General features: G+C 34.3%; 1 protein-coding gene across 1 annotated transcript; it reads right to left on the bottom strand.

Moving 5' to 3' along the window:
• Positions 1 to 7,682: 7,682 nt before the first annotated feature.
• On the bottom strand, positions 7,683 to 50,041 carry LOC111514029 (uncharacterized). The gene is made up of 3 exons (XM_074169763.1): positions 49,888 to 50,041; positions 47,476 to 47,733; positions 7,683 to 8,623 (listed from the first exon to the last, which is right to left on the bottom strand). Exons 1-3 carry the CDS (start codon positions 49,900 to 49,902, stop codon positions 7,799 to 7,801), a joined length of 1,098 nt encoding a protein of 365 aa, XP_074025864.1. The 5' UTR covers positions 49,903 to 50,041; the 3' UTR covers positions 7,683 to 7,798.
• Positions 50,042 to 72,089: the final 22,048 nt, after the last annotated feature.

Raw genomic sequence — 72,089 nt, forward strand, 5'->3', positions numbered from 1 at the left:
ACTTACACTTACACTTACACTTACAATTACAATTACACTTACACTTACACTTACACTTACTCTCACACTCACACTTACACCTACACTTACACTTGCACTTACACTTACACTTACACTTACACTTACACTTACACTTACACTAGTATAAGCATTTTACTAAAGGTATAATTCTTCTGCCATAAATAATATATCTGACTGCAAAGCTCTACAAACTTGGAAAATGACAATCATAAGATGAAATTTTCACTTTGTTTGCCTCGGATAGTGAAAACTACTTGTTGAGTGAGTTGAGCTACAAAAACAGTTCAAAAGTTCAAATATTGGACGAGTTCCGATCAATTCAGTCATCAAACAAATGTTATGTACTTCCACCTAACCTCAAACAGATGAATGAAATGAACAAAGAAAATAATGAAACAGAAAGAAACTCGAATCACTGCAAATGAAATGGTATTTGTTGAATAAAATGAAATTACAACTTACTAGTTGCTGCCCGCGGCTTCGCGCGCGTAGAATTTGGTTTGTCACATTAAGTTTCGTGACAAACCATTTCAAACTAATAGTTACAATATTTTTTTAAAACCAAAACATCAGGTTTCCAACTTAAAAACTGACGAAAGTGTCAGAGTGTTAGTCAATGAATAGATACTCACTTATACAATATTGAATAACATCAACAAAAATCAACTGTAATACATTCCCTACTTTTTCACGCCCAAACAGCTCAACGGATTCAAATAGGAATTGGTATATAGATAGATCATGATCTGGAATAACACATAGGGTAGGTTCCCACGAAAACGGGGGTAAAACAGCGGCGAACAGTTAGTATTGTCGGATCTTCAAGCACGTGCTTTCAATCTTGGAAAAGATTGGTCCATGATTCTCTCCCAAAGTCTCTCTTCTTATTTCTTAAAATCGTTCTGTGGCATCCTACATCAGAGTTGACCTCTTCCAACGATGGTAATTAATTTAAGACCTTATCAGTGCTCGGCTGGCGCGTTCCAATATGTGTTTGGCTCTCTCTCCTGGGATTGGCGATTTCAGCAAGGGACCTTTGGGAATGATGTTATTGTCTCTAGCTCTGCACAAGAAGCTGAGGTGACTTTCTTCTTTGGCTAGCTTCACCATAGTCTCTAAAAGTGATGATGGAAAATACTAATACGGAGAATCATATATCGGTGAAACTAAGAGGCCATTGAAAGTTCTCATTGCCAAGCATAAAAAATACACCCAATGAGGAGAAACCAGCAAATCCGGAATAGCAGAGCATGTTTGGTTCATCAACATAACATCAATTGGGCTCAAGCTGGAATCATCCACAAGGAGGAACACTGGTTTAGGAGAAAATTCAAAGAAGCCGCATATATGTTGTCCAACAACGCATTTAGCCAAGCTAGCGTAGAGATACGCAACATATCGAAACCTCTAATCAAAAGAAACACGATCAACTCCCGCCAAACGGTCAGCTTCCGCTAAAACCGATTTATCACCTGAAGACGATTGTGGATATCAATAATCGAAACGTCGTGAAGTAACTTGGTTTGGAATTTTTTAATTTTCATTTCTTGGTTATAAGTTTTCAAATTTTCATCTCCTGTAAATAGTTCAATTTTTATGTCTTGGTTATTGCTTGTATTTTATTTCATTATAATTTCAGTATTTTTCCTTGACATAATTTTCATTTCTCGACTAATCTTCTTAATTTTTTACAGATTTTTTCAGGGATTTCAAATGATTTTTTATCATATTAGACAATGGAAGTCAGAACTAATGAGATACATTATGAAACATTGTCAACCACTTTCAAACAAATTAGTATAGACCGTCATGAGTTCGTCAGAATTTTTTCAGTTCCAGAGGTTATATGACCTACAGGAAAAGCACCATTATTATCTAAAAGCCGAGAATTTTCACAAGCAATCGATGAACTAAGCCCGGATACCAAAATTCAATTAAATGAAATCAACAAACACCCTTTTTTCCTGACCGCTTAAGAATCTAGAAGATTTATTGTTCAATTTTGGTAGGTAGCTATTTTATTTCAAGTTTATGGCCGACATTCGCAGCATTAGCCTTATTACACCATAAAATCACTCTTAGAGGGATTTTTGTTCTTTTGTTCAGAATAATTAACAGATCATGACTTTTTCCTACACAAACCAAGCAGTAAACTGGACCACAATGAGAACGATATACAGGATAAACGAATGAAAACGTATCAACTCCATTGGGTGTTTTTCCTACCATTTAATTTATTTTTTACACGAGTTTAGAAGAGAATGGAGAAAACGATTCAAAAGAAGATAATCTCAGTTTGTTGGTTGATTCTGACGATTGATTTTGTTCCAACTTTCATCTTTTAGACTCCAGAAGGAAGAATTTATCTGTTTAGTTCAGTCAAAATATTAGCCTTCCTAGTCTGGCTAATGCTAATATTTCAATAATACATATATAGATATATAATGTAGTACACTACGCATAAAATCAATATCAGAAAACATATTCTCATATCCTAGTTACTGATAAACCATCTTTTTTTCAGAATGTGACAATATAAGTCGTTTTGTATGTCTTATATCGAAAAGATTATGGTGATATAAAAATGATATGACGTTAGGGAATTCAAACCATATTACCTGTTACTTCCAGCTGCTGTGTATGAATATATTCTCAATTATATTTCACAAATCATATCAGCTCTGGTGAAATAACGTTGGTATTATAGCTTTCTGATCTCAGACCAGTATGATCCAGTATTAAGACAGAAATAATAGTGCTCGGGAACTTAGCAGAAAACATACATTCTTTTTGTAAAACTTTTCATTTTTCGTTCAATTCTTCAAATAATCCATCTTGTGATTCGTTGAAAGAATAAATATTCATATGCAACACCAAGTGCTTGCTTTCAGAGGATACAAATGTTTTTAGGAATTATTGACTCATCAAAAATGGAGCTAGGATGATTGAGAAGACGACATTCAACAGAGGCAATCATGGGAAGGATATACCGTCGATTGTAATTTCAGTGTAAATCAGTTAAAATTTGACGGTTTTACGTAAGTAAAAGATTTGTTGTATGGAAACAGTGATACTGCGCCAGAAGTTCTTGTTCTACTTTCCATTTAGATTAGAAAGACATGGTATTGAAGATATTATTATTCAAATAACGAGACATAATGAGATAAATAGTCACTATAATTAAAATAGAAGTAGTATCAAGCAAATTTATTTTGAAAATCATTTACAGTTCACATTCAATGATACGTTATTGAATATCATATATTGAGAATTTACTGATTATATGAACCCTGGGAGTGATCAAGAGTTTGCTGACTATCGCTTCTGTTTAGTCGAATGAATCGAGAAGTTTGGTATTGAACATAATAAATGTTTTTATTGATTTACTGGATTTATTGAGATTGGAAATATTTTTCATGCTGACTGGCGAAAGATTGGAAATTTTTTACCATGATAAGAAATATATATCTGTGTGTGACTTTTATTAAATGCTGGTAGGTTTATGGATGAATTAGTGACGAATCTTGTTTGATTTTCTCTGTTTGTTGAATGAAGTACACCCAAGTTGAACATTAATAGATATAGCATTGCCTCTTTTTCAGTAACAGCGTTTCCTTTGCAGTTATTCGGCAGAGTGCAGTTTAGGTTTTTGGAATAGTATTTTCAAGATTGCATTTCGGGATATTTGAAAGATATTGAGAAAACTCCCGAGGCAGCAATACAATATCTTCAGATTCTGCTAGGGACTAATATTTGGTGATAAAATTTTATACTTCAAGATATTCCTCAATTCATAAAACTTTGTAGTTGAAAGTCTGAGCCGTTGTTCATCATAGTTTATGTGGTCATCACATCTTATATGATGATCCACAATAATAACTCTCAGATACTTAATTATTTTTGTTTTTTCAATAACAGCACATTCGCAGTTTATTTTATTGAGCACAGTCTCTTTCATGGATGTGGATTTTGTTATTTCACAGTTGATCAAGAAAGATTGTGATCAAGTCATATCTGGATATCTCTCAGACACTTTACTGATTTTTCAAATACATCCTTCCAACTACTACCTGTGAATATCGTGCTGTATCGTCCGCATATGATATGAGATGACTCCAAAAATTGCTAATGGAACAGATACTATTGATGTGAACAAGAAATAATATGGGACCTTTAACTGTCCCCTGTGGTACTCCCATTTAAACTTTCATTGCCTCACTCAGGTTTTTATCAACTTTGATCTTTTGTGACCTATGTGATATTCTCCCAAAATATTGTGTTGGGTCACGTATACCATATTTATGTAATTTTTTCAGTAGCATGCCGTGATCCACGGTGTCAAATGCCTTAGCTAGAACTCGAAATATAGCTAATCATTTTCCTGATCTATACAAGGCTCCAATTACTTTTTGAACAAAACCTAGCACCGCTTTTTCGGTATTAGAGTTACTAATGAAACCAAATTGTCTGTCTGTTATTATTTTTTCAGCATTCAGGTAATTCATAAGTCTCCTTTTTAGGTACTGTTCCAAGATTTCAGCAAAATTATCAATAACAGATATTGGTCTAAATCTCCCAATGTCATCACGCTTACCTATACCTTACCTATATGGGGTTGACGATTGACTCTTTGGATTGGTGAGAGATGACCTGAAGATTCTCCAATTTTATTAATGTTTTTTGCAATATCAATATCAGTTAAGTAGATGTTGAAATTTTCAGGATCACCTTTTTCATCAGAGATTAGTTTTCCTTTTTAATATATATATCAGTCAATATCTGTATGATTTATATCAATTTTCCCTTTCTGGAGTATATCTAATTAATGATTTCTTTTCAGTTTCAGGTGATTTGATTACCGTATCAAGGTGATCACATCAGTAATCAGATCAGGAACTACAAAGAGGAGAAATCGTTTTACTTCTCGGCCGATAGTTGTTTCAGTTCTGGAACTGAAATTCATAAAATGTTTCAATATTTTTTCCATGTTATCTCAATTTGTATATGCTTAGGTTATCTGAAACAAAATATAATTTTCGTTTTCATGAATAAAAATCATTGTGCCATTTGGAATAAGGAATATTAAGGCGGAAAGGAATAATAGAATCTGTTCATGGTCATGTGCTATTCAGGAATAACATGTTGGACCTTCGACAAAAGAAATAACCAAATTACCGACTGCTGATGGTTCGTAATAGGCAAAAAAATTAGGTCTGGGAGTTAAAATCGAGTACAAACAGATAATAAACTTCGTATGGATGAAATCATACCATTCCACCCAATTATTTCAGAGAATTCCTTATTTCATATCGTCGTAACATGAAACGAGCGGAAAACGCTTTATTGGATTATTTCATGTCCAGGTCTATTGACCTATTTGGCTCCACGAAATTCCGGGCAACGCTCATAAATTTTACAACGAAAATTTCATACGTGGTATGAATATGTGGATTATTAAAATGACTGAATGAAAATACAGGAGGCGTTAGATGATTATGAGCCATGTAATTTCAGCAAAACCATCACAACGTAACTTTTGGCAAACCTCACGGATTTATAAAAAAGATCTAAAGGCTGAAGTAAGTTTTGACATCATGATTTTGAGTGAGGAACAATTCACATACAACTCTTCATCTGGGGATCCATAAATACTTGTTTCCTGATGACCTCAGCATTGTTTTCTGAAATATCAGTTTTCCAGAAAGAAAACCGCATGCATACATTCTGGCACATTTACAAAACTTCAGAATAACCAATTTCTGAAATTGTGTAATGAATATAAAGTGATATATCGATCAAATTTTCACGGCTTATATTCGTATCGACACTTATCAAATAATTGACGATAAAAAAACTTTCAAAATCATCGGAATACTAGATTTCGATTTCGGAAAACCTTTTGAAAATATAGTAAGCTTCAAGGATCCTATATAATCTGTATCTGTAGAGTGTGTATGTGAGGGTGAGTGTACATCCTCCCGAGGAGTTGTCCTCCTAGGTCATCGTCCATCCTGTTTTTTCCAGGAAGATGGGCAGGTCACTAGGAGACATCTCCTTTATATCAGCAGGTGTAGGCCGAGACTCGCCGAACACAGACTCTCTGACTGGCCACTTGGCAGTGGCCAGTCAGAAATCCTACTGTTAAGCATAGGTTTTTCCTGGTCATCGCCAGATATTTCTTCGGCACCAGCTTCCCAGAGTTGCCCAGGGTGATCCTGGCAGGACTGCACCCTTTGATTCCATTCCATCTCTTTAGGGATTGGGCATGTATGTGACGTTTGGCTGATTCCGCAATTATCGAAGTCATCAGGCCCTAATTGTCACTGGGTACTAAAATTCTTTGTCCAGCCGTCTCCCTGACTAAAGAGTCGGCAATGCGATTACCTTTACTCATGTCGTGCCCTTCAACCCACCTCAGGATAATTTTATTCTCTACCAAGGCTTTGGCTAAATCTTGGTGGCACTCCAGCACTAACCCTGAGGTAACACGCTATCTGTTCAAGGCATATAGGGCTTGTCTACTATCAGTGCAGATTGTTTTGTTTTTGCCAGAACATCCTTTCCTTATTGTTTATTTTGTGGCGATTGATATACCAGTCAGTTCTGTTTGAATCACGCTGTTATTTTTCCCATTCCCCACTTAATCCTTAGGCTTAGTGATCTGGAGTAAACTTCACATCCTGAGCCTTCTTTGGTTTTTGAGCCATCTGTATATATGCGTATTGTATTTGTAGCATCTGACTTTGTGTTTTATTTGTATTCCGTAGGGTTTATCAAACACAAACCTGGTTTCAATTGCATCACTGGCTGCCTGCAGCAGAGGTTGCGCAGTAAGCGCTTCTCGCCATAGGCTTAGCCTCAATTGACCCATTCCTACTTCGAGGTTTACACCAACCGTGCGCAATCGTAACAGGGCTTTTAACGCAACCTCCCTAACGTACAGCACCAGAGGTGTCAGACCAATCCTATATAATTAGAAGAATGTAATCCAAAACAAAATCTCTTTCTTGGTTTTTTGAATTTCATAGATTGTAGAGCAGTTTCCATCAGAATTTTAATAACCTTTCAGTGTCACAGGTAATTATTTGACAAGAATCACCAGTCACCTTAATTACTCCTGTTCTATTGTTTTTAATAAATTTGTCCAAATTATTATTTGTCTGGTGAGGCCAAGTTTGTCCTTTTCAAAATACAGGCGATGTTATTGGTGGATTCACTAAAGAATGTCTATGTCACATAACGTTTAGTACTGTTTCATATCTACCTTTTATTCACTGTTAAAAGTGATTTGTCGGATAAAATTCAATTCACTCTGAACATTACTTTCTGACAGAGGAACATTTAATATTCTGTGAATGCTACTTCTTGTTGATGAGGATGTGTCAAGGTATCGCATATGACAATGTCCGTATAAGGTGGTTCTTGGAGAATTACGTTTTTTTTAATTTCAGTAATGCCTGAATAGTCATGCCTAAAAAATTAATTGAATAATCTTTCTCCATTTCAGTAGTGAATTTTAATAATGAGTGAATGGAATTAACAAATTCGACAAACTACCTGTTCCACTAAAACAAACTAAAATCAATTATTCATACTCTCCTGTGAAAAAAATTAGGATGTTTCCTTTCATGAAAAATAGGTGTTCAAAGTAAAACAAGAAATGAAAAAATAAAAAATTGTATTTCAAAAATACTTGTATAAAAATGCTCGAAACATGAGCCTACAGATGTGTGAAAAAAATATTTACAAAAGATAGAGAGAGAAAATAAGAAACGTATTAGGCGTAAGTGATACCAGGTTTAGAGTACCTAGTTTGACTTGGTAGTGAATAGTATTGGGGTAATTCAGAAGCTGCTGCTGCTGCGGACTTTGTATAGTATAATTTTTGTGCAGGTTCGGGAGACTCATACACTGGTGTAACTTCAGGAACTTGTGCAGGTTGCTGAGCTTGATGAGCCTGAGAAGGTTGATAAGAGTAGTATTGCGAAGGAGAGGGGGCGAAAGCGATTTGTTGACTAGCTGCTTTCGATTGGTAAACCGCGGGGGTAGGTGCTTTGGTATATTCCTCCCTCTGAGGCACTACGTTCTGCTGATAGTTTATATCTTGTGGCTCGGCAGCAGCAACTGAACTGGCTGGAGCATATTTGGCAGCATCCCGAGCGATTTGCTGATACAGTTCTTCATAATTTGGAGCTCCAGAATATTCTTTGGGGGAAGATGTGTACTGAACTCTTTGTGGTGATGAATACTGTACTCTTGGGGCTGGAGAATACTGGACATTCGGTGCCGAAACATATTGCGTTTTTGGTAATGACACATATTGGGTTTTTGGTGACGAGACGTACTGTGTTTTTGGTGCTGAAGAGTACTGAGTTTTTGGTACTGAAGAATACTGTGACGGGGAGTATTGTACTTTAGGAGAGCTAGCGGTGTTGTACGGAATTGGTCTGTCTTGCGAAGAAGCTGCCTTTCCAGAAACTTGTTGAAGTAATCCGAGGTTACTGTATGCCACTACAGGACTTGAATAACTGAAGCTCGATACCTCAGCTGCTGATGAGTATTGAACCGGTTGGTGTTGTTGAGGTTGGGTATCGTAAGTAATCTGAAAAAAAAATTATGAATAAAGATTTCGTTCAGGATTGGTTGAAAGACACTTTTCTGAACTATGTTAAACTTATATCAATTAGAATAATGAGCCCAGAAATGAATGGTATAAACTAGAATAATTATTCATATATTCTTAAGTGGATATGCTTCATTGTTTCTTTTTACATTCAAGAATCGAAAACAGTTCAAAATTAGTAAGCGCCGGAATCATCATACTTATCATTTAATGACATTTCAGATGTAGGTATAGTTGAAATAGAAATTTCTCGTTGCAAAACGAACATCAACTCATTAGCAATCAACCGAAGTCGATATTTTGATACAGTTAAACAATGAAAAAGTCGACATTTGTGAAAGAGTGGAAATATCTCCTTATAAGAGAATGTGAGATGAAACCACTCCCAATTGGAATTAATTACATTCCAATTTGGTCGGTCGGTAGCCGGGCGGTTCGACGTGAGTGCTTTGTTCACTCGGACAATCGGCCGATGTGTGAATCGATGGTTCAAGCCGCAGGCTGAATACTCGATGTTCACTTGCTATCGTCCAACACTCTTTAGAAATCACACGTTAAAATGTAAGACCTCGTTAGTCCTCAGCTCGCACAAGTTTCGACTTCTGAGGGTTGTCGTTCGTAGGGGTGCGACGGCTGGTTAACGAAAAAAACGTATTTCAAACGTACAAACATATTTCAATTATCGATAATTGATTCATTCTCAGAAAAATCTCTTCACGGTTAAACGCTTCATATTCGTCAAATAATGTGAAAATGGTGCAGTATGAAGTATTTTAGGAAGTTTTTGTACAGGATTACCATTGATTTCATTGAATATAGTTATTATACGACCTATGAGACTTTCAGAAACAATTGAACAATAATTAGTATCTCTATTATAGTCTTTTTGAGTAATTTCGAAAAATTTAGTTAGTTAAGAGCACCATCCATATAGTTCTCGCAATGAAAAGATGAAATACATATAAATTGAAGATTGGAATTGAATAATTCAAACCTCACTACATACAAATGAATATATTACATCTATCACTATTGATAGGGGAATTTAGGTAGATAATAATAACATTAGCAGAAATAGATATTGAATTTGGCATAAGCTATTTGGTGGTACAAACTAGAATGTCTAATAACTCTAGAGGTTGATAATACACATAAATAAACATGTTCAGAAAAGGATATAAGTATATAATTCTACAAGTATTGTAGGACGATCCTTGCGAGCTAATGGTCAATGAATTGGAAATCTTTCGATATATCCCCCTGTATTCTGTTATCTATTAAATGTCAGGAAAATATATTTTCACAATCGTATATTGAAATGAACGATTTAAAAATAAATGCCACCCCTTCTTGGTACCGTAAACTCTAGAGATTATGTTCATGTATTCTCATCGAATCGAATAAAAATATTCCTAGCCATCTCAATTTTCATGGAAACAAAATTTTGTGTCAGAAGAATGGATTCTGTTGACAAGATTCTCAGGTAATATTTCCGCAAAGTGAATATATCTAAATTTCATTCAATTTGCTGATCCTCAATTCTCACATAATTTAACTATTAGTGCAAAATAATTTTTCAGTGTTTTTTTTTCTCTTATTCCCCATTATTTCCCTCAGATGAAAACATTATATGAAATTAGCCTATCTGAGATCAAGATTAATATCGTATGACTATTTGTTCATAATATAGTTACGATCAAACTGACATCAATTTAGTAGATTACATTCTCTCCGGTACATTCTAAATCAATTGACCGTGAAGAGTCACGAATTAACTAGTCACTGAGAAGGTTTGCAATTATTCTTTCAGATAAGTAATCGGTTTGTGGATAGAATAATTCTTTCATCTTTTCCTTCTACCAAATTTCAACAGTTTTTTTGACGAGAATGAGTTGAATGAGTGAATGTTTTAAAGATCTTTTCCAATTTTTTTTCAGATTGATTACAATCTTGCTCTTCATTCAGGTTCACTGATATTTAGCGATTCCATGTGTTCACAATGAAAAACGGTCATTTTTCATACATTTGCTTGCCTTAGTCATGAACAAAAATGGTTTCTGATAATTTCAAAATAGTCGATAATATGTATGAAGTCAAAAATATATCAAGAACATGTACCTCTAACCATATACAGGGTGTTAATTGAGTACGTACCATACATTTAACAGACGATTCTTTAGGTAATTTTAAGACAAAATGTTCATATGAAAATGGGTCCGCAAATCCTTCGTTCTCAAGATACAGGGTGTTAAAATAAAAATAAAAAAAAGTTATTCGTAAATATTTCAAATATCGTTTACCTAATTTCATTGTAATGTGACCATGGTATCTATAACATTAAGTAACTGATTTAGCCCGAACGTGATTCAATTTATTAATTTCAGTGGCGTCTTGAGCGGCATTTAAACGAATATTTTTCATTAAAAAATGTACGCCACTGACTTTTGTGCAATAATTATTATTTCTTTGGATTGAGCAATTAGAAATACAACTTTTTTGTCTCTTGAATTTTTTTCGTATCTTGCTTAGTTTTTAAGAAAAAAAAGTCGACCTAATTGCATATCCCTGGATCTCACAAGGAATAATATGGGGAATTGAATGTTTCTTTTGGAAATAATTATTTTTATAATTTTTCATTACTAATTATGTAACAATAACAACAAATATTAAATAACAATATTATCTAGACTAACGAATTGCGCTAAATTGAGTGTTGGAAATGGCCTCCTTCGGCTTCAATACAACCGTCTAGTCGCCGCATCATTGAATTTCGCACTCTTCTAAAAATATCTGGCGTATTTCTTATTATGTCACATGAATTAATGATTTTATCTCGTAAATCCTCTTCACCTTGAATAGCAGTTTTGTATACCAACGCTGTAAGGTTTCTCCAGAGAAAATCATCTAAGGGATTCATTTCAGGCGAGCGAGGTGGCCATGGGTGTGGGCCTGCTCTCCTAATCCAGCGATTATGGTAATTTTCATCCAAAAATTTCCGTACCACTACACTAATGTGTGGTGGAGCACCATCGTGCATGTACCACGTACGGAATCTTTCCATGACTGGAATTTCTTTTGAAAGTCCAGGTGAAACAAATTTTAAAAACCTTCGGTATTCTTCTCCGTTGAGTCTAGGTGGAAGGAACTGAGACCCAATGAGATGGTCACCTACAATTCCAATCCAAATACATATTAAAAAAGAACTGTTTTTGAAAATTATTTTCTATCAAGGCGTGTGGATTGTTTTCGGCCTAAATGTGATTGTTGTGGAAGTTAATACTTGAATAGCGAGAAAAACAAGCTTCATCTGTAAACAATATCCGACTTAGAAAACCTGGATTTCTTTTTATTTTATCGCGTAACCAATTAGAAAAAGCTAGTCTTAAAGGCAAATCTCTGGGCAATAGAGCTTGCACACGTTGCATGTGATAGGGATATAGCTGCTGGGCTCTTTAAATCTGCCACACTGTGACATGGGTAATATTCAGTTCTTCAGCTATTTTCCGAGTACTGGTATGAGGATTTACTTCAATCTCATTCGAAACAGCTTCTTCAATTTGAACTGTTCGTACCCTTGCAGGCCTCCCAGTGACAACCGTCGATTTTTCAAAGCTGCCTGTTTCAGAAAGTCGTGCATGGAGACGTACAAAAGTTCTTCTATTAGGCACTACACGCTGAGGAAATTTTTCATGGTGAATGCGTCTTACACCATTCGAGTTTTCGTGAGCCATTCCATAACAGAAATGCATATCTGCCATTTCACTGTTAGTAAATTGTACCATGTTTTACAAAAATGGTTCGAAAAATAACCATTAAACACACTTTTATAACAATTATAAATTAAAAGCTTATAAAGTTGACAACAGTTGTCAAGTTGTTTATTAAATGCTGCAATCGTTTTCCAAGGCAACCCTTGATTATTATTTATGGTATTTTCAGAAGAGTGCGAAATTCAATGGTGCGGCGGCTAGACGGTTGTATTGAAGCCGAAGGAGTTCATTTCCAACACTTAATTTAGTGCAATTCTAATTGCTCAACCCAAAGATATAATGAAAATTGCACAAAAGTCAGTGGCGTACATTTCTGAGTCAAAAATATTCGTTGAAATCCCGCTCGAGACGCCACTGCACTTGATGAATTGAATCACGTTCGGGCTAAATTAGCTCCTTAATGTTATAAATATCATTGCCAAATTACAACAAAATTAGTTGAAGGATATTTGAGATATTTACGAATAACTTTTTTTTATTTTAACAGCCTGTAACTTGAGAATGAAGGATTTGCGGACCCATGTTTATATAAACATTTTGTCTTGGAATTACCTAAAGAATCGTTTGTTGAAATAATGGTACATAATTAATTAACACCCTGTATGTGGAATTCATTTCAAATCATTTATTGAGGTGTAGCATAAAAAAAATTGCAATATTCGTTTTTAAAAAATATGGAAATCAATAAAATTTCGTGGGGCAACAAGCATACATGTGAAATCCTTTAATTCAGGAGACTGAATCGAAGAATGTTACATATATATGGAAAAATGAATATTTCAAAATAGTAATCTTGATACATTCATCCCTACCAACGTATCCATACAGGAGGTTCTAGTGAACGCATGCCGGAAAAGAACTATTCTCCTGGCTAATACCATTAACTCTTTAGACTCGAATATTCTTAGAAATGGATGAAGTGAGATTTGTTATGGAATCGGCCAAAACTGGATATGAATTCTTCAGGTATTCAATCAACACATCAAAATGAGATTTTCATCAAATAGTTCACAAATCCACAACACGTATTCCAATATACGATAGTTCCTCCATGAGTGTTCATACTAACTGAATCAGTGTATGAATTGACAATATGAATGATATGACAATCAATACTAAATGAAAGTCATTTTTTGTGAAGAAAAATCAGTCATTATTGACCTTGTTTAGTTATTTCCACCGTCCACAATCTGAGAAATATGATAATTGCAAAGAAAAACGTCACACACGGATATTTATGGCAAAATTTTCAGTACATCATGATGAGTTACTGCGTGAATTCGAAGTTATTTCATGAATAAAAATGTTCTATTAATCAGTAGTTCGTCATATTCAAGTCAAGCCGTTTTTTTATTGTGGGAGGTTGAAATGCCCAAAGAGGTCGACTGAATTACACAGTTGAACATTAGAAAAGAAATTTTACAAACACATTCGAATATCTGAGTTTGAGTATCAACCGATTAGTCATTCAAACATTAGAAAATATATTCAAAAATGGAGATTTATTCGATTTATTCAGTTCTATTCTTCAATCAATCGATTTCCAAGCATTCGAAAAGATTGAGATTTCACATTTGAGAAATAACTAATGGTATCTTCATCTCTTGGTAAAAAGTTCTCCTCGTTAATGTGAAGTTTTTGGCATGAACTACAAGTCAACTCATATACTAACGATTCATCTGACATTAAAATTTCACCTTTATTTTGTTCAATGAATTTGCTTGAATTCTTATCGTTTTTTGAAGTTAGGTAGACCTGGTTTATGTCTTGCTGTCCTAGAATGGGTAGATAATATCTAAGTTATTGACAGTTATTGACAGGTAAGAAACATAGAATGAAAAGTAATATCAAAGAAAAAAAATGACCAAAATTATTTTGATTTTTTTTAAACGTTAAAAAATTGAGAGAGACGTATAAATCGAATGACAAACTAAATTTGTATGAAGATTATTATTTCAACTGATGCGAGGAAGTCTTTGCCTTTAGTTTTTCAGAATTCTCTCTATGTTAAAATTCAAAGAAGTATATTTTTGGTCGAGATCACATCCAGACATGAGTAGGTTCAATTTCATTAGTTCGAGCTTTCATTGTCTAAGTGAAGAATGAAGTAATACAAATCATGATATTATGAATCAACAACAAAAATTAATCTGAAGATCTTGATCTGCCAATGTCCTCTCTTTCATGAAATAAAACGAAGGAGGACTCCAGAGGCTTCAATAAACTCAAAACATCGTCGGAATACTTAGTGACACGACTATAGTCAGACTCAAACCAGTCCGTTTCATCTATGACCAATACGTAATAATGACCATATTCAACACCAAAACCACAGTGAACAATGACTGCATGAAGATTATAATAGTGATCTGCTGGATTGATGTGTTCATCTATTTCAAACCTCCGTCTAATCTAATATATAAAAATGTATATTTGTTGGTTGGTTGGTTGGATGGTTGGTTGGTTGGTGAGTGATAAACTTCTACATCGCCAACCGATCGTGATGAAACTTGACATGTATAGGTATTTTTTCATAGAGAAGGTATTAAGGCTAAAAAATTTTCTGTAACTTGTCACTAGATGGCGCTGTAGAACAATTTTTTGAAAGCACTGTTTTATAACGTTGCGCACGCCTATGTTCGTTGATTCTGATTTTGTCAAAACATTGGAACAGCAGCGACACAGCAACATAGTACTAATTAGTACTACACCTACCAAATTCTACGCGGGAGAAGCTGCGGACAGCAACTAGTATTATATAAAACGATTTGAAATCCCTGGAATTCAATATATTAAAATGGATGTTTGTTGGTTGGTTGGTTGTTTGGTTGGTTGGTTGGTTGGATGGTAGGTTGGTTGGTTGGTAAGTGATAAACGTCTACATCGCTCAACCGATCGTGATGAAACTTGACATGTATAAGTATTTTTTCATAGAGAAGGTTTTAAGGCTATCAATTTTTCTGTAACTTGCCACTAGATGGCGCTGAAGAACAATTTCTTGAAAGCACTGTTCTATAACGCTGCGCAAGCCTATGTTCGTTGATTCTGATTTTGTCAAAACATTGGAACAGCAGCGATACAGCAACATAGTACTAATTAGTACTACAACTGCCAAATTCTACGCGGGCGAAGCTGCGGGCAACAACTAGTATTATATAAAACGATTTGAAATCACTGAAAAAACCAATACAAATGAAAACATTGAAAAGAATAACTGAAAATAACAATTATATTAAGCAAGAAAACCTGAAATTGAATTGCTGTGAAATAAAATACAAGTAAAAAATAGAACATTTCAACAAAAATTTTAAAAAAATCAACAAATAATAAAAGGAAAATAAAAAAACCAACATAACATCGAGTGGTCCCCAGCTGAGATCATACACTGGGAGGAAATTCAAAGAAGACGCATACAGCCAAACTAACATAGAAATACGCAACATATGGAAACCCACAATCTAGCGAAAATTGGCCAACTCTCGCCAAACGGTCATCTCACGCCAAACTGGTGAAACGGCAAGAGGAAAGAGGAGATAAGTGAAAGTACCAACCCGAATGACCCATAAATAGTCATATCTCGAAGGAATCAGTCCAGTCGCCACCCGAAGACGATTGTGGATACCAGCAATCGAAACGTCGTGAAGTACCTTGGCTTGGAGTCTTTTAATTTATTATTTTTTTATTTTTTTATCTTTATTGAATTGTTCTATTTTTTAGTTGTATTTCATTCCAGGGTTTTTGCTTAATATAATTGCTATTTTCAGCAATTGGTTTTAATTTTTCGTTTGTATTGGTTCTTTCAGAGAGTTCAAATCATTTTATATAATATTAGACAATGGAAGTCCGAACTAATGAAATTCATCTTGGAACATTTTCAACACCTTCAAACAAACATGAGAAGGTTCGTCTTATCCGTGACTTGAAGTGATGTTATGAATGAAATGAGTGCTTCATTTTGTGATATTAACTAAAACGGTGCTGTTATTATAAAATAAGTGTCTTGTTCCGAAACTTCGAAAACTGCTATTGAGGATGAGTGTATTTCATGTGAGTAAAATATTCACATGTTCATGTGAAACCAGTTGTTTCGATAGTGTTTTTTTTATAGTTTTTATCTGAAAGTAACTTCCATGAATGATCTAAACATCTTTATAAGGAGTCAATTTCGAACATGAATGCTTTCTTACTTTCTTCGGAAGTTTCCCACGATATTTTGTATGGAGAAGTGAAAGCCAAAAAGTCAACAAACTGTTTAAAAACCGTCATTCAATCATACATAACAAATAACCGCCGTAGGTAGTAACCGTTGTTTTTCAGTTTCATTTTTCACATTTCCGTACGTACGAACAAAATATATTATTCTTTATCACCTAATTTCATTCCAATTCACTATTGAAAGCATTCAACTTAAATGCCAGGGAAACGTAAACGCTGCAAAAACTGGCACTTCAAACAAATGCGTCTAAAACGACAAACAATTTATATACGAGTAGTTCTTGTTAGTCTGAACAATGCATAGAATTGGGATAATGTTGCTTAGTTGGTTTCGAAACAAAAAGGTTTTCATGAGTTCCTCGGTTTCCGCAACAAATTGCTCTCAGATTTGTTTCGCAAGCAATTGAGATAAAACACAAGGAACATTTTTCATTGGATTACAAAAGAAAAAAGGACTGGTTGTGCCCTCTTCTGTTCTGGATCTTATGTCGAAGATGGTGTAGGAAAAGGAAAATTCAAAAAGACTATATAAGTGAAAATAATAGTTGCGTAGTTATAATAGATTTTCAGTGCAGATTTTCAGTTTCAACCAAATATAGATTCACAAACAGTTTGTTTAAGTTCTATAGTATCTTCAGTGAAATAAGTTGACCAGAAAATATTACATTTAAAAGGATCCCAAGAACTCAAAAACAATGTTTTTTATTGAGTTGTTTCAAACGTTTTGCCCGTTTCAATTTCATGTAGTTTTGTAGCTAACTATCACAATAAATATTTATTCTTAATATCCAACGGTGTCGTGGTTTCTTTTGATTTACTGCTATTGATTACTACCTATATGATATCGTTAAGCGATTTTCGACAATTTTTCTCTACGAAACCAAATTGAACCAAAGCGCTGACGAAACAACCGAAAAAATCAACCAGGAATGGTTTGCAGAATTTTGTTCCGGAGATTGAAGCCTCGATGATGGGCACCAAAGTGGTCGACCAACAGTAATCTACAACAAGGATTTGATGACCCTGGTGGAGATTGACCCATCACAAACGATGCCTGGGATGAGATCTGGTCGTCAGCTCTCATGCGGTTTTAGATTGTTATGAACGTTTTGGAAAGATCAGAAAATTCGAAAAGTGGGTGCCTTAGCATTTGAAAGCGATCGATATCTGTTCTTCTTTGCTTTTGCGCAACCAGAATGATCCTTCTTTTAGTTCGTGTGATAAAAAGTGGATCATCTATGACAATAGGACACCCTCAGGAAAGTGGTTGGACACCGATGAGCCACCCAAGCACTTTTCAAAGGTAAAAACACATCGAAAAAAGGTCATGATTACTGTATGGTGGTCAGCGGTTGATGTGATTCCCTATAGATTTCTGCAAGCGGGCCAAACCATCATAGCAGCAGCAGCCGGCACTTATCAAGAGAAGAGGTCTGATACCGCTCCAGAACAACGCACGTCTGCACGTTTCACAAATGATCATCCTAATATCAAACGAACTGAGCATCGGAGTTCTATCTCATCCACCTTACTGCCCAGAGCTCTCACCAATCGACTATCACCTTTTCAAGCACTTCGAGAACTTCCCCCCACTGGTGGAACATTCGCAAAAACAGCTTTCGTCGATTTCATTAAATCCCGAGCATGCAATTTCCATATTGACTTCATTAATCGACTTGTGTCGCGTTGGCAAAAGTGTAGTGATTGAAATAGCGCTAATTTCGATTGAATCGAATTAGTATTCAATGAGATAATATTCATTGTAGAGTAGACTCATGAAAACAGACAAAACTTCTGAAACAACCTAATAGTTTTTCCCTTTCTTTTAAACTTTTGTTGGATGTGTATATGATTTTATAACTACGTATATTTGTATGTATGTTTGTTCGGGTCAGATCTTGCATTTAAATTTTAAAGCAGTTATCCTCAACCGAGTGAGCTAAAATTTCGTTCAAATGTTTAAATTACAAAGCACAGTTAGCCGAGTGATCCAATATGTGGACTGACCAAGATAACCATCTAGTTCTGTATGCACCCCTAATATTATGGATACATAATAAAAGGGTTTGCAGAGAAGAATACAAAAAAATCATGATCTCACATATGGGGTTAGCAGAAAATAAAAGGAGAGATCCACATTTTGGCATTATTCTCAAACTTCGGATTCGCCGTCTCGATGTTTTACGTGCTGCATATTCTGATTGTGGAAATTATGGGATTTTGATTAATTCATAACGGAGTTTTATTCCAATCTTTCTATGTTCTTTAGACTTTTTGATTGTGGTGATTTTTCAAATATTAATTCAAACGATTCGTTTAGAGTTACCTGTCAATCTATAGCTCTACACACTGAGTCATGAAAGTTTCTCTCATAAATTCATCTGTGTGAATAAAAAGAACACGATATGTGAGTTGGTCTTGGCATAAGATATTTTAAAAAAAATTATGTTTTTATGAAATAGGGTCAGTGCAAGCCTTCATATCATATGAATTATATAATGTATCAAATCGATAGGTTTGATTTGATTCAAGATCTATTTTCTTCTTTCGAGAGCACGTAAATGTTGCTATGATATCAAATTTTTCAAGTGTAGGGCTTCTCTATTGCAAATTGTCTGTCATTCATTTGCATGCTACTAGCATTTCATGGAAGGGAAAAGTTTTCTTTTCCGTTTTAATATTCCATAGTGGTACGGGGTAAGTCTTGACAAAGGAGAGTTGAATCTGAAAGTTCGGAACAGGTGTCGATTGATGAGAATCCATTATTTGGAATATTTGCAACTCAGCTGCCCTTCTGATTATATTGAAAGTCGGCTACAACTTTTTTATTTCGAATGAGACAACCCGATATTTGAATAATTTTTTGGATTACAAAGTCAATATATCTAGACTTATTTATACCTCTCTCATGTAATATTTTTGTAAAATTCATATTTTTTTTTGTGGACGAAGAGGTGATTCTGGTAATGAAAAAAGCTCAGGATATTTGACAAATCTGTTCATGTCCCTGCAGTGGTGATGTTTCTTTGTAAGAAGATTATTATTCATTATGTAGAATACTTCACACAATTCGTTCAATATTGAAACGAGCAATGGTGTCAGCGGATGTTCCTACAATTCTGGAACCCTTAGGTACCAGTCGAGATAATGGTAAACGAACAGATGGTATGTCTCTCATACCATGGAAATACGGAAAACCTGTGGTATGTGACTTCACTTGCGAAAGTTCGAAGTCTGCTGGAACTGCAGCATTATCTGGCGAAAACTTTGATACCAAAATCGTGGTAACAACTATCTGTTCCATCCAGTCTCTGTTATTCGTTCATGAACTCGGAAGGAGAATAGACCAAGCAACGAAAGATTACCGTTCTGTCTCTTTTTTGACAGAAAGAATTAGTACTGCTATTCAACATGTGATGCTGCTTGGGTCCTAAGAAGTATTCCTTCTTCACATAATTTCGATATGATGATGCATTGCCCTCATTTCAGTACGGAAATAAAATATCTTCGAAACAAACCGAGACATGTGTAAATTCATCAGTCTCCTAGCAAGGTTGATTTACAAGTGATTGATCCAACTTCTTCTTTTTCAATGCGGCCAAAGGACTTGCCCCCCAAATATGAGCTGCAGTCCTCGTGGTTCTGGTTACCTTTTAGTGAAAGACCTTCATGAAGCGAGAGCCGAATCGACCCTCTAAGAAACCCTACATCACTTGGAAGGATCGATTGCAGCTTGAGAAATGGTTCTGATACAGATTCTGTGAAACATATTCTTCCTTACGAATCAGTAGACAGTGGTTCTAAAAATCTTGCGAAGAAAATTGGATAACATAAATTAAAAAAATGAATAGCAGTTTACAAGTGTTGTTCATGACGAAGAATTTCAAGACTGAATACAGTGTTTGTAGGTCTTTTGCTGGAAAAATTCTCACTTGTTTACTTTGTAGTGAATGTTCATGAGGTAGCAAAAACCTATATAATTTACTGGAACTTCAACTAGCGTTTCGTAATATGACTAATAACCAGTCCGTGCATTGCTTATTGTTAAATCATCTGAAAATGAAACTTTCAACGGGTGATGATCAACTGTATTGCCAAACATGCGCCAAACTGACTGACTATTACAAGAAAACAAGTATAGCTGAGGCACCAGTCAACCTGATGATAACACTGATGATCTTCAAACATGTCTCACCTCCTGACGAAAGCACCAAACTCTTACGATGGTTTGAAATAGATGAACACTTCAATCTAACAGACCACTATCATAATCTTCATGCAGTATTGTTCACTGTGGTTCTGGCGTTGAATCTGGCCATTATTACGCATTGGTCAAAGACGAAAGAGACTAGTTTAAGTTTGACGATAGTCGTGTCTCTAAGTGTTCTGGCGATGTCTTGAATTTATTGGAGCCTCTGGAGACACCCACATTTTGTTTTACGAAAGAGAGGACATTGGCAAATCAAGATTTTCAGATGATGTGGTGCTGCAGGTTTTTACGGGTTTTCCTACAGCTGAAAAAACAAATGCGCCACTGGAATTTATGAAGTCGCCGCCACGGAGCTCCAATTAATTTTTGTTGTTTCATAATATTATGATTTGTATTACTTTCTTCATGATTATTAATGACAGAAAGTCATCAGAAAACAGCCATAACTCAATTTTTCCAAATCTGAACAATTTTTTTTATTCGACATGATTCTCGAAGACTTTCCATAATATTTCTAATGTAGTAATAATAGTGGAAATAACGTTTGTTTGAAGGTGGTTGACAATGTTTCGTGGTGTATTTCATCAGTTTGGCCACCAAAAGCGGACTGCGATTCCAAGAATTGCATTTACCGGATACCCTGCGAGTGCGGAGAATCATACATCGGTGAAACTGAGAGGCCATTGAAAGTTCGCATTGCTGAGCACAAGAAACACACAAAGCGAGGAGAAACCAGCAAATCCGGAATAACAGAGCATGTTTGGACTCATCAACAAAATATCAAGTGGGCTCAAGCTGAAATCATCCACAAAGAGGAACACTGGTTTAGGAGAAAATTCAAGGAAGCCGTGTATACGTTGTCCAACAACGCATTTAGTCAAGCTAGCGTAGAGATACGTAACTTATGGAAACCTCTTATCAAGCGAAAAATGACCAACTCCCGTCAAACGGTCATCTCTCGCTAAAACCAATGAAGCGGAAAGAGGAAAGAGGGGATAGGTGAAAGGTGAAAGCACCCGAATGACCTATAAATAGTCAGATCTCGGAGAAATAAGTCCAGTTATCACCCGAAGACGATTGTGGATACTAACAATCGAAACGTCGTGACGTAACTTGGTTTGGAATCTTTTAATTTTTATTTTTATTTTTCATTTCTGTTAATAATATTCTTTAATTTTCAGCTTTTATTAATATTCCAATTTTTTATTTTCTGGTGGTAGCTTGTATGTTATTTCCTTGTAATTTCAGTTTTTTATTTTAATAAAATTTTTATTTTCGGTTAATCTTTTATTTTTTTCGGGGATTTCAAATCAATTTATATTATATTAGACAATGGAAGTCCGAACTGATGAAATAGTGGAAATAACAATATACATTCACCATTTTGACATTACGGCTCCTGGCAATAGATGTAGGATATCCCGCGAGGCACCTGGGAGCCTCATGCATTTTCTGTCATGTCCAGCATAATATGCTGCCTGTGGCTGCCGCAATGAAACTTTCCTGAACGAAACACATGTTCATTGAAACCTCAAACATTGAAATTTCTGCTGCATAACAGTTCTGATGTCATTAGGGCACTGTACCAATAACCGCACATATCTCGTGACGTCACAAGCAATTCGAAAGTTGTATTTTTTGAAGAATGCCTAACTAGACTACACCAAATTTTCCCCTGAACAGTTTCTTCTGAATACTAAATAGCTGAATAGTTGAATTGCCATGACACGGAAAATATTGGACTTTGTGTTCGGACTAAATTCAAATAACATTTCTACGATGATTTGTGGCACTTCTGGGAATATTATAATATACCATTGATACGAAGGGTGTACAAGATTAATAATTCACTTTTGAATAATACCTTTACCCCTGTCAGAGTTGTATAATGAACTTACTTCTCCGGATAATTTAGTGAAGGATAAACCAATTATGAACTGAACAAGAATATGCCAAATTTTCATTAACAAAGTAAATAACCTCTGAATTTGTGGTATTATAAGGAAAGTGTTGGGAAATTGTAAGTTTGAACGTTTCTTGGTACTATGTCAAAGTCGAATAAACACTGTTCAGTAACTTGTATTAGATTTTTCAGTGCCAATTTGAAAAATTGTAAACTGAAATATTGATAGAATATGTCTAATCATAATAAATACATTATACTGATATATTAATACACATGAGTGAAATTTTACCTTCTAACAACAATGGGGGTAAATGTTGCTGAAAACGTTTCAGCTACATTTACCTCAATAGAGAAAACCAGTGTTTGTGTTGTCTCAGTATTGGATCAACCTATTTAGTCTACTTCACAAGTGACATTCCACATAATTTCTTTTCTATTTCGTTGCAAATTATGATTGGGGTACAACTCGATTCGTAATTTCACGAAGAGTATTTCATAATTTGAGCCAGGTCGCGCAAATAGTTCAAAAGTTGTGAGCGATTTAGACAAACAGAAAGAAAGGAGTAGTTATTTGCAAATATCCCAAAAACCATTACAGGTAAAAAAATTTCGAAGAAGGTCCTTGTGACTCTTCAAATAGTTTCTGTGACGCATATGTGTATGTTTTGTTATATATAATTTTCAATATCCTTTTCTGTGTCACTTCAATAATATTCAGATAGTTACCCGTTATTCCTCCCCACACAGTAATTGCATAGTTTATATGCGTTTGGGCTTAACTGAGGTAGAAGATTTTCAGCTGCGTCAGAGAGAATATTTTTTTGGAAAACCTGAATTTATTTAATAGGGATCTTAATTTCCTTGCAACGAATTCGGCGGGTTTGTTCTAACGAAGGTTTTTGTCTATGATTAGTCCCAGGTATTTGATATATGGTTTCATGATTATTTCAATAATGGTCCCACCGTCATTGAAGGTGAGTGTATCATATTTAGGTAGATTAGTGTTGTAGTTTGCTAGTTAGTAGTCTGCTCTCAAACCCCTGGATTATAGTAATGACATTTTTTTTCAACTTTGTTCTTGAGGTCTGTCCAGTTTTTATTGCTGTTTTTTTTTTGCAGATGATACAGCAGTATCATCAGCAAAACTGACTATAGTTCCGTCAATATTGGATTCGTGAAGATCGTTGTTATAAATTTCAAATAATAGTGGCCCAAGAACTGTACCCTGCGGCACTTCGTATTCTATACATCTATTAGAGCTGTATGAGTTTTCGATCTGAACACATTGCATTCGGTTTGATATAGCTATCTGCTGAGAAGATACCTCTAAATCCAATATTTGCAAGGATTTTCAATAATTTTTCATGGGCTTTAGCCAAATCTACAAAAATGGATAAAGTTGCTTCTTCTTTGTCCATTGCCTCATACATTTCCTTCGTGAGCTTGATCATGCATCTTGGGTCGACTTGGATTCTCGGAAATCAAACTCGTTAGCCGAGAGTATTTGGTATTTCGTCAAGAATTTGTCCATTCTGATTCTAAACAACTTTTCAAATATTTTTGCCATATTACTGATGAGTGAAATGGGTCATTAATTCATAACTTATTTTATTTTCCGTTTTGTATATGGGTTTTATGATGGAGTGCTTAAAAATATCCGGGAATATATCCAAATGCAAGGATTTGTTCAAAATGAATGAAATGGGTTCAGTTAGATAATCGACAAATTCTATTGATGTTTCAGATTTTATTCTATCAATACCGGGAGATTTCCCGGTTTTCACCTCGAGTATTATTTTCTGTATTTCTCTTTCAAAGGTTTCTTCTAGATAGAACGAGCTAACTAGAGTTGAACAAAAATCTTTATATAAATAACATAAATAAAGAATTGAATGATTTTTCTTCTAATAATTTGATTAGTTTGTTTCCGTATTGATAAAAGCTACAATAGTGTTTTTTTCTAATTTTAAATTTTTGTTGTTAAGAAAATGATTATAAATATATTCATTGTTTTTTGAAGAGAATCTTATCATTGATCATTTCATGAAAAAAAAACATGCATTTTACAAATAATAAAAACGCATCACTTCTCATTTTTGCCGGTAAATATAAATAGAAAGGAACCAATATCCTTTGTATGAGCCACAGTGAGGGACGTAATTGCTGTATTGATTTCAATAACTGATTTGTAGGAAAACGTTATAGAGAAAACGGAAGCTTTCACTAAGTGATTATTAAATCATTTTTATATCAATTTATCTGGTGTCATTCCCTAACAGTTTGCATTTTACATTTGCTAAAAATGGGATAATAACTCTTTGTAGTCCAGTTAAAAGTTCAATGATTGTACAATAATTCGAAGAAAAAGTCAACTCTACGTAAAGAACTCAAAAAACAGAAACAAACCATGAATCTTTCGATAAATCAACAAGAAAATCAAATTGGGGCCGCTAGATATCGAAACATCAGATTATCTAGGGTGTAAGAAGGAGATAGAGAAAACTGCAAAGAAACGTTTATGAAAAGAACTGAAATAGGGAGCGATACAACCCAGTATTTCGATTTTTTGTCAAAAATGTCATTCACCTTGGAAAAGCTTTAGAGACGAACAATATTCTTGGATTCACAATAAGAAATGATCAAAAGTTCACAAATTGAACTGACCACAAAATGTTTCACTATCGTAATTGAATCCTTCGAAGTTTTTTATGTATATACTCTCGAGAATAATTTTGAAAAATTGAAATCCATTCATCCCAAAATCTAGAAAAACTATCCAGATAGGATGAAATGATAGCTTATAAAATTATACCATAAGATTCTTTCAGACAGTGATCAACTCATCTCTTAAAAAAAGATATGCTTCACCTATTCAAACTATTCCACAATCAAATTAACTACAGTATGTATTTATGGGAAATAATATCAGCATGGTATATGTAGCGGAGCCGTGTTGAAATTAATCGAGACTCAGACACTTTGCTGTCTGGGTAGGATCTTTCTTGCACTGACGAGAGGTAATACCTCGAAACCGCGGTCTGAATAATAATTGAATAATTTCAGCATGTTCCTGCTGCTGGATAAACGAGAAAAATCTGCGAGATTAGCGTCTGTCAGGAATCGTGCATAAATATCTGTCGGATTTTTTATCGTCCTTTTTTGGGTATTTGTTACCTTCCACAATATGAAAAATATAAAAATTATAATGGAGAACTCCATACAAGTGTAGAAGGGAAAACTTTTCAGTTTACTCCGATAAATTACTACGTAAAAATCAAAGTATTTTTCGCAAAGAAAAATCTTCTACTTATCAGTAACTTGTATTTAACAATTTTGCCTATCAAAAAAATTGTTGAGAAATAATACTTATCTTTGGATAAAAAAATTGGAATATATTCGCAGTTATTCCGTTTTTGATAGTTTATTTCTTTACTTCTTCGACAGATGTCAAAGAAGTTTTGAAATATAAAATTATGTCAATGTTGTTGATTGACAACTGAAACATTCGATGTAATATAAGGTACTCTCCGATATCACTCTGTTGCCATTTCGCCACTATCCAAAGTTGTCTTCAAGATGGGTAGCCAAGTACGGCCTATTTCTAAGGAGCTATTCGAAATACAATTCTCTCCAGACATGAGAATATACGCTTATTCTTTTAGCTTACGTCTCCTAGAATGAGGCTCATTGGTAATCATTCTTGTCCTATTCCATTCCACCCGATCTTCACCGTCTGATTTTAAAATGTGTTCTGATAATTTTGATCCTGTCAATTGTCTATTTTTTATGTGATTTCGATGTTCATTGTCACGCACTTTCAATGGTCTCGAGGTTTCACCAATGTAACTTTTACCACAAGAACAAGGTATTTCATAAATACAATAGTGGCGAAATGGCAACAGACTGATATCGGAGAGTACCTTGTATTACATCGAATGTTTCAGTTGTCAATCAACAACATTGACATAATTTTATATTTTAAAACTTCTTTGACATCTGTCGAAGAAGTAAAGGAGTAAACTATAAAAAAGGAATAACTGCGAATATATTCGAATTTTTTATCCATTTCTGAAGACGGGGGCAGATTTTGGCCTCCGAAACGTAAAAGATAAGTATTTCTTAACAATTTTTTTGAAAGGCAAAATTGTTAAATACGAAAAGTTACTGATAAATAGAAGATTTTTTTTGAAAAATACTTTGATTTTTACGTAGTAACTTATCGGGGTAAACTAAAAAGTTTGCCCTTCTACACTTGTATAAAGGTCTCCATTATAATTTTTATATTTTTCAGATTGTGGAAGGTAACAAATACCCAAAAAAGGTCGATAAAAAACTGAATTTTCCTCCACAAAAAATGACTTTCGTTAAATCTGTTGGATATAATTCAATATCCAGCGTGGTGTCAGCCAGGGATGTAGTTATTTTTCAACAGACGTTCACCACACCCTATTGGGTAGGTAGTTGGGAGAGATTATTATTTAGAAATTTATTTCGTTATACGTTTGTATCTCTGCTCGATAGTTTTTACTTCATAAAACGAGTTAGTTAGACTCATACGAGCCTGAGCATGAGTATTCTTGACGATCAAGGCTAAATGATATACGTGGTGGAGTTTTCAGCTCCGAAGAAGACGAATGTCCTTAGGAAGGGTGAGGAAAATTGAATGAAATATAGAGATTTTCTCTTCGAACTCTGCAGACTCTATCCAGACCACTCTGTCAAAATAGTTATTCTGATAATTATTATAGTCATAGGTGGAATGCTGTCCTCTTACTCTCGAATCTCAAGATCTTGCCAGCACATTGAGGCAGAAGTTTAGGCCTAACAAATGCCGAAGGCTGACATTTTTGGCTCATGGCGTGAAAAAGGTTCGTTCATTACTATTATTATAATTGTTGATATTATTGTGAAGATGTTCTTTTTCTCAGTCATTCAATTTTGAGGTCTTCGTGAATTATGTCTTATATTATTGTTATCATCATTACTGATAATATTTCATTAATGTATTCTATTTATCGTTTACTTTATATGGTTATAAAGGGGACTTCCTGTTTCTGAAACACAATATGAAAAAAAATTATAAAGCGCATCTAATGAAACATTTATTATCATTTCTGAGGAGATACGAAGTTCACCGGGTCAGTTAGTGCAATATAAAACCGAAGACTAGTTCAGTTTCATTCTCCAATTCGCTGCAATGCAGTTACATAAAAATTCGAACCAATAAATTGCCTGCTAACTACAGTCCAATTAGAAACCCATTCAAATACTAATTGAAGTCGATTCGCAACAGGTGCTGCGAGGATTCCTGAATTATTAGGGCAACGTGAATGTATTCACCTGTTACCATCAATCAAATCCTTAGGGGGAAAAGTAGTCGTCAATAGATAACAAATTGCTATCGCTCCACTCGTGCTGTACTTTCACTGCAGATAAACGTGATGGGCCTTTCACATGAAGTAATCGGTGGAGTAACATGTACAGCTGGAGCAGTCCCGGTAAACTTTTTTCTGTATACGTATAAGAAATGTCACTTTTTAGAAAATGCATACCAAATGTGATGGATATTTTGAGTGTAGTGAGCAGCGTGATATCAACATCATAAAAAAGTATCACTACTGTATACACATCATTCACATTTCACAACTCCTTGATTGTGTTCATAAAATTACTCAGAAAACGATAGTCTCAATTTGAATTGTTTAACAATATACTATAGTACAATAAATTTCGTACACCACACCATATTCATTGCAACATATTCATTGCTGAATCATTTGTTGTTTAGCGTTTTGAACTATTGCTTCCAGTATTGCAAAACGATGTGTTTTTGGTGTCGTGATCATAGTCTACTCTATCAACGAAAGTAAGTTTATCAACACAAAACCAAACTCCATTTATGATATATACACCCTTATAACGCGAACAACGACATACCTTCAAAACAAAATGCAAAAAATTCTTGTTTGCAAAAGCATGTAGATACTTATCCAAAGCTTGGGTATATTGAAAAGTATGCAAAAGTACATATTGAAGAGAAATATCGAATAAAATACGTGGCAGAATATAGAATATATCACTTGGATTGTTAGTCCTATTGATGATTCATTTCTTTAGTTTCTTCAAATCTGTTTAAAAAAAATCTGTTTAAAATCTGTTTTTCCGTTAACCAGCTGTCGCACCCCTACGAACGACAACTATCAGAAGTCGAAACTTGTGCGAGCTAAGGATTAACGAGGTCTTACCTTTTAACGTGTGATTCCTAACACGGAAATGTTGGATATCATTATACTAATGATATATCACTTGTAACTTTCACCTTCAACCATTCGTCCAAATTATTATCGATATTAATATCGTGATTTTATTTATGATTATTATTTGCAGAAATAAAATTTGCTGGATTGAAAAATACGTATTTTCATCAACTCACGGGAGATGGTCTCATATAAGTATATGCTTATAATGAGTATAATGTATACACAGCATCTTTTAGATGACAGTCATAAACATATAATATATAATTCGTTTTATAAAGAATTGAAATCGATTATGTCCATTTGCGAAATGAAGTCTTCGATATGGCCCGAAAATAATAGTATTTTGAATTGGTAATAACTTTCATTTTCTAATATTTCTTTATTTTCTCTTTGTAATAATGAAGAAATTACCCAATATCTTTGTAAAGTTCAGAATACATCATCAGAAATACAGAAAATATATACAATTTCATCAGCTCAAAGAATATCATGGAATTGGAGATATAATTTGTGATGATCAGAGTTTTATCAAATAGTTTAAATATGGGAAAAAATCACATATAACTTCACAGAACTAGATTTTCTCAGATGACGTTCATTAAAACAATATTGTGACCGCAAATTATTGATAAGTCAATAATCCGCTGTACATTTATTTGCGAACAGCAGCTTTTGGCTGGAGAGCACTATGGGTTCATTAACAGATTATTTTCATTCAAATTCAAATCAACATTGAAGTTGGACGTTATAGCTTATGCAACAGCAAAGTGATTAGATTCAATCTTCTCAACATAAACTACTCATTCGCCTGATGTCATCCTACAACCCTAAAATTGAATTTTGGTTAAAGCAAACCTAACACAAAAAGGTATCCAGAGTATTCTCCAATTTCTGGGGCTTCTCAAAGACTTACCTCTAAAGAGGGGCAATGATTTATCTATCAAAAACTGGGAGCCTCGTGGTTTGATTAAGCAAAAAACTGAAATATCCAGGATCAGTTTACAAAATAGCCAGAATATTATTCTACTCAATTCAGGAAGGGCAATTATCAACTTCAACAGGAAGAAGAATTTAAATCCAAAAACTGTGTCCCTTCACAACCACCTTGGCATATCTGCCTTCACAGGAAAAAAAATATCGAACTGAATATCCTTGAAAAGAATCGTGCTTGGTTTTACCAATCGAATTGAATACATCTCAGTTGTCGGACAAATGGAAGGTGAGATATTTAAAATTCCGCATTAATTGGGAGCTGGCAACTACCCATACACAAACGAGTTCGAATGATGTCCTTTATGAGCTGACTTCTCTTGGATTTATTTCAAAAATTAGAAAATCAAAGTAAGACAAACTAAACGCTACAATATTTATTAAATGTTTCATTATATATCAAGATAATGAATATTTTTTGTATTTCCGAGATGATATCTTTAAACCATAGTTAGTTTGAATTCATCTTCGAATAATTGTTCGGAAATAAAACTTTTTTTTCTAACGTGCTGAATTCATCAGGTAATGAATATCACTGGAGTTTTTTCCCATCGCCAAACCGTTATTTTAATACCTCGACACGTGTTTCGACCATCAAGTGATCATCTTCAAGAGGAAGATTAAACTAAATATACTCACAATGTTATCCTTATTTATACATGAAGAACTTTGGAAATATTTTCAAGGAACTAAGTATGAAGGTGGTTTTCAAAACACGTCATACACTATAGAGCCGTTTAGGAATTCCGAAAAACGGAGTCAAGAATTCGGAAAAGTCTGGAATTTACGAAATTGAATGTAAGGACTGCGATGCAAAATATTATGAACAGTCATAAGGATCTATTAAAATAAGATTTAAAGAACACTCAGCACACTATAGCACATCTAAAATATGGAAGACCAGAAAAATCAGCGGTCGCCCATGATATTTTGCAACAAAATGTTTCCATAGACTTTAGTTCATTAAGATTAGTTAGACAAGTTAACAACAACAGGCATATGCAAATGGTAGTGTAGAAATACGTGAAAATAATAATATTATGAATGAGAATGGTGGACCAATAACTAATAGTCTACTGTATAACTTTTTAAAATAATATTTTGATTATTAGATTTACCTAACTATTACAAAAGGACACATTGTAAAATTGATTTAAGACTAGTAGATAAGGCAATATTGTGAAATTGAGACGCAGGTACCTACAAGAGGTACCTATCACTTGGTGATCGAAACATGTGTCGAGGTGTTAAAATAACAGTTTGGTGTTGGGAAAAAACTCCAGTAATATTCAGGATCAATACAGATTTTTACTGATTGGAAAAATATATATTTTCATCAGTTCAAAAAAATATCTGCGAGAATAATAACCTCTGTGAGATATCTTGCATAAATGCAAAATTTTGTTTCGAAATATTAATTTTCTTGAAGAAAATAATCTGATATGAAACACATTCATGATATTCGATGTAGCCCAATATTTCATTCATGAAAAAATGTATATATGATATCCCTCAGCAAGATGATGATCGTACGTACATTATCATAGATTATTTCTCTGATCATCTCATCAGGAAAGCAATTGTTTAGGCATTTTATAAAAACCGGCATATGACCGATACTTTGCACAGACAATGCTTACCGCGCTTTCTCAGAATTTCAAATATCTGTAAGGTGTCGAATATCTTTCAATAATAATGATAATAACTGTATTTTCATTGAACAAATTATAAATACATATGTTACATTTCATACAATCTGTTTGAAAATCTGTTTAAAATCTGTTTTTCCGTTAACCAGCTATCGCACCCCTACGAACGACAACCCTCAGAAGTCTAAACTTGTGCGAGCTAAGGATTAACGAGGTCTTACCTTTTAACGTGTGATTCCTAACACGTGTTAGGACGTGATGATAGCAAGTGAAGATCGATCGTTCAGACTAGGGCTTGAACCACCGACCAACACGGCAGTCAATTCAAGTGAGTGAACAAAGCAACCACGCCGAACCGCTTGGCTACCGACCGGTGTGAATAAATTTAGAAATCTTACAAAGTCAAAAGACTGAAGCTAAAACTGATGTGTTATTTCATATAAAGAGTTACGCATATATATTGATAATAAAAATTAGACTCAAAAACTCAAATATCAGTAACAGTGAGTTGAAGTGATTTGACAGCTAATACGTTCGGAAATTATAATCAACACGCTTATATTTTATATATTTATATTAAAACAAATGGACTTGAAATTGCAAGCTGATTTGAAATTGCAAACTAAAAAGTGAAAAAAAGATAATAGTTTAAAAAACTAAAAAAATATGCTTCGATGGCAACACAAACTGAAAATAAAAATAATTCAAAACTAATTTAAGATTGTGTTCAGCATCGATATAATAAGTCTTATGACTAACTATGTAACTAACAACTTTCAATAAGTTTGAAATTAGAAGAAAGCGTAGGCTGCCAATCTGGCAAACAGCTTCTAAACAAATATTTTTAACAATGGATATTTAGCACCCCACGCTTTTTTACAACAAAATTTATTTTTTTGTATCTAGATTAATTCTGATTTAGACTCATTAATTAAAAGTCATTAGTTGAATCGGGCCACAGGACTTATTATCTTGAATTAGTTTCGAATTTTTTTTTAGTTTGTGTTGCAATTGAAGCGTGTATTTTTTAATTTTTTAAAGCATTATTTAGTTTCAGTTAGTCTTGGCGAGCTGTTTTATTGGACAACTTGTGTTAAATATCTTCATTTTTTTGAAGACTGTCGACTTTGAAGTGAAAGATATTTTAAGATGATTATATTTCAATTTTGTATCATGAATATGTTTGTAAGCATATTTTATTAATGCATTGATATGTGACAACTCAGATTATATCAGATTTAAATTGGAAAAGTTTTGTATAGATCATTGATCAGTTCGAGTTGGAAGAACTGTTATATAGGAAAACAAGTTCAAGAATTTCTCTCCATGTAGAATAAATCATTGGATAGGTCAGTAAACATCTCACAATGCGGGAAAGCAATTTTATCTCCATCTTATAGCTGCACTTTCACTCATGAAGATACATATAAATATGTCGATCAAATTCAATGGGCAGTGACCCCTGAGGCTTGCAGAGAAATTAAAGAATGTGGAGCATGAAAAAGTATAGTAATTGGATCTAATAATGTGCGGGCGCAGCGGGTCATGAAGAATGTAATCACCGCGGGCTTTGATGAAACAAATGAACACTTTCTTCATGGTGATGGGAAAACTGAGTTTCTATTATTGTGAAAATATGGTGGTTCGAGTGAAAGAATGTTGAACTCCACAATTTGTGTAACAAAAACATGTTTCCCTATATTTTTTTGTTTGCTGATTATAAATAATATTTTTCAACACATTCGTGAGCGATTCATCATCAAATTATATTATAAATACTTTAATTATTCGATGATTTCATTGATTTATTTTGTTTAAATAGTTTAATAATTGTTTGTAACCGACTCTTTTGTATTTGATTTTGACTAACTTTGAACTGACAGATGTATTTGATTTTGACTAACTTTGAACTGACAGATGTATTTCAAACTTTGTACACTTATCAAGAATTAGTGAAAATACAATAATTCCATAAGTTCATCTCGTTATCCTGATCAGGATCGACATGATTGGAAAATGTCCTCACACAGTCTCTGTTTGACAGCAAGTGAGACAACCGTGGAGTGCTAAATGTCCATTGTTATTGATACTTGGTAAGGAGCCAGATTGGAGCCAAAATTAAAATACAATTTAAAGCATCGCTGTTCAATTTTTTAATTGATTTGGCCGTTACTTGATGAAGATCTATTTGAAAATCTATTTAAAATCATTTTTTTCGTTAATCAGCTGTCCTAAGATCCTTAGTAATTTCATAAACTACACCACACGATTTGAACAAGACAAGAACAAGTAATACGTTGGGAAAGTTAATTAAAAATAATGAAGATAAAACATCCAAACTCGAGAAATCAGGAGTATAAAGATTAAAGTGTGGAACGTGTCCTAAGGCAGAACTGGCAGAACATTTGGGAATCGAATTCAGGAACAACATATGAGCTATGTAAATAATAAAACAAGTTCAACATATTCAAATCATCTTTTAGAAAAAAATCATATATTTAACGAAGAGTTCGAAATTTTACACATAGAAAATATAGGTTTGAAACTGAATTATTTGGAAGCAATGGAAATTATTGAACTTAATAATTCAAACATTTTAATGAATGACCAACTGGATTTGAATAGATCACCATTATTGAACTCGTTTTCTTAGGAAAACCGAGAACGAATTATTATTGATATAGAACTGAGGTAATATGCTTCAGGTGATCACAATTGAAAAAATACTTCGGGTAGAGGTTTAGGTATTTTGTTGGAAGTAGTCTCAATTATGGTTACCTGTAGTATATGAATATTAGTGTAAGAAGCAACTTGTTGTATTCAAATCACTACTGTGTTAGCGAAACATGTCGTGATTATATTTTTTAAATAAAGTTTGTGGAAATCAAATCGTGAAGTATAGTTTATGAAATCGATGTTGAACACAATCTTCAATCAGTTTCGAATTAATTTTCATTTTTTAGTTTGTGTTGATATTAAAGCGTGTTTTTTTAGTTTTTGAACAATTATTTATGGATGTTGTTATTGGTTCGGTTTTTGCCCAGTGGTGATGATATTCATTTTTGCTAATGATTGAGATCTTCATTCTACACAAAATATTGACATTGTAATGATTCGAATAGAGAACTTCCCTTTGAATCATGCTGTTAGTTAGCAGATTCAAATTTTATGTACATTTGTCGAGTGTATTTTCATGATAATTTACCCAGATGCTTACTTTTTTAGACAATATACACATCCACTACTATCAAATCATGAATATTTTTTATTGAATAAACTTGATTTGTTATAGCCTAACGTTAGACTTACATTCTCAATATACAATTATTTCAATTTCTGACATATAACCTAGATCTATAAAATAAAATTTCACTTCTCAAGTTACTTTCAGTAATACCGTTACTCGAAATTTATCGTATTCAGAAATAAAATGATATCAACATTGTCTTTGAAATCTGATTCTGTTAAAAACATGGTTTTTACAATTGGAAATACCATTCACCTATATGTCACAACCTCAATACATACAAATCGTTTGAGTAAATTGCTTTTATAAAATTCCAAAGGAAAGGGATCACGAATGAATCAGACTGATTCAGCAGGTTAGTTTATCTGCAATATTGACTATAGAACACAAATCAGATAATTTTTTATTGAAAATAATGATTCGAGTTCTTGAGTCCAAGAGAAGAGCCCTCGTCACAAAGAATGTTCTTCTGTGGTTGAACAATAACCATTCAAAATTGTTAGTATGTTTTTGAACATACTGAAAACAATTATAATAACTCACTAAATGACTCTGACGAAGTAACTTTTCAGGAAAACTTTTTTGTTTGCCTTTTATCATATAGATTTCAGATTTATCCATTATTCAGATCGTGAAAGGTTAAAAACTCAAAAATATCAAGAAATATAATTTGTCTCTTACTAATTCAGATCACCAATTTGATTATCAATGAATCTTTGTCTCTACCTTCGCCTCCGTTAATCTTCACTTTTGAGGATAGGCCATACTCTATTCTTTCGTTTCCAACACAACTCACATATATTACGTTTCATGCCCTTATATATTTTTCTTTTGGTTATGTCACGAGCGACATGTTTACATACTCGTATATGTATGTAGCCAACGTTTCATAGAACACTTTTGCTTTCTCCAGACCCCAAATCGGCATTTAATAACGATGACAACTGAAAGTAGTCATCATCGATGGTATTTTGTCATGTCGATGGTAGAATATGGTTTACGTTTACACAATGTGCTGAATTAAAAATCTTTAGGATATATGAACTTTACAAAATGTTTCTCTAAAATAAAAGCAAGTAGATTTACCTGCTGAAACTCTTATTTCTGCCCCAATTTTCATATAATTGTTACTATAACTCTAAATTCTCATTCACATTGAAGAGAGCAACGCAACAATCAAAATCGTCTTCTAACCGAATTGAGTGATATCTCTAGGATTAGTAACCATACGTTTTGAGATGTTTTAAAAACTTTCTGGACAAATTTTCACGAATCTTCATTTCAACATGTGTCACCGTTATTCATTACTTTTATCCTCGTCTTTGATTGAAGTTTTGAGTTTATTTCGTCCATCCACACTATAGAAAAGTGAAAACAACTCACTTCACAAACGTTTTGTGGCAGACGAGTATTTCTCTTAATGTTGTTGTTGTCAATTCTTATTCCTATAATGCCAACTAACTTTCTTTCATCATTATCAATATTACGTTTCTTGACGAAACGTATTTCTTGAAAACTCAAAACACAATTGGAAATTGTATAATGTCAATCTGAAAATTGACTCTACTGATGAAAGAGAAGTGAAATTATAATGATCTCTTCTGGTTGTGAATTTGCTACTATTTTTATATTCTCGTACGTTTTTCAATTACTAAAGGTGCACGTTTCCATACACACGTTTTTGAACACACTGTAAATGGCGATTAAAATTCACTTATACCATTAGCCATGCTTGTTGAAGTTCAGAACCACATTTAATCTAATTGAATGTATGTCGATAGCAGCATTACAGCATTTATAATTCTCGATTAGTGTTGTGAATAACTGTCTGAAGTAATATAAGTGGTTAGCAGTTATAAAGTTCAACGCAATTTAAAAATAATTCCAGTCATCAATCAGTAACATTACATTAGTAAGATTGGATGAGCAATAGATTGCTATTGTCTTGGTTTGTGTCAATATCTGTGAACAATTGGGAATGTGCTTGCAAAATTGTACATATTTTCACTATTGCGTTTAACAAATACTTAATTGTGAAAATTGAATTGCCTAGCTCTCTCAAGTTTTATTTTGGTATATTTCTGCACACGAACTTTTCCTAGAACAAATTTAATGGTATCTAGTTCAGCCCAATTTTCTGTCAACTATCGCTTTTTGTTGGTCAGTTGAATCACTTTCTCTTTCGAATCATTCAATTAAATCGGTGTTTTAGACGGTTCTAGGTGGAGTTCACTTTTCTTATAATAAACTTGTTTTTTTAACACGATAATGATATGAAAGTTTTATTTCAATCGATCATTCATTTGGAAAACACAAGCCTTTACATCTGAAGATAAGTTCTTAGGGAAAAGTAGAAATTGAAATATTGTTATTAGTAAATTGATGGAATTACTACGTGGTAGGAGATCATAAGGAAGAAAATATAATTGAAACGTTCTATGTTTTTTACCAGTTTTATTTGTAACTAACGTTACAAATAACGTCATTTTCAAACTTATACATTAAACTAGTTTAAAGCCCTGTTTTACTAGCGACGCATTTTTCGCGTCGCGTGCGACGTGTTCCGCTCAGCTCAATACGTCGCCTACTCCTCCATAGGGATCCAATAGGACTGTTTTCCTGAAGAGCGCAATACGTTCCACGTCGACGTGATGCGCTCAACGTGTTGGACCGACTGCTTCGAGAGGAGTCTAACCGGTTTAACGCTGCGCAATATAGTCAGGTTTTGTCTGAGATGCCAGTGTTATTAGTGACTTCCTGATGATGACGGAGCCATGCTTCCAATCAGTGGAAAAACCCCAACGCTCACAAAACTCCTTGGCTTTTTCTTCCTATTCTATGTAGTTAGGAGGGGGCAAACAATAGGCACACACTTTTTTGAAGCACCGCCAACACCTTAGGTACTATGATGCTTTTAGCAGGATATGCGGTATCCAAAAACGAGTAACCTCTACAACGTCTGGCCATCAGTGGTGCCATCAGTACCACATCGTCAGCGGACATGGAGATCCTTCTAGATCTACCTCCTCTCCACATTTTTCTGGAGAGAGATGGACTGCATATAGACTTGTGCACATTGCCAATTGCACAAATCAATTTAATGCAGAGTGCAACAGATTGTTGGTTGACACTGGAAGTCACAGCATTCTGGAAATTACCTCTGACTACAAACTGCCTTATAAAGTACTGTTCCCGAGTAGAGATTACTGGATCCTCCGTTAGAAGGAAACATTAAGAGCAGATAGTTGTTGTTGGTTCACAGATGGATCAAAAACACCTTCCGGTTCTGGTGCAGGTGCAATGAAAAAAAAAATGATTTCATGAACATTTTTATTAATTTCTCAGAAAGATTCCATGATTGATCATCCATGTGGGACACTGCTTTTTAATGGAAATATTGTGGAGCCGAAACTGCAAAAAGCTTGAGTGAACTACGATACAAATGTTTTATGGCATCAGCTTCAAAGAATGAGAGCATCCATTGTTTTCTGAGGTATTGGTAATCTGACCCTGACCGGGTATAGGCTTAGGACTGAAAGGCGACCACTATACATGGTCGTTACGGACAAAGAGGTCACCCTCAATTTCCTAAAACGAATCGTCCCATTTGCCCTTTCCACGAGAGTGAGATGGGAACTTCGAAATAATAGTCGAGTGTTGGTGCAGTGCCACAGATACCCACTCTAGGGGCATGCCACTAACAATTGCTTCAGAGCCCTGAGGTGCTTGAAATGCTCCAAGGGGCATGAAACCTACCTCTGCGAAAAGCCAAACACAGAGCCGGCCAAATGTGCTAATTGCGGCGGAAATCATCCCGTCAACCCCAGGGACTGTCCAGTCTACTGAGAGAAGGCGGAGGAGGTCGAAGTCAAACACCAACAGCGAAATGGGTACCGGCTCCAGTCCCTAAAGACAATTCTTAGGATCGAAGAAAACCACAGCTAGCCCCGGGCTCATCCCCGCTGCCTCCTCCCCAGCTATGTAGGGAGAGCGACCGAGGGGAACCACGATGGGGGCTCAACAAAGGCAACGAATACTCTCTGTAACTTGATGGCGGGTGCCTTTAGCCCGCTAGAAAAGTGGAATGCGTTCACGACGTTCGCGAGCGGTATCAGCGATTACAACTTTTGAATGCCAATAAAGGCGTGCATGCTAAATATGAATGGAATTGGCAACAAATACTCCAGTGTTGTCAATTTCGTTCATTCTCATGATGTCGACATAATGTTTTAGTCCGAAACGAGGATTCGATAGGAATATAAACTGAAGCTACAAGGTTTTATCACTTTCCGAAGGGGCCACCCTGGGGCTGTGAGAGGCGGTGGAGTGGCTATTCTGATAGGAAAAGGTATCGCACACACGCAGATAACTCAGCAACGGAGCAGAATCGAGCATTTAGGCATCAAACTTGCTGATGGTACTTGTGTATTTGGGATATATAACAAGCCGGATGGGCAGTTCACTTCGCATGATTTGGACAATTTGCTCAACGTTGGGAAGAAGGTACTGGTTGTGTGGGATCTCAACGCCAGGAGGCGTGAATGGAACTGTCTCAATCAGCAAAACGCCAACGGGAGGATCCTATTGAAGACAGGGTCTGTGGTCTGTTTGTCCTAGACATACAACGTTATAGAGATGTATCTACGAGGAAGATCGTAGTGATAGGCGATGGAGACATCTTTCCACCTGATGTTGTTGAACTCGTTAGACAAAAACATCGGATGCGCAAGGTCTTCCACCAACAGAAGGTGGAAGGACAAACTCGAGAGTCTTAACGTGTACGACCACTCTTTGTGGAGCTATCGAATTTTTCACGTGAGTCACAGCTTCAGATCCACCTCGATAGGTTGGTCGTGCAGCATTTCAAGAAGGATACAATTCTGAATAACCCATAGAAGACAGAACTCGTTCATTTCACAAAGGAATTTACGAATGCGAAGATATTTGGGAAGTTGCAATGACTCGCGGGGTGAGTGCGTTGACGATCAGAGAAACGCGCGATATCTGGGACTTATCCTGGATAAGCGCCTGCATTTTCAGGAACATTTGAGCTTGACGATCTAACGAGCGGGTTCGACGGTAAAACGCACGTATTAGCTCATTGCACGGAACTCAAAGCTTATCGTTGACTAAAAGGTGCTAATTTACAAGCAAGTGGAAGACCAGCTTGTTCCTCATTCTACAGTCTCAAGAAGACTCCTTTGCGGAGACTAGAGACGATGCAGAATAAGGTGTTCCGCTCCGTATTTGCACAAATAGTGACAGATACATTTCATTGAATGACGTCTCACTGATCATATCAGAAGGCTCTCTCATAAATTCTTCGAGTTTTTTTAAACGAAAAGCCCGCTGACGAGAGACGCCATCGCCATTAGAAACTATCATGTGGTGACGTTTTCATTTGCGGATATCCTGTGGCTCAACATTGGAGTCTCCTCCTGCTTTTCCTCCTACTCCTCCTATACCTATCCTATCCCCTCTCTACCCACTCCCGTATGTGGGAGAGATGTACATATGTTTTATATATAGATAAATATATACGCATATGTATGGAAAAATAGGTAAAAGAGGAAAGTTGATGTTGATGATGGTAATCTGATCCTAAAGTATAAAACCAGCAAATGTGTATCAGATAAGGATTGAAGGGAAGTATTGTACCATTTGCAAACAGAATTGCATTTCATCGACTTGCGAACAGATGCACAGGTATTCACAATTATTATTAACTTCAATCGCTGTCGAGCTACATACGCCTGGTTTTGTCATCCAGGAAATAATTGTCATTTGGTATATTTCTAAGAACACTACAATTCAGTTCATCACTGTCTAAAGAGAACGTAGCAAAATGATATGTTGGAACTAAGTTCAATATATTGCAAAATTATGCTCTAATATGTCCTGTAGAATGGAGTTGACAGGTCTCTCGGAAGCAATCAGAATGACGCAACCTGCAGCTGTCTCCTGAATTTTTTTTATTAGAAATATATATTTTTTGAATAGGTAACCAATTGAATTATTTCTTATGTAGCCACGAAATATAATACATATTACTTAAACAATATTAATAATTACATCCGTGCTTCAAAATTTTTTTGAATGACAATAAAATGAGTTAGAATTTTTCAAAAAATCAACAAAACTGGTGATGTTTGAGGATTGCCTGTTTTATGCACTCATTAACGACACCACTAATGGCATGCTCGAAATACCTACTTCGAGTAAAGCATTGTAATTTCAAATAGGATACAACTACCACCATCGATATCAAGGTGTTCATGTCAATTTGAGAATGAAAGTTTGGAGAGCATCATACTTGCACCCTCCAATTTTTCGAAATATCACAACTTTTTTCAGTAACATAACAAAATTGTCTAAATGGTGTGAAACCATCAAATGAAAAAACTCATTATAGTATACCGGAGCAGCCCAGGAATATTATTCAGTGAAAAAAAATAGTAGTTCTCAGAATTCTTTGTTGAAGTTAAAAAAATGTTGACAATCAAAAAACTCGTTCTGCCATTTATAAGTCATTAGATTTGTCTCCACTCGGTATAGTGTCAAAACATTCGAAAATTGAAAATTAAAAACGTGTGAATTCATGATGTACAATTGATGATATGAAATTTGTAATTGTGCGCGGAAGAATTATTGTTATGTCATAAAAGAAGCAGATTTAGCGATATCTATTACAGTGTTATTTTACAATCCTACAAGCGAATAGATCGAATCTTTCACAACAAGGACGCAGTGTAATTAGATTGCCGAATATTGCGAATAAATCCACTGCAGATGAAGGAGAAATCGTACACGAAGAGCGGCGTATTCAGATTTGCCAGGCTTACTGTTTTTGTAGTACTTACTAACTTGGTTAATGAAAGACCCATGTATCTGTGAATGTATGTATCTATTGAATGTTTTTCTGGTACAAATTTACTATATGAAAATGGCTCGCCTTGTTAGTATGGCTCGCCTTGTTACTATGGCTCGGCTTCGTGCCTCACAAAAACAATATAAAGAAGTTAGTATAACTCAGCAAACAACTTAACACAAATTCTAATAAGTCTAGGGCGAAGTAAGATAGTAATGAATATATGATAATATTTTACTGTTGTTTTCGAAATGTAAATTACAGAGTTCCTTTTTAGAAATTAAATTACTTTCATCTCAAAAATAAGTGACAGGATATTTTTTCGTCACGAGTTCAAATAACAACTTTTGAAGTTGATAAAATATTGGGAAAGCATACATCCACATACTTAATGAAATAGAGCTCTTGAAAACATTCTTCAGTAATAAAGAACCAGAACCGTTTAGTCACAATATATAATGGAATTGTATGTCTTTAAATTCCCATTTGAAACATTCTCGCTAAGAGAATGTTCGGTGTGACGAAATAATCACATAATTTTCTCCAGAAATTAACAGGGCGTTTGATACGTTAACTTGAGCAAAGCAACAGCGTGAGACAGAATCATCAAGTTCTGATGGAAGTAGTTGAAACGCGTTATGTCGATTACTGGAATGAACATACTGTGAAAAGGCTGAATGGTGTTCATATAATGAAGAAATAATAGTGAGAATGGAACTGCATTGTCATCTGAGCTACTATTCATTGAACCAAGTTATGTTTTTATCAGTTGACTAGTTTATCAGTTTACTAGAATAGTTAACTAGTCAGTTAACTTGATGCAAGGAAACAATTTTTTCATGGGGCAAGAAAACAGTTGTTTTTTTTCAAGAAAAATTGATCTTTTGTTTATATGCTCATAATATCGTCAGAAGGCTCGTTTGTGTTGAACTTCAGGTGAGTGGTTCAACATTGCAACAAAATTGGTACCTATGTGATGGAGTTGGCCGGTACTTGATCAAAATCCATAACGTATTCATGTAACACTTTATCGTAAGATTTTCACTGAGAAGTTTACAAAACCACTTGTTTTACTTTACATTGACTTCCTCAGGCGTGTTTATATTGATACTTGCAATATGAACTAGCATGTTCTCAGTATTGGGTTTCTGTAACGGGTAAAGATGCAGATGGCTGAATTTCTTACTGGATCTTCATTTTACCATGGAGAATAAAAATGTCCTCGATATTTCCAGAATTATCGATAGTGCGATTGAAGCAGCTATCAATATTTTTGTTCGTGAATAATTATTTATCAAAACAGTTTTCAGCACACTTCATTCGCAGAAAACACTTTTTTTTCATCCGCACTCTTTTCGTAATATTCATGTTCTACAAATAAAAACTGAAATACCTCTGAATTGAAGAGACCTAAATAAAATGATTATCATCGTATGTCTTGAAATTTCAGTCATAATTATGAAAAATCAGCATTTAATGCATAATATCTTCATAATGCTAGTTTGATAAGTCAACTATCTCAGAACACGTTATGTTTTTTTTTGGAAAATTTTCCGTTTTCATTAAATATGGCTCTCACGTCTCAATATAGTACTATTACTCAACAATTTATTTTCTGAATATTCCAAGAATTATACCAGAAATCTAACTCCTGATATGGCTGATCACAGACTACAGTCGAAGAAAATTTTCATTTTCAGGTCTGAAATAAGGCAAGAAGTGGAACTGTTTATCACTGGGAGAAAATTATCCTTTGTGGTATAAATTAGGAATCGTGTCTTGAGATTCGCCCATTCAACTATCCAAATTCGGTATCTGAAGATACAATGAAAAAGTTTGAAAATATATTTATTGGTCAGCTTATCTTTTTTTCGGCCGAGTTGCTTTAAACTGTATTTTCACGAAATGTTCAAGAAGTTTTGGAATGGTATAAACACATAAAGTTACTGAAGAATTTTATTTCGTAGATTGGTATTTGGAATTGATTCATTTCATTTGATTGATTATTTATTTTCAAAAATGAATGAATTTTTTAAACTTAATTCAGAACATACATGTTTCTCGATGTTTCTACACAGTAAGCACCATTAAATGTCTTCTGAAAAATAACTACTTCATTGGATAAAACCACGATAAACATTGAATTATATCCGACAGATATTTATGCAAGTTATCTCACAGATGGTAGCCTTACAGATATTTGTCGTTCATTCAGCAGCAGAACCAGAAACTTCAGTATCAAAATTATACAAAATAGATGTTTCTCTCCAAGTGAAAATATACTGAATGAAGTGATGCAATTCACATCTCAAAATCAAACCATATATTTGGAGTATGACAAAAACTGAATGTTGAACAAATTCAGAGAAAAACCCTTCCATTTCGAAATAACTTCATACAGTGATTTGGCAAATGAATTATAAATGAGGAATTCGAAATAATCAAAGATTCGAACTCATCATTAAAATTCAAATTTCATGTTGACTTTCACGGATTCCATTATATCGTCATAAAAATTCATGGGAAATATATTTTCGTTGTTCTTTTACCATTAATTACAAAATGTCTCCTAAGTTATACATTTCATTAGAAATAATTGGTTACTAACAAGAGCGTCTTGTGTTTCGATGAAAACCATTCACTTTCTTTTATGAACTGTAATCCAATTCTTGCAGAGTTTGATATCATATTATCTATTGCAAACAATAGAAATGCAACACAGATCTATTATTATCAATGTATTTTTGTTTTATCAGTAGAGGTATTGAAGACTGTAAACTTTCACGGCTGGAGATAACTACGTCAAAGCTATTATCCGGTTTTTAGCCGTGGTCTGCAGGTATTGATGCCTGACGTTTCGTCTACCACTGCGGTTGACATTATCAAAGTCGGTGAGGTAACGGTCTAAGTTGTTCTCCAACACTGAAACTACAACGTTGGAATTTGTTTCCCGTTTTATATCATCATTGATGATCATGACTTCGTTTCTTGATACAATGGAATGACCCAATATGTGGACAATTGAGGATAGGTAGCCAGATTTCACTGATGTTCATTGCCTCTCTCTTTCTATTGAGATTATCCCTGTGTTTCTGGATTTCTATTGCTGCTCTATATATTTTTGGATAGTAATTTTGAGTTTAATCGAGTATTGGTGTATATTCGAATGAGATAATGTGGGTGCCTTCTTTGAGAGCATATTCAGTGACATCTAGTTTGTCGGGTTTTTCTGAGGCGTGTGTTCAGATATACGGGTACACCTATACTTCTTTTCTTTTTTTTTATTTACTTTATTTAAAGTCGCATCAACCTCCAGGGTTATTATACTTATTTTCGTAGTTTCAAAGTAGACCTACAGCTACAAAAGTATTGCTAAACGCTCTCTAGGGTCATCAGCAGACCTCAGACTCTCACTGATAAGTTTTCGTTGAAGCGAAATACTTCAACATATTTATTACTATGTTCTGAGATGACTGTCACTTGTCAGTTGAAGTTGTTGTTTTCATAATATTAAATTCGTTTTGGAATCATTGAAACTGCATAATTTTTCGTCAACAATGAATACAAATATGAATTTTGTGATTTTTTTTACAAAAATAAAATAAGTCCACTTGCTCCACTTGGATTTGATGTGAGTGTATTTTTCAATTATTTGTGTGTTTAGCTTTTGTTTTTGAATTTCTAGAGAAAAAGTAATTCGATATAAAAAAGCATTATATGTGAACAACCAAATGAGATTTCAGTGAAATCAATCTGTCCGATAACAAAATATATTGAGTAAAAGTTGAAACAGATGAATGAACAAAAATATAAGCGATAGTTTCAAAAACTTATTCGATTTCAGGTAACATTGAAATGAAGAGACAATGCACACATACTATTGAGCCAATTTGGTGGTAAATATATCATATGCATATCATATGCATTCATAATATGAATATGTAAATAAAATTATCGGAATATCAAGAGAGAGATTGCATGGAAAACATTATATTGATGAGTTTTATTTGATTCACATAGTTACTATCTCAATCATAGTATCAAATTGAACCTGTGAATTTCTGTGGAATCATATAAATGCTTTGCATAAGCAAAAATTCAAAATTTAGTCACAATCATACTTCAATATTCGATTTCATTGGTTCAATTTGATTCGAACAGTGGCAGTTTTTGAAATTGTGAAAGTCACGTATGATGGCTGTTAGTTTTATCGTTTTTAGTTTTATCACTATTCGAAAGAAGCGTTCAATCGCTGTAAAAGTCTGTTTTAGTAGCCTAACCTCCAATTTCTTCATCATTTTATTGGTTCGAAGAAGTTATTCATGTTGATATTTCAACTGACTGTGTCGCTGCAGTCACTCCAGATGTTAATTCTGTTTTTTAAAAAAATATGTTTTTCCGTTAACCAGCTGTCGCACCCCTACGAACGATGACCCTCAGAAGTCGAAACTTGTGCTAGCTAAGGATTAACGAGGTCTTACCTTTCAACGTGTGATTCCTAACATGGAGTTGGGAAGGAATTATAAGACAGAAACTCAGTTTTTGTAAGAGTCCCAACAAAAAGTTCAGGTAAAAAGTGTGTTTTAACCATTTTCAACGAAGCAGAATTGTACAGTATGAAACTGGTGAGGAACCACATATTCTTACTGTCACGTGGTTGCTCACAATTTTTTTTATTCATGAGAAAGTGTGTTTTTCTGTTGAGTCAGTTTTTAAAAAACACGTTAAAAAATTTGATGCAAAATATTTGAATTTGAGCGATCCAGTGGAGTATACAGGTCACTCTTTGCATCGAATATTGGCAACCTTTCTGATAGAGACATTAGCCAGTACGACAAAGTAGATGCATCTCGGTAGATAGAAGAGTACGACAGTTGATGAAAGATATTCAGAGTACAGTATATCTCCAAAAATGAGGTTTCGAAGATACTAGCGGAAATATTCACTGAATCTGGCATTATCTTATGAAAATCTCATACCCAAACAATGAAATGTAAATCAATAATGTAACCTACATACAATCTATCCGCCATCGGAGCCTTTCGAAAATGCTTCGTTTCAAATAATAGATATTTCAATTTTACGTTTTGTGTTCTCATTAACAAAGATTATTCATCAATGAGTTGAATAGGTTGATGAATTAGGTTTTATTCGTGATGAACCTTCTCTTCCTCGCTACTTGTGAGACCCTTTATGAAGTAACTAAAGAATTTAATTTGGGGTCTACAGAGGAGATAGTCGTCGACGCCAAGTGTTATTCCTGTAACATCGCGAAGTAGTTCTTCAACTTTTAAATAAACCTTGGAGGCTGAGTTGTTTATACACAAATTGGTGAGAACTCCGAAGAAATAGAAGCTCTCAACAAAAGGCTTTTCAGAAACAAACTGGAAAAAGCCCATCCTAAACAACTACTCTCAAACATGTGTGCATTGAGTTACATAAAAATCAATTGTTTTCATTCAGTTTACACTCTGTGTACATGTGTTTGAAAGTAATTGTGTCGGTTGGGTTTTTTTCTCCCAATTCGTATCTGAAACACACAATTATCATTATATTATTTTCTGCATTTCAGACATATCGATTCATGATATAATTTCAGCTCGAATGAGTTGTGCAAAAATCCAGAAGAAAATGAATTCGATTTGTCCCCTTCCAAATAATTTTCCACTTCCCACTCAACATGGGCCGCGATTACAATTTAAAATGTCGCACTCACCTTCTGTAAGCCGGGAACAGAATATTTAGACACAGCTGGTTGAGTGTAGGCAGCAGCTTGGGATTGGGGAGCTTGAGAGTTCTCTTGATAATATTGCTGGGCTTGCGACACGTACTCCTGTTGCGTTGGGGATGATTGGGGTGATTTCGTGAACGAAGGGCCGTTGGAGAACGATCCGTACGAGTCGGCTAGACCACGTTTCTCCTTCGCTTTTCCATCTTCAGCTTGCGCCAGAGCGACCAGCGTAAGAATGGTAAACTGAAATTGCAACGATTATTATTTTTAGTAAAGATTTTCAAAAATTATCCAAATAATTCCGGGACTAGTTTCGGTTCAAATTCTGTTTTATTTTTCACTAATGTATTTGAAACGCTATATCATTCGAAAAATTTCAATCAGTTTCTATAGTACTTCATCAATATTTAGAAAAACAGGTTATAATCTCGTAGTACAGGAGCACTAAAATTGAAAATCAGTATCCCCCAATAAAAATAACTCAATGGTAACACAAAAATTTCAAAATATCTCATCTATATAACTCAGTAAAAATTATGTAGTTGATATAGATACAGACATGATCATTAAGTAGAGTTTTACATAATTTGTCGATACGACTTGTCATTTTTGTTCAATCAATTGTTGATATTAACTAATGAAAACTATCAATTAACAATGAAATCACATAATTTCATCTATTTTGAATGAGAAAAAATTTCAATTTGCTCATTTCATTCACTATGATTTTTTCCGAATCCGCAACAAATTGACAGTAGACGAAAATTTCAATATGAAAACTAGTTTTAGATCTGGAAAATCTTGAGATTACTTCAAGTCCTAACCATTTCATTCTTCAAAAAATCATTGGTTTTATAAAAGAAATCCATAAATTTCTTGAACCCTGTTTCATCTCTTAAGATTTTCCTAGTGAGATTTTGTGTTATAGTTATACTTTTGCGTGGTTTCATATGAATAGTTTGCACTCGAACATGTGAAACAGGGAATAAAATGAGAGGTGGAACTGAAACCTATGGCGTAGGAACAAGCACTTTCTCCAAGCACTAGAACTGCATTACTCTTCTCGACCCTTGTTTTACCAACCAAATTGGCGTCTTCAGGAGATGGAAAGGAAGAATTGCAGTTCTGGTATCGGGGAGGCATTAAATTATACGTGGAAAAAACTTTGTTTAAATAAACAAGTGATTTTGGAAGATGAACTGGGAAAAGTTCCTTGTATTTTGAAAATCTATTTTTCTAGTTCCATTCATTAAGAACTGGCCTTCAATAATTCTGCCCTCAGCCATGAAAGATACAATTTTCACTTTTTTATTAGTCAATTTCTCATATACTAATGATTTGATGAACTTATAGTATAGAACGTATAGAAACTTTTTTAATTTGATGTCAACTTGGCAAAATTACAAACTGAGATTTCATGAAAACGATTCAATCTTTTTGTAATTCATATTTTGTATCTTGTTAAGATAAATGAATTATGTATGAAATATGTATACATAAATATATTCAATATGACATAATGAATGAGGAAGTCAGATGAATGTATGAGTAGTTTCTATAGCAAAATGTGTCCAGTTTGAAAAATAGTTTCTTCACGAATTCATTATTTCTAGACGAATACCAAAAATACACCAAAAAATTTGCTAGAGTAATTTTTGCAATTTCCACATACTTTTTCAAGTACTCCTTTCGAATCATCAAAATAATATTTAATTCTATTTTTCAAATTCTGAAAAATTGGAAGCAACGTTTTTGAAAAAATCGTTTTGAAAGTTAACACCATTTTTTATCATAAATTAAAAACAATGCAAATGTGGGTAATCTGAAAAGTTACAAATTTTTTTAAATCGTATGTTGCACACAATATAACGTAATCTGAAATGAATGTTGCTCACTTGATCCAAATTCATCAAGTACTTATAATAAATATTCATAAATAAATATATTTTGTTGAAATTTACTATGCTAGTATTCGCATTCGTACTAGTATGCTAGTATTTGCATTCATATTGAAATTTATCATTGAGAAAATGCTGTTCCAGAATCGAAAACAATTTTTTTGCAAATGGGTTTTAATTCGAATGGATATATCTTTTTAACAACTTGACATACTTTGAATGAATAAATCTCGAAATATTTTAAAGAATTTCTCCATGAAGGTTTTTTGTGTGTTCTTAGAAAAAAACTGAAATCAAGTTTTCACCACAATCAAACTGTAACAAATTACAATATTTTGATTTCAATAAATTCAATTTTCCTTTACTGCAAGACTTGAAAGTAATTACTGAACGTCAGGTACATTCATCATCACACAAATCACTTCACAAAACCAAAACTAGTCACAAAACTGGCAATTTAGAAAAATCCGCACACGATACATGTTAAGTTATTACTCACACAGAAGGATTTCATGATGTTTGTTGAAATGCCGGTACACAATATCAGAGAGAGTATTCATCTATAGGGGATCCTCTCGTATATATACGAGGAATCTAGTGATCTCCTTTCTCCATACACGCCTTTCAAGATCCCTCCTCCATTCAACTCATTGTCTCCGATATATCGGATATAGTACAGGAAGTAACAGAATCACAGGAAAAGTCAATCAAGATGATCATTTGTTTCAACCTGAGTACATAATAATTTTCAACCAATATCGTTTCATTTTATCAAGAATGTAAAAACTCGAGACAATGGACTCTCAGATAAAAGCATTAATTATGAAATTTAATTGTTCATTGCTCATTTCCGGTGAGGGATACCAAATTTTACTTTCCAAGTATTCAATTAATTGAAATGAAGAAAACCTGATGATTTCAGTGAGTTGCTCACCTGAGGTATTATGAATAATTCTGAAAGGCAAATTTTTCCATTGAAAATCTTAGACCTTAGATAAATTATTTAGAACAAAAATTTCATTCGTAAATAATATAATCTGGACCTTTTTGTTCAATGTCAAATTTTCAACAAATCCGCAATTTCACTTTCAAGAGAAGCGGATGGTTCAATAACCAGGACAGCTATAGAAAAAGCAAATTCAGTTACAAAAAAATTTGCATCCCATTCCACATTCCCTTCTCCATATAAGTCATCACCTACGTTCTCCACTGTACAATTCAGAATGTCAGATATTACTTTTTGACAGCATATTATCAGAAGATTAGGTACTGAAATCAATCAATATCAATAATATTCTTGGCCATTCTGCTCAAAAAAGTCATTGTCCTTGCTCTTAGACTGATAGCAAATTGAAAATAACAAAGAGATTTTTGTGTCAGATAAACAAAAGTTTTCAAATTGTCGTATGTCATGTTCGATGTTTTACATTGATCAAACTGAAAGAAGACTTAAGACTCGCATAAAAGAACCTAGAAACTATTTCCAGAATGGATAAATGAACTCAACACAAGCTAATCACTATTTTTTAGAGAGACATGAGGTCAATCATGAGTTCAAAACCCTTAATTTCCAGAAGAAAAGTTTGAAACTTTACCTCTTTGGAAATTACGGAAATTGATAAATTCGAAAATTCCCAACATCTCATGAGAGATTCAATTGGAGGGAGTCATACGTATAGTACTCTCCGAAAAGCTTATGAAATCACTATGTAATAGTCATTCGAAAGGATACCCAGTGAATCAAGAATTATATGCCTGTTTTTTTAAGGACTCAATGAATTGAAGATCATTGATTCCCGACTTTTTCAACTCATGGCATAGGCATAGCTTCATTGGTCCTTGGAGGATACAGTGGTATATAATATATGACACTTCACATTTTCCTCAACTGCCTCGTATATTCCGAAAGCTGATAGAAACAACTCACAACAAGATAATCTCCGAGTATTTTCTCTGCTTGAGGAATCTATTGTATACCGAAACACATGTCGAGGTTTTTGTAGAACCTATTTTATTGAAATCTTCACACTAAACTCTAGATGAATTTTTATTCATCATCGTACAGTTCCATTCAAACTTCGGATTGTTTTACAAAGAGGTTTTCTTTTGTTTTTTGGAAAACCACTATAGTTCAACGTATACTTTCTATCGATACATCAAAGAATATTTGGATATATCAAGTGATCATGATTATTTTCGCAAGCAGAAATCACCAAGTGATCTTCTCACACGTATCATCCTCCTTTATAGCAATCCAGTTGGATAGCATTGAGCAGCCGCAGCAGGATGTGTATTTATTAATTGAAATTTCATGTTATAGTTGGTCATATCACCACCAAAACTCATGTTCCTCAGAGATCCATAATGTCCCTTTAAAATAATTATTAATTAACACGCTTTTATTAGCTTCACATATATGAATGTGTTTGTATGTTTATTCGTAACTCTCCTTGCTTGATCTATTCGCTGGCAGATGGCGCTGTACGTAACCTCCTTGATATATTGACATTATTTCTTGATCTATTCGCGGGCAGATGGCGCTGTACGTAGCCTCCTGGAAAAATCAACATTATTGGTTGATCTATTCACGGGCAGATGGCACTGTACGTAATCTCTTTGATATAATTCGAACTCACTTCACCACGCACGTCTGCTGCTTATTTGTAACCCTCCTGCCTGCTGCCTTGGGCTTGGTCGGAAAATATCAATGACTATTTTTCTAAACAATATATCGGCTGATTGATCCCAAAGTTTATATGAAATAAATATAGTTTAAAAATACTAAAAAACACGCTTTCATTGCATACAAAACTGAAAAATGAAAAATAAATATAGTTTAAAAAACTAAAAATCATGCTTTTAAAGAACATCAAACTAAAAAGTCAAAAAAAAAATTTAAATGAGCTTAAAACAATAACTAACGAAAAATACTAGTATTATTTTGAAAAAAGCGTGGGCGCTTTGTGCCATATTTTTTGTACATCAAGCGCCCGTCGCTTTTTTCAAAATAATACTAGTATTTTCCGTTCGTTATTGTTTTAAGCGTATTAGCTTTGAAAGCGTGTTTTTTAGTTTTTCAAACTATATTTATTTGTATTGCAGCAAAAAATGATTGGAAAATACCATAAAAACCATATTTCGTTCTGCTACCAACAGCACACGTATGTCTTTGTTCATTTGAATGTCCGGAAATTAGCTATCAATACACAATTTCGACGTGGAGGAATTGTGATTTTGATGGAGACCTGGAAAAAATTCAGTTTACCAAGTATACATTGTATTTATTAAATATTGGTCAATTGATGGTTTTTGTGTGATGTCTGAAGTTAGATCAAAATAGTTCTGAGCAATTATGTTCCTAATGATCATGAAAATGATCCATAAATTATCCATATATGATCGTCATCTCGATGACGTTCGTTATTGGGTGTCACATATAATTCCTCAATTTTTAATATGTCTCGTACAAGTTATTTTCTTCTTGCTGTTGAAAATACGTATACAACATCTGTATTTTTCTGATGGATTGAAAACAATAGAATCAAAATTTTTCCTTTATGTAATATAATAAACTGGAGTTAACAAATCTTCGGAGATGTAAGTTAGCAGTGGTCCAAAACGACGTTACTTCAAGTCCATTGAATATACATATCTTATAAAAAGCAATAATTTATTCGGAGGCAGTATAATATTCAGAATAATTACTGATTCAGTTTTCATCTACAAAATTTCAAACTTTTTTTTCATTCTCCTTCTTAATTCCTGATAACTTTTCTTGTACTTAAACAGAACGAATCGCAATAAAACGTTATTTCATATATCGAGTGGTCCAACGAAAAGTATGCACCTTGCCTTTCTTCTTTTTTTGTAACTTAACGCAAAAATGCTCGGACAGGTCAATTTTGCTTTTGAGGGGGACACATTTTAGATGTATTTTTCTACCTGTGCCTTCAACCCCCTAGCGAGAGTGAGTAACAACCCTAAAAGTTTAAATGGAAAGTGGGGTCGAGTGACATATCATATGAAAAGGCACAAAACTGTCTTTCCAATGATACCTAATTTGTTGTATTTTACTCAAACATGTAGGTATTATGAAGAAAAACAACTACAACCCAGTACTTTGAAATGTGTAATTGATTTAGTAAAATCCTACTTCAGCAAGTGCTGAAAATTTGACCCAGTTGCTTCCATACAATGATACAGATTTTGATCAAATCTATTCCTAACATTCTGTAGCATATCAGGTGTTATACTTCCGCACTCTGCTGTAATTCGTTGGCGAAGATCTTCTGTGGAATCGGGCTGCGTAGCAAAATATTATTTTTCAAGTGTCCGCCGTCCAGAAAACCGGTCATCTAAAAACTCTCTTACCGGAGCAACATACTGAGGAGGTGCTCCATCTTGCTGGAAATGAAGCCGATCATCATTATGATTTTGATCATTATGTTATGAGAGGATCAATTGTATCTTCAAGCATGTTCAGGTAGACCTCACCAGTTGAATTCCCAGGAATAAAAAGTGGCCATACGATATGACTACCTAATATGCCACACCAGACATTGATTTTTTGAGGGTACTGGGTATGGACCTCTCGGAATAAAAAAAAATTTTTGTCTCATACTACATTCCTACAAATCAAAATAGAAAGATATATTTTTATGAATTTCTGTTATTCATTAACTCAATCTGTTTGAAATCACATTATTATAATATACCTAATGAATTATTTTGACATCCTATTTGCTTTTCCAATTCAATATTTCAGTGTCACTGTAATAGCTATTAATAATATGAGTGTTGAGAAAGATTTTATTTTGTGAGTGAAAAAATTTTACGAACAAAATAAAATTTACTTTTAATACAAATATCATACAAAGTTTTCATACAACTATCCTGTTTTCATGATAAAATAAATAAATATTTCTACAAAAACACATTTTGACATCCCTCGTCAGTTAACTATTTTCATTTTATCGCACTTGCTGTGAATCACCTGGTTACCAACAAACATTGTTTACAGCTCACGCGTTTTTTTTAAAGTAACATTCAAAATTCTTGCTGATGTTTGATGTCTTGCATAATGAAGAATAATAGTGAGGAATTGTGTGTTCCTGACGATATTGAAGATGTTGCAAAAAGAGCTTCAATTGAATTGTTACCAAAAAAATTGGCTCAGCAGTCCGACATCGCATATTGTAATTTTCTTAGCTGGTGTAGACTTGAAAATATCGAAGGAAAATTCAGCGAAACCGTTTTCTCAGCCTATTTAGAAGAGAAATCAAAAATATGGAACTCGTCAACTTTGTGGAGCAACTTTTCAATGATAAAGTCGAATGCGCTCTTTAATAATAAAAAAATCTGTTCAAAATCTGTTTTTCCATTAACCACCCCTACGAACGACAATCCTCAGAAGTCGAAACTTGTGCGAGCTAGGGATTAACGAGGTTTTACCTTTTAACGTGTGATTCCTAACACGGGTTGGACGATAGCAAGTGAAAATAGATCGTTCAGACTAGTGCTTGAACCATCAACCAACACGGCAGTCAATTACTGCATTCTTAAAACGGAAAAATGAAAGTTATAGGCTCAAAACAGCGAAAACTCCTACATTTGAACCATTCTAAAGGTTTATAAATGAGGCGCCAGTTGAAAAATATGTGATGATGAAAGTTTCTACTATTTTCAGAATATATGGAGTCTGCCGGCATGAAGAGTTGTGCCATTTATTAATAGAAGACGTTAAATTGATGGATTGACTGTTCAAATTGCAAATACAAAAACGAAAACAGGTCGTTCTTTTTGCATAGTTGAAAGAAACATTGACTTTTTTGATAAATACATTGCATTACGCCCTTCTGTTATCAATCATCAACTTTTTTTTTGAAATACTCAAATTATTAATGCAGCGCCAACCCAGTTGGTATAAACACGTTTGGAAAAATGCCCTCCCTCTAGCATTACTGTGTTTCTGAACCTCCCGGAACCAAAGGAATATACAGGTCACTGTTTCAGGAGGTCTTCTGCTTCTTTGCTAACAGAATCAGGAGCAAAAATAACGGATATGAAGAAGCATGGAGGATGGAAGTATATAACAATAGCTGAGGGTTACATCGATCAATCTATTTCTCATAAAAAGGCAATTGCTGAAAGAATAATCCAAACAGCTAGCTCCAGCGTTACAGCATCGTCCTCTTCACTTCAAGAATTAGATGTTAATGCCCATGAAATTGTCAACTCAGATAATTCAAATATATTACAAGGCTCTTCAAATCGCAAGATATCAGCAGTTGTTCTAATAGTACTTTTTATAATAATGTTCATAAATAATAAAAATGATGTAATTAATGTATATAATTCATTTGTGACAGAATTCTATTGTATCTATATCTGAATTGAAAGGGTTATATTTTTAGGAGTGAATAATTTTTGGAAAAGAAAGTTTTTGGCTTTCTACTACTCCATCTTGATACAAAAAAAGGGTTGAGGAAATCTTCCAAAGAAAGGAAGGAAGTAGTCAATTTGAAAATAATTAACTCTATACATGGATGTGTAGATCATGCAAAGAAGTAACTTTCAGACACAAACTGAAAGAAAGTCCTCCTGAAACAGCTACTTTCATATAAACATCGAAGTGCACAAAAGAAAAAAAATCTTTCGAAACAAATACTTCTATATGAACACTGAATTATACAGAAGATACTTTTCTCTACTCAGTTTGTATTTCAAACATTCGTTGTGGAATGAAAATCAGATATCATTCACATTTCTTTCAGACACATTCTTTCAGACACAAACTGAAAGAAAGTCCTCCTGAAACAGCTACTTTCGTATATAAACATTGAATTACACAAAAAAAAATCTTTCGAAACAAATACTTCTATATGAACACTGAATTATACAGAAGATACTTTTCTCTACTCAGTTTGTATTTCAAACATTCGTTGTGGAATAAAAATCAGATATCATTCACATGAGTTTCACTTTGAATGAATGGTAATAAATTGCACTTACATGGAACACTGTCACCCTCACTGGTATACACCGATGTTTCGCCCTGAGACACTTGCCCCAAGGCTTTTCAGTACCAAATTGGATAACATCATAGAAAATACACGCAATTCATTCATGAATTACGATTTTTTAAGGTCACGGAATAAGCTTGATCTGCTCATGTCATCGATGACATCGTAATAACCTAACCTAACCTAACCTAACCTAACCTAACCTAACCTAACCTAACCTAACCTATTTGATTTAATCCCAGTCAAGAGGAATCTTATTTGAATTGAAGGGGTTATATCTATTGTTCATAATAAAAATTCCTTGAAAATTGAATAATTATGTTGTGTTTATTGCTATTTGATCGAAAAAAATCGTGTTGAAAATACTTTTAATAGTAGTGTTAAAAATATGTTCAATACGCTACTTTGTAAACATCATGTTTCAATACTCTTGACAACCATTAAAAATGTCACTTTCAATGACAGTTGCACAAAAAGATTTTTAAGGAAAATGTTCTGTTGTCAATCAGATATAACTCACTATTCAATACAGACTCACCGTGTCTGTTAGATAATTTTTTTGATAGTTCGTAATTGTGCTTCAGCAGATTCATAACCCAAAACGCTTTCCAGAAAACATCAGCCACTTGTGGAAAACTAACTATTCAAATCCATTTCTCCTTTTGACTCATTTCATAGGCAAAACTGTCCTAATAGAAACAATTTATTTTTAATAGGGCAGTAGCCTGTTGGTTAACCGGAGAGGTTCATTCTACTTGATTAATCGACGGTGATTCGTGCCGGACGGACCAACTATCGATTTCCACTGCGTATCGCACAACCTGTGCTAGGAGTCGCACGTTAAGAAATAAGATCTCGTTATTCCTCAGCTCACACAAGTTCGACTTCTGAAGGTTGTCGTTTCTGAACTGTGTGATGATTATGTGTTGATCTAAATTGAATTGCAAAATATATCGAAATTCAAAAACATCAAGAAATAGTTTCTCAAAAAACTGTGTTTCAAAGCCTTATCATAAAAACCATTTGTTTCGGTTCATTTCCAGAATTTGTTAGCAATAAAGAAAATCTACGACTTTCATCGAAAGAAACAGTTAAATTCAACAAAGTGTTTCGATAAATGTACTACACTGTTTACATCTCTATTCGAATAAAAAATTGCTTAATAATTTAATTCTGAGTTCACAATTACTACTCAATGACCTCCAGATAAGTGCTGGGTAGACTAAATCATTCGAATTTATAACAAGTTCACTTCTAATCATTCGAAGATTGATTAAGATCTACTTTCACACATTAAATCCTGTCAAATGAAACTGAGAACGTTCGCTATTCATGATGAAATATTACCCACAATACTGAAGCTGATAATTCAATAATATTTCAACACACAATTACCAATGACAAATTAACCGCAAATGGCACATATTTTGAATGTTTCCGTGCATTTCTCAATTTTAAGTAAAATTTAATTGTGTGAGGTACCAATAAATAATATCGTCTAATCATTTGTAATAGTGTCAACGTCAATTTGATAAAATATGGTTTTTGTTGACGACAGCTTCCTGATGAATTTAAGTGATAGCTTGTACTGGACCTTCTGGCGTATAGTGAATCAATTGAAAATACTTTCCGAACACCAGTCTCTCAACGCGCGTTTCGCTAACCAAGTCAGCGTCCTCAGTATTACCTAATTAGACCGGCTAGTATATAACTACTACCTGTTATTGATCCTATGCTAGACTACCTGTTTTTAATACCTCCAATTTGTTATGTATTTTCTCTATGTTAGTGATCATCTCTAATATTAATCGGTTTCTCATTTAGAATTATTACCTATAAGACCAAACAAAAGATTTCGAAATAGGACCTTTTTCGCGAGCTAATATAGTCCGTTTGACAACAGGTTCAGACACGTTTTGATCTCTGTTAGATTATTAGTACATAGGGGGGTTTCTTCTCCGCTTGGGGCTTCGTTCACGGAATGGAGCAATCTTTTTTTCAGACAAAGGTTTCATACATGCAGCTGAGCCGCATCGAAATTATTCGAGTCCCAGGCACTTTGCTGTTCAGGTTGGATCTTTTCTGCACTGATGTGAGGTAATACTTTGAAACCGGTCTGTAGGTGATTCACTCCAATGATTTCAGCATGGCTATGCTGGTGAATGAACGTAAGGTATCTTGCATGCATGTCTGTCGGATAAATTTCAATATCCGGCGTGCTATAAGCCAGGAAAGTAGTTGTTTTCCGGTAGGTATCTATAGAAGCTACTGTGTAGGTAGTTGGGAGAGATGCATATTTTGAGATTTTATTTCGAAATATTCATTTTCTAGTACGTATATATGTCAAATGTCAGTCACACCGTTTTGATGTGGAGCATGGTATATTTTTGGAATATTTTTCATATATAATATTTTGTCGGCAGCACCAGTTGTTCATCAATGAACTATGTGAACTTGTATCATTGTAATGATGAGTAGATGGGTTTTGTTGACATTTGAACTGATATAGCGAGACACGCATGTATCCCATTGTCACTGTCGACTTATGTTGTTTATCAGTGTGGTCCAAAATTTCTATCTCTTCCATATACTCCTCTTGGTAGTGAATAACGAGAGCTCCACTTGTAAGAAATTGAATGCTTTATCATTAACCCAAACCCCAGTCATTACCCGGATCAGTAAAACGATAAAACATTATCATACGATTCTATTCAAAATTTACTTGAAATTTTTTTCAATTTCATTTGCCTTTCCAGTTGCTCGCATGCTAATCTTTTTTCCCGGAAGGTTCATTTGAAGCAGCAGACTCAATGCCAAAAAAATTATTGTCCCTATTGTGGGCATGCCGGAAAATAATATTAAAAGAAGTCCTACTGTTGAACAGTAGGACTGTTGAACAGTAGGACTTCTCACCTGTGCAGGTGAATATATTTCAGTCGAGTGTTTGAGATGAATAACATTCAACTGTGATTAGTCTTGTTAGATAGAGTTTCACGGTATTCCAATTCATCGTCTGAAATTCGAAGTTTCATTTTTTCGGCCGACCTGTTAGTAGCATTTTCAGTGGAAAGGTTATATCGAAGTGAATTATTATTTCACAATACCACTTACACAGCTTATTCCCACATTATGTTGAAATATAATCTACCTGTCATCATCAATAATAAGTGGTATACAATCCTCTCAGAGTCATACTCGGTAATGATATGAATACAATAGCTCTATCTGGGATATTTTGTATTGTCACACATAGACGAAAACACTAATTAATTGCCATGATCTATATTCATGGGAAGTTATTTTCACTTATTTTCCCAACAATGCATATAGACAATTTTTAAATTGAAAAGGAATCACTTATAAAAGATCAGCTTTTTGGCTTCCTACTTACTTAACAACAAATATGAAAATATATAGTGCATACACAAATATTTATTTGAGACATATTCTGAAAGAAAAAAACGTTTTCGAAACAACTACTTTCAAATTGAAAGGGTTTTTTCGTATAATGTTATCCAGATTGGTAATGAGGAACGCTAAGGCAAGTGTCTTACGGCGAAACATCGATGTCTGCCAGTGACGATGACAGTGTTCCATATAAGTGCAATTTTTTACCATTCATTCAGTGTAGAATTCTTGTGAATGATACCTGATTTTTTTCCATAACGAATTTTTGGAATACAAACTGAGTAGAGAATAGTATATTCAGTGTTCATATTAAAGTATTTGTTTCGAAAGAATTTTTTCTTTCATGTAATTCAATGTTTATATGAAAGCAGCTGTTACGGGAGGGCTTTCTTCCAGTGTGTGTCTGAAAGTTACTTCTTTGCATGATCTACACATTCATGTATAGAGTTACTTATTTTAAAATTGATTGCTACCTCCCTTTCTTTGGAAGATTCCCACATTTTTTTATATCAAGATGAAATAGTACAAAGCCAAAAACTTTTTTTCCCAAAAACTACTTTCAATTATAAAATAAAACTATTTGTTTCGAAAGAATTTTTTCCATTAGTGTAATACAATGTTCAAGTGGAAGTGGTTGTTTCGAAAAAAAATTTTTTCTTCAATTTTTTTTCTTCTGATTGGAGGCCATCTAAATTGTTCATCTCTCCCAAGTTTGTGAAAATCACTGCAGCCTCATGAGCGTTCTTATCCCATCGTTTTCATGACACCCATTCCAACAATCCTGTGTCTTGTATTAGTTTGTACAAGTCCCTTGTTGGATTTTGTTATGTGATAAATTGTGAAATTTAAAAAAAAATACATCAAATTGTTACGTTAATGAGGTACTCACATCTAGCCTGAACAGGGAAAGAGGGGTGCCTTCCTCAAAAACTGAGTGTCACTCTAACGGACGCCAAAAGATCCAAGTATTCAACCCCTAACTCAAAATAGAAAAATTGAAACTATGACATTTACTCTAAAAAAAGGTAACCACTTGATGAAGAACTTGGTATCGATTAGGTAGATTACTGTATCAATTTATTAGAAATCTATTATATACTGGCTTATTTATTGATACATGACATTCAATATAACAAGAAAAATATGGAATGATGGTGGGTCTCGTGCACTTCTGAAACTCTTATGCGAGAGACGAAGGGTGGATGAGATATGTATTGGAGGTCTTCGTCCAGTCCCCTAAAGACATATATTGTCCAAACTTACATAGCTTATACTAAGAATAGAAAACATTTGAGCAAACCAATATTCGCCGAGAGTAGCTAACTATTTTAATCACTAATAGTAGTTAGTGGGCCGTGGAAGTTACGGAAAGCGAAAAACATAACCTAAAATAAATTCCGCTATGCGGTACTTAGGCAGGTTGCTGGATTGTAGTACTGGAATTTCTGGAACGCGTCTTCACCCCATCAATTATATCCCTAAGATGCGACCATGAATATCACAATATTACGACTGTCGAATGGAATAATAATTCATTTCCTTTCGAGTAATTTTTGTTCCCTCGGGATGATTCTAATATATAGAATAAACTTCTTGAGAACGTTTTTTCAAATGAATTTAATCTACTGCGATTCAAATTCAACGTAAACTACCACTTCCGCACAGGCATCGCTCACAGAGCGCCCCAAGGATTTTTTTGTAGTGCTTGTCTTTTTTTACTTGAAAAAATGGTTAAACGCCTAGAAAATCTTATTTATGATGAATGTTATCTCATAAGAGAGATATGAGCTGTATAAAATATAAAAAACCCACTCGAATTAGTGAAATTATGAAAACTCACCTCCGTGTACCGATTCGCGAGACCTCCAAAGAGACAAATCGACAGTTAATAATGTAACCCAACGAATTATTCAACCAAATATCACTGTCGAAAGAAACACTGATTAATCAAAGCCACCTATAGCGTGAAATATTCAATCAACAGAATTCAGCAATCAATACGAGTCATTTTCTCAATGAAAAACTCCCCAATCTTTTTGTACCCGATAATTTCTATCGATACAAAACAAAAAGTTTTCTCTTCAAATCGGTGATGGCAGCAGCTCTAGTATGCGATATGAATGAGAGTTGAGATGTATTCCTAGTTGCCTGCCTTCTGGGAGTTTTTCCTAAATTTTACGGATAACGTAACAATGTTTGTCATACTTTTCTGGATATAATTGAGGTTGTCCATAAATTGTTTTCCCTCATGTGATCCAGTGCCTCATATTAACATAGAATGTGGCATTGCTTGTAGTCAATGTATCCGCTGTACAGCCCTGTTCTGTTCAGGTGTCCTCTCAATTGAGTGAGTAACCCTATAATTGTTCTGAGCCAATCTCTACTTTACAACCCTGTTCTGTTCAGGTGTCCTTTCAATGGAGTGAGTAGCCGTTGTTCTGAGACCATCCCTGGTTTGTTGAAGGAGTGCTTCGATTCTCGGGTGTATTTTTCCAGTACTCTTTATATTTCTTATATACTCGTTCACCAATCTGATTATTTACCAAAGATGTTGATACCCCTTCAGCTGTTTCAGGTCCTAAACATTGGCTCTGGGCCTATATATAGGCTTTGGGCCTATATATAGGCTCTGAGCCTATATATAGGCTCTGGGCCTATATGAAATGTATGATCCTTATCAGGTACACTCACCAGCTCTTTCATTGCCTGAGATGCCTTAGTATCTTTTCACTCAGTATATAGTTGTTATAATCTTGGCCGCCAGTTTCCCCAGTTCAAAATGTCATTCTCACCATCAATGTCACTTTTGTGTTCGTTAGTGCGCCGATTGCAGCCTGGTTTTATGGTTTTATTTATGTTTTATGGTCGTTCACATATTTCGAAATTTCTGTTTTGAACGATCCCATTTTTCAGTTTCAGTTGACTCACCCATTCTTCTCTCATTATTACTTGATATGTAAGAGGAAGATTGCAATACATCTATAGAGATGGTTTTCATTGCTCCAGTAATTACCAAAGATGCAAATCTCTGCACCCTGTTCGGTTCATTAATAGCGGTCGATTGTTTCATCTTTGGCCCCAGAGCATAAATGCATACGTTTTCATAAGTTCAATTACCACTGACCAGCATCAGTGTCATCTCTGCCTTCCTTTCATCTCTTCCTAGATGTTAGTTCCAGATCCATCTGGAATGTAGTATCACTTCCAGATATTTTACCTCCCCCGACCAATTTGTCCACTTTGTATCTAAAAAACGTTTTGTGTACACTTCATATCTTGATAATAAAGAAGCCAGAAAGCTTTTTTCTCATATAATTATCGATATTGACTCACGATTGTTTCTTTTCCTGATGAATAAAAACAATGTTACTCTTCTAGCAGGTTTTTTCTTGATTTCTGTTATTCCAGAAAAATTTGATACCTGAATATACCTACAAATTCCGTTGGCCCTTTTTTTTTCTTTTATGATTAGAGATTAGGTTTCCAGAAGATCTGATTTGATGATCATTATCTTTCCGCGGTTTGGGACTACATCCACGAAGTTTATATCACATATGTAGAAGTGAAGATAGGTCTACAGTGAGTTTTTGATCTTTTAAGTCAGCTGGCAAGATTGAGTCTCTGCCAAATGCTAAAAACCTGATTCAGTCAGCGGCGGGGTGGGTACAGACTATGTACCTGACTCTGATACCAGAGCATGAATTTTCCTTGCGACCACTTCATCAGATTATATTCAACATAGATGGTTGTTTTGAGGAAAAGGTTTCTCGTGATGGTTTTCAGGAAGGCGCTCCAAAATGTGTGTGAAATTTTCAACTTCTGCTGTTTAGGGATTTGGTGCAAAGCAGTTCCTTGAGATATCCTGTTTTTGGGGAAGTGATCAAATCGCTCCTTAGCTGCGTCACGTAAGTTTCTAGATCAGGGAGGTCAGTTGGAGTCGTAAACTCGACACCCATCTCCTCTGTAGACTCGCTCCTGAACTTAATTTACAGGGAGGTCCGTTGAAGTCGCAACCTCGACATTCATCTCCTCTGGAGACTCGCTCCTGAATTAAATTTACAGGGAGGTCAGTTGGAGTCGTTAACTCTACATCCATCTCCTCTATAGACTCGCTCCTGAATTAAATTTTTACAGGAAGATCAGTTGAAGTCGTAAACTTGACATTCATCTCCTGTGTAGACTCGCTTCTGATCTAAGTTCACAGGGAGGTCAGTTGGAGTCGTAAGCTCCACATCCATCTCTATAGACTTAGCGTCAGAAAGGTCCCACGAGTAGCTAGGGAAAAAAGGTCAATCACGGCAGAGCCCCGCATTACCGTGACAAGGCGATACTACGACGAGAGGGCGCCCGGTATCTTGAAGGTTCCGTAGCCGTAGAGACAGCTGAATAGGCTCAGTGTCATTCATCCTCTCGGCACGGATACACACACCTTAGGATTAAGCCATCGTTGGGATGCCATTCAGTTAGGGAATAACAGAACCACAAGTGATTCTGTAATTCCCGTATCCAGCGGGGCTACGTGGAAGCAGGCATCCGATGGCCGGTTTGCTCAACCCCCACATCCCAAGCCAATGTACTCGCCGAAAACAGCATGTACAGTGGTTCAGGCAGTGACAGATGAACAAGAACAGCCATCTTGCCATCGTTAAGGTACTATTCGGTTATGGTATATATCAACAATTCGAGTGATCTTGTGATTTATCACGATTTATCATATTCAGCCGTGCAATGAGGAAGCAGACATCCGCTGAATTTGGTCACCATTCCGCAGCACAAGTAACACTTGCAGACAACAGCAAATGAATCTTCGAACAGTTAGACAATAAACAAAGACAACCACAAGTGTGCTTCAGATTTATCTGGTCTATGAAAATATCTGATGTTCATTTCATCATCTATTCACTCATTACTACGTTATTACAGGATGTGAAGGAATTATTTTGAAGAGTGTCCCCAATACTGCTGCTGATATTTTTCATTCCTCTCATTTTTGCAAAAAACAAGTCTTTGCACCTACCAAGTTTGTTAATTTGTGCATAGACCTCCATACGGAGTAAATATGAGTTTCTAAAGTTTGAACTTCCATTGAGAAAAGAAAATACATCTAGTCTGAATTGAACTCTTTGTCTTTCTGTATATGTATCTCGTCAGTCTGAAGTCTAGTAGGTATCACTGCTAAATATTTTAGTGGCCCCAGTTTCCTCGATAGATGCTACTATGGTCAATTTGGATGAACGTATGTAAAGTTCCTTTCGTTGCTCCACCTTGATATATCTCAATAATATTCTCAATAATATAATCATATATGCCCTGAACCAGAATGCTGAGTTTTATGCATAGTCCAGTACTTCATATACAGGATGTCCCAAAAAACGTAATAACTTGTCCATTACAAAGTATGATCAGGGACCTACTGAGGATATTCCCAGGATTTTCCTTAGTGACGACAGTAGAATTAAAAAGGTTTTTTCATCACCCAGACAATCACCAAATATGAGATGTTTGACAAATCTGAATAATATTAATATTGGGCTATGAATCAAACGTTTTTAATGTTTGATGTTATTTAGTCATCGAGCCTTTTTTGATTTCGAAAGGAAAGGCATTTGTTACGAATAATTGAGAAATAGAATCTTTGTACAATAAAGCGTCACTTCATTCAATAGAACAGAATAGAAGTTCACTCATAATAAATTCAATTAAAATAAATCCTAACTCGAATGGACTGAAAAAAATGAAGAATAAAATGAAATCAATAGTTTTTCAACTCTTCAACCAATAGTTTCTGAAACAATCACGAGAATATATAGTGTACTATCGAAAACTGTTATGAAATGTCAACAAAACAATAAAAAACATCGCATGGGTGAATTCGAAAACTTTTTCACCTTTATTGAACTTTATTATCTTTCAGTTATTCATTACTGTCCATATATAATCAATTTGATTCTTCAAATAGTTTTTTTCACTCTTTCTTGTTGGAAACCTCTAGATTGGTGTTGAATTTGTTCATCATTTGTCCATCCCTACGTCACTTTAAAAACTTCAACATTTTTGCAGATCATCTTAATTATAAATATGTATTTTTTCAAATATTCCATAAATCCAAAACAAATACTCCGAAACATGACGTGTAGTTTATGGTATTTCTAACTATCTTAATACTAAATACTTAGTGAATATTCAAATCGAGCAGAATTACAAAATATATTTTTCATTGTCGTATGATAAGTACCTTCTTTCTTTGTGAATACCCTGCTGACTGCTTTGTGAATACCCTAATAATCACCAAACGAATTTATTGTCATTAGAATAATATTTCAGGAAAACAAACCATTATAAAAACGTTCAGCTAACTAACGGTTCTTTCGGTATCATACAAACAATTCTGATGAATATCAATATCTGTATAAAACCATGAATACATAATTTTTCTCAAGGTATTTTGAATTTCGGCCATAATCGACAAATAAATCAATTGCCAAAATGAAGAATCCAAACCACAAAAAAGTGAGACGGAAGTTCCTTTCGAAGGTAAATTTCTGATTTCAATCTAATATTTCTCTATGGCCAATTGTAATTGTCAAGTTAATTGACAGAATACTTTCTCACAATCAGTTACTGATTAACTTCACTCACCTAATAAACTTTCTCCACCTACTGTCGGTTACTCACCAGAAAAATATAGGACACCAACCAATTTTGATATTCAATTAATTCAGAGACTAAAAAAATATCACCTTTTCCTGAATTGTTCGGTGTAATTTCAAACTCAAACTCGAATGAAAAATATTACACCTTCTTCTTGATATTTGTGCAAGTTTCGAATGAATCATTATTTGATATAAAAAATGTATTTATTGTCACTGTACTTACTCGAAACAATTTTCATATGAAAACCTTCAACTCAAAATTCAAATATTTATTATGATTGGAAAAGCATGTTGAAAAATAAGACCTCAATAATCCTTGATTAGGACAAGTTTTGACTTTTTAGGGTTTTCGTTCATAGTAAGTGACAGTTGGTTAGCGAAAAAACAGATTGTAACATATTTTTCTAGCTAAACATATTTTTCCACTAAATACATTCAGTTGAGTATCTCATTGCATTCAAAAAAAGCACTAGCTATTTACATAAAAATTTTATTTTTAAAACAGTATAAATATATTGAACACTATGGAATCAAGTGTAGTGAAAAATAAATGATCATACTATCAATTATAAAAATAAAAATGGAAAAAAATTGAATAATAAGGATGAACGATGAAAAATATGAAACATATAATAATAAGAAAAAAGATTTCGACCCAATTTAATTCATGATGTTTCGATTGCATATACTAATAATCAAATGGTCGTTGAGTCTCTCGGTTTAAAATCTTTTTTTTGTCTCATTTTCCATTTTTTCCCCATTCATCTTCATTATTTTGTTTCAATTTTATTTTCTCTTTCATTGGTAGCTGACAGGATACTCATTATTCCACTAATTTTTCAATTATTTTCTATTTCAAATCACAAACTAGCGTTTCTATAGTTCATTTCATCTATTTTTATTTGATTTTGTTTTCATAGATTTCAAATTAATATACGTATCTCACGACTCTCAAACCATTCAGGTAAAGTTGTGAGATGGTAAATATAAACAAATTTAGTGAACATTATATAATTGAAAGATTTAAACAACACCAGCCAATGATGGTGTCCATATTTTCCATTTGAAACTAATAAATCATAACTGTGAGTATTATTTGAGTTGATCCCATTCAATTAAATTTACGATATCAACTATTAAGTTCCACTTAAAGATGAAAAAATGTACTTTTTTGGTCCAATTTTTTAACAAAATCGATAGGAAATCATATTAGCCCTCATTTGAATATTTCAGGAAACACTTCAACAATATGAATGGAAAAGTCATCTCAACGTGCATTCTATTATTTTCACCCAAAATCCCGCCAACAAAAATCAATTTATCAACGCTTATTCCTGCAGATCCTCTCATTGTAATGATTCTATCAGAAGCGAATAGTAACATCTGGGGAACAATTGGAAGATGCGCGTTTTCATTGCACATAGATACTGTTATAACGAACTTATTCCTTGATTTCATTTCCAATTTCAAAATGGCGAAATAGGGAGCAAGCCAAAAGTATATCTTCATTTCTGGTTGAATTTTCATAAATGATATTATCATAACAGACTCGTATGAGAAATACGCCTCTTTATGTTCGTGAAAATGTATAGAAATATCTTGTAATGATCCTTCGAAGCTGCACCTTCTGAAAGGGCATCGACGTTTCGGCTGATCTGTACATTTCAGTTCATGTTGAAGCAATCTTACGGCAGAGAAATCACACTTCCATGTACACTTTAGCTTAAAAACACCACTGAACAGTACGTCAGCCGGTATGAACTTGTTGTCACATATTTGTTTATAATACTGATAACAAAAGTAACAAACAACATTGAACCTATTTTTATTTCTTAAATAACGTCCCTCGGCATGACTGTCACGTACAACATAAAAGTGCTCGTTAATTTCGGAACAGTTTACACAATAAGGGAATACCTCAAATCTCCCAGTTCCAGTTCTATTACATATGAAGGCAGTGGAATTCCAGCTGAGGGAAATATCACGAGGTTTTGTCGGACTTGGTTTCAAAATATTGATCATTCTTGGCCAATTTGTGCTTCCTTTACGATAAGTTGGTGATGGAGAAAAAAATCTAATCAAACTCTCATTTCTTTCTATTTCTAGTGCAGTATTAGTTGATTGGTCGAATGAACGTGGCATTTTGATCAACTCCCCACACTGAAAAATCAGTGAGAAGACAACGTCGAAAACTGTACTAGTTCCTATATGGTCTCTCATGATGTAGAAGCTACTTGTTGTCCTATTGACAAAACCAACATCAATATCTCTAACACCATAGAAGACACTTTCCAATGAAGTTATCATGAAATTTTGTTTCAGTGACGAAGATTTCTTAGGCTTACTCAACTGATTAATACTGAAATAGAAACATTTCTTTACATACTTAACTTCAACAAAAAACGCGTAGTCATTCAATCTATAGAGGTATGTGTTTCTAAATTCATCTTTCGCAACTTCAACTTTGAATTGGGTACTCTGCAATATCTGTTTAGGGTGTAGGATTTCGAAATGTTTGATCAATAAAAATGTTGGTACCTTTACAAGTGGACAATATGGACATTCATATGTTTCAGCTTTGCACGATAATTCATGCTGCTCGACTTGAGATGAATGAAGTAGTTCTTTACAGCCGTCCCAGCGGTTGACACACTTGAATAAAATTTTATCTGCTAGTATTTTAAATAAAGACAGTGTTCCACCCTCTCCAATTTGTAAACACCTTCCACAAAGTGTTAATCCATCAAAGAACACTGTTACCGGTGTAACAGATAAATATTTGTAACACATGTTGCAAGTCAGTTTTTCTAAGGCATCATCTGTTAGAATGAAGTACGTCATTTTTTATGTTTTGCAAAATGTTTTCGAAGTCCGATGACAACAAACGACTGATTTATGAATATTCTGGAATTCTGAGTTTTTATTGCTCCCATGATAAAAAATTGCGAATATATTTTATGAAGGTTTGAAAATATTACAGTCCTTAGGCTTCTTTCACACGATGATAGTTGATGTAGGTACGTGAAAGTACTAAGATAAAAATGAAATCTAATGTTGAAACTTATGTGCTCTCATGAATTTATTCGCAAGTTTTCCACATCGACCTTCAAAATATGTTTTTAAATCAAATGAAAATATTATTTTTATAATAACTTTGGAATAGCGGGTGATTTTTTGTGAAACGTAATGCATCTCTGGAATTTTTTGCTGAATGCCATAATTTTTTGTTACTGACGTCTAGGTGGAATTTACATCGCATATTTTCAAAGGGAAAACTAATACGCCACATTTTTTTTCAAAGTGAAACTCACTTTCTAAATCATCATTACTGTTTACATAAATCTGGTCTACCATTGTTCTTCATTTTAGTGAAGAAATCGAAAGTTTAAGTTGTAAAATCAAAAATTTTTTTGCTATTACAAAATTACTGTAACAACAAACTGAATTGAATCAGATGTTGAATCAATAATCGGTGGTATTTCAGCTCAAAAATAATCTCTTCAAATTGGCACATTTAAAAAACAAACTGTGAATAAATTCAAGAAATTTCATCTCAGAATATTATCTTATACATATCGATCTGAAAAACTGTTTTCCAGTTGTTATAATGTTAATCAAAACAACTTTTCAAAGTTATAACTTTTTTCACAGAAGTTCCATACCTTATTACATTTCTTTTGTTAAAAAATGTTCCAACTGATGCATCTTTCTAGATATATTCCATTTCGAAATTGTAGTCGAAAACTAAAAGAATTTGTCGTGATATAATAGAATTCATCGCAAATAACCTATTGAGTGACTTATCTTGGCTCCAATCTGAACTTCTTCTCGATTTCGGAGCTTTTGTTTTGTCAACAATATTTCAAATTTGGAAAGATTATGTTTTGCTTGGTTGCCAAGTTTTGCCGTGGTCTTCTTTGGTTATGTTTTCCAAACGTTTCGACTGCAACTGCGGCAGTCATCTTCACTGGCGTGGTCAAAGTACTCTTCTTGACGTGTCAACTGAAACTGAAGCTTCCATTTCTACCGTGTCATTTATAGTGCTGGTTTTTCACGCACTTTCTGTAATGGCGGGTTCGCGAGTACTTCCCGCGCGATTTGGTTGACTTGGCTCCATTTTGGCGCTTTTCAAAGCTGTGTGCCAGATCGTTGGTAGATATGTTCTCTCTCCCTTTCTGTCGAAAATCTCTTGGTGTTTGTGTGTTTCTATGGCTTCTAAATACATTCTTGTTGAATAATGATTCGAAGTTGCTAGCCTCTCGGTAATTTTCAACAGGATCTTGTGCTCCCCGTCAAACAGTGCATGTTCAGCGACTACAGACTTCTCGGTTTGCCCCAATCTGCAACCCCACTTGTGCTCAACTAGGCGGGTAGAAATGCTTCTTTTCGTCTGACCGATATAGATTTTACCACAATTACATGGAATCCTGTAAACTCCCGCTGATTTGGATAGATCTCTGCTGTCTTTTGCTGACCTCAGATACTCCGATATTTCCTTAATTGGTTTGAAGACGGTGTCGATTTTCTCCTTCTTCAGAATTTTTCCGATTCAGTTGGTGACACCTTCTATGTATGGCAGATAGACTGTGCCTTGGGGTTGATCTTCACTGGTATTTTTCCTCTTTCCCTTTGGATGTGTAGAGCGAATTATGTCTTTTCTGTAACACAGTTGTTAGGTTAGGTTAGGTTAGGTAAAAAAGAGGAATTAAAAATCAATAGCTGAAAATAACAATTATATGGAGCAAAATAAACCTGAAATGAAATAATAGTGAAATAAAATACAAGTAAAATAGAATAATTGAACAAAAATAAATAAAAATAAAGTAATGAAAAAAGAAAATAAGAATAAAAAGTTGAGAGATTCCAAGTCACGTTAGTTCGTGACGTTTCGATTGTTAGTATCTACAATCGTATAGGAAATACGAATAGATATAGGAATAGAAAATGCATAGGAAATACTCATTGAAATTTGTAGAAGTTTCTTTGGCACTCCTCATGGATCAATAATATACAGGATGTTCCATTTAATATAAGGAAGATTCTGCAAACACTAAGAGAACTTCAACAGAAAGAAAGAGAGAACATATCTACCTAAGATATGGCAGACAGCTTTCTAAAACGCCAAAACGAAGCCAAGTCAACCAAATCGCGCAGAAATTACTCGCGAACCCGCTATTACAGAAAGTGCGCGAAAAATCAGCACTATAAATGACACGGCAGAAATGGGAGCTGCACTTTCAGTTGGCACGTCAAGAAGAATACTGCGATCACGCCACTGAAGATGACTGCCGCAGTTGCAGTCGAAACATTTGGAAATCATATCCAAAAAAGACCACGGCAAAACCCGGAAACCATCCAAAACACACCAGTCGTGAAATCCTACATTCCTATATTGGAAAGGTTATGTCTCATTCCAATGATAATAATGATAATAAAGATGAAAAGTCTTCATTTACCTAATGAAACAAGCATAAACGGACAATATACAAAAAAATTTGAGGTGAATGGCTGGAGTGTCATCCTAAAGCTGTTTTTCAAACTTAACTCCAACTCTAACAATGAAAAACACACAATACATAGATACATACAGTCCGAAAAATCAATTATTATTCAGTCGC

The sequence above is a fragment of the Leptinotarsa decemlineata genome, unplaced genomic scaffold (genome assembly GCF_025532065.1).
Source record: "Leptinotarsa decemlineata unplaced genomic scaffold, Ldec_3_MD MMD2_P_RNA_scaffold_6, whole genome shotgun sequence".
In the NCBI taxonomy this organism is placed as follows: domain Eukaryota; kingdom Metazoa; phylum Arthropoda; class Insecta; order Coleoptera; family Chrysomelidae; genus Leptinotarsa; species Leptinotarsa decemlineata.

What these genes read in the sequence shown, in the direction of transcription:
- LOC111514029 (XM_074169763.1), bottom strand. An exon ending in CTGTTCCCGGCTTACAGAAG is followed by an intron (nt 8,624 to 47,475) that starts GTGAGTGCGACA and finishes TTTTTTTTTCAG; the next exon opens with ATTACTTACGATACCCAACC.